The sequence below is a fragment of the Chelon labrosus genome, assembly GCF_963514085.1.
Source record: "Chelon labrosus genome assembly, chromosome: 7".
In the NCBI taxonomy this organism is placed as follows: Eukaryota; Metazoa; Chordata; class Actinopteri; order Mugiliformes; family Mugilidae; genus Chelon; species Chelon labrosus.
This window is the reverse complement of record NC_140343.1, coordinates 16,942,966-17,015,054: the sequence shown is the minus strand read 5'-3', so window position 1 is coordinate 17,015,054 and position 72,089 is coordinate 16,942,966. Positions and strand designations below refer to the sequence as shown.

Genomic DNA, 72,089 nt, shown 5'->3' with positions numbered 1-72,089 from the left:
ATGGACAGAGCCCCTAAATCAATCAGGGAGATCAATACTTCCCAGACCGGCTGAGAAGATCTGTGCAGACTGACGGACATCTGACGGCTATGATCCGGTCCGGTCTGCGCTAGTTTCCTCTAGTTGAGGGCCAACTTAGTTTAGCTTGGTTTGGTTTAAGGACTGCTGGTTTTGTTCACCTCTGTCATGTTTAGATTTCAGTCTGAAATATTCAATATTTCAAAAAGAACTGACTATGACTCTGCTTTGTAAGCTTATATACTAGAATTCCTCCGCTTGTGAAAAGCTTTTCTCTCTTGTTTTAGCACTAACGACATTAATTAATTCTTGATGTGTCTGTTCTGAACATAGAAATCAGCAACAAACGATAGAGAGCTGCATGGATTGGACAAATGCAACAACAATCACTCGCTTTCTCTCCTCTCTCTCCATTCACAAGTCATTAAGTCGAAAGACAGCTCTGCTAAATGTCAAAAGGCTGCAGGGGGAAACCACAGAGAGAACCGGGTTTCATTGTTATGCACTTTGATTATACACAGGTCAAGTGGAAAGTCTATCTTCATCCTCTGAAAATAACCTTTTCCCTCAGAAAATTGGCATGTACTACATTTGGTAATTGCCCTGCTCTAAGAGAATGGACTGCAGATGAATGAGGATACTAGCCGATGCCACTTGACATCAACTCTGATATTCTCATTTTCCCTCCTTTTTTTGTCTCTTGTTTTTTTTTATTTTTTTTTTTAGACAAGGCTGAAGAGAAGAACACACTGACAAAAAACAGGCTGCATGTTGGCTCACGTCCCTCCCCACCTGCACGACACCCCCATCTGTGCAGCACTGCTCGTTCTAGGTCAGTATTTTGATGATAGACAGTGACAGAGCTGAGCAGAGCTTCACGGGTTCCTGCCTGTCTTCCGGCTGAAGCGTCTGGTGTGCGTTTGATGTAGTCCAGGCTCACCGCCGGGCCCCGTCTTTGACTGCTGGCCGATGACACCAAACTCAGACAGAGCTGAAATCTGGAGGGGAGGAAGGAAGGAAGTGCACTTCCAAGACAGGCAACTCAGAAAGAAAAACAACAGCCAGTCATCGCTCAGTCAGTGCTTCTGCGCTGTGGCATGGTTCAAGGATTTGGTTTAGTAGTTTTCAGCGGATTCTTAAGGAGGAAACAAGAGTAGCAATTATTAAATTATTTTAATCACACTAGCAGCAGGGTGGCAGTCCACCACATTAATTCTAATAATTATTAGATGTATTACCACTACATTTGGTCCAGATATGACCACTGATCAAGAATCCTAATGATTCAGCCACCAGCAGTAAAATGTCTCAGCATTTCATCATTTAATTGGAACAAAATTTGATGCTGACACTCATGGGCCTTTCCTTTAGCACCTCTTTGAAGTTGTCTTAACAATTGTCAAGTGAATTGCCATGAAATTCCGGTTTCCTTCAGAATAAACTTTGAGAACATGTTTGGAACGCGCACCATGGTCAAGTCAAAATGTCAGTATGACCAATACTTTGGTTTAAATACCCACATTACTAATCAGACCAAACACATCTGACCAAAGCCAGATTTAAGGGTCTGCATCAGATCTAGGGTGTAGGTATGTATGCAGGCGTAGTTGTGCAACAAGTAAACTCTAGGTAAGCTGTATGAATTCTATAGCTCCATAAGCAGCCACGCCATAGCATAGACGTGACCTGACATGCAGCTCCCCAGAAATGTAGCTGCATGTCGCTATGACTCGTCCAAAATGCGTTTCCTCATTCATGTCTCTCAGTGACTGGACAAGAACAGAGTGTTCTCACAAGACATCTCCTCACACCTTCTGTCTTTAGTGTATTGCAGTAATTTCAGTAAAAATAACCGTAGTTCAGCTTTTATTAACTTAACCCCAACATGAGCCATTCGGTTCCAATCGCCATTGTTTGAATGACACAACTCAAAGAGCAGACTAGCCACCGGTTAGCCAGTGTTGCAGACCATGGCGTCATTTGACTACCTAAAGGCAAACAGTGCTCCCCCCATTCGGTCTCTGTACCTTTCACGCAGAATGGTGAAGTGGGATATAATGTGCAGCAGTCCTGCCTTGAACACGTTACATGAAAGGGGCCTCCATCCTTACCCTACCCCCAACGATCTCTCATATCTGTCTGTGTAGGTTCTCAGTCAGGTCATGGTATATCCAAAAAAGAACAAAGCTAAAACAATGTCAACTGCACCTGTTTGATTTTCTAGAAGACACTTTGCATCCGTCCAGAGGTCAGCTTTATATGACTGGTGGGGAGTTGTTTTTTTTTTTTTAAGGGGCATCTATGACTGGTGCCCACCTTAAATTTCCATCACTGCGGTCTCTCATATTGTCTAACACTGTGATAATTTCAAAATACATTACTATGACAGGGCAAATATGCGCTCTTTATAGGAAATTCCATGATATCATGAAGCGCTGGACTCATTAAAGGTGTTGTACCAACCGTGATTATGGTAATACCAAGTGTCAAAGCATACATACCAATCCAAATCTGTGAATGATAAACTCCACACCACATTGATTTAACCATTTTAAAACAACAAGACCGTCGTTCCATTTTTGCTGCACTTAACAGACACCAGAGGACACTGAATTATTTCAGTTTTTAATAAAGGCTAAGCCAGCTCTAAATTGCCGCGATTGGGGGCATTACGGAAGAAGTAATATTCAAGGACGCGTAACAAATTACACCTCTCTAGGACTAATAATATTTTTTTTTAAAAGTGAATAACAAGAAATTAGTAAGAAATTATGTTTTAATGCTTGCCTTCGGCTCGAGAATCTACATATGCAGATATTGGAGAGAGACTAAGTTTTTCATTAGGTCCTTAATGAGCTGCATATGTTTGAGCTGCCTGTAGCAGTAACCTTTAGAAGAAAGTCAGTGCTCTTGCTCGACGTGCCTTTTATTGTGCATCCGGCGAACTTCCCTCGCAAATTTCTGAAATTCATATCGCTTATGGAAATGTTTTGCTAATAGAAGATTCATTTGAGGTTTTTAGGTTCCTTGATATTTAAAGTGACATTTCTCTGTGTCCAGATACTGGTGCAATGGCAGCTCAGCCTCACAGGATGTCTTTTTTGTTGTTTTTGTTTGGACCATTTTATATAATGCACTTTCCATTGAAAGGTTGGCTCATATCAAGTGGCTGTTGGAGTATTTTAACATCCTATTATCATATCTAAGGTCAAAAAGCAATAATATTAGCAATAGTGTGTTGTTGTTGTTTTTTTACAGACATTTCATCATTTTCTTATAGTTTGATTAGACCAACAAGATTTAACATTATTCATCCTGCTTTAAAGGAGATGGTATGCAGATGTTTTCTTTACCTTCTGACTGTCCCAGGCTAGCTGTTTCCACCTGTTTCTAGTCTTTATGCTAAGCTAACCATCTGATGTCTGCAGGTTGAAGAGATGAAAAACCGAAGAGTTTTGTCACTTGCTTTGAGTAACTCGGGGGAAGAATAACTGATGTGAATAATCATCATGTATGCATCACGTATTGACCAAACTAAATGATACCTTGTGGAGACTTTTTATAGTAAAGTATAAATGTTATCACTGCAGTGAGCTCTAAAGAGGACATGGATGCGTTTTAATTGTTGTCATTTGTCAGTATGCTCACAGCTTGAATTAGCATTTTTCTTCAGTGACAAGCTCAGAGTTGAGAGTCAGAAAAAAATTGTATCTTGTGCTATCTCTGTAGAACAGAAGACAGAAAACTAATGGCTTAAAAGAAGAGTTTTGGCTGCAGTCATCACTTACAGTCACAGCAGTTACAGGTCCGAATTCACCAGGGCTCACATATGCCTTAGGCTTTGGCAGTTGCACAGGGTAAACATACAGTAACAGTAATGATTAGCTAATGCTAATGCTAATTAGCTGATGCTAAACTCTGCACATCAAGCCTGTATTTATCATTTGAAATGGTTCCATATTTAAAAATACACACAACCTCATGTTGTAGCACTTATATTTAGGGGAAAACTCTGTCAGTTTTGTCTGTTGAGTTTCCGGAAGTAGGTTTACTTTTCAGTTTTCTGGGGGGCCTTCTGGCAAAAGGACGAAAAACAAAACTCGCAGCCACTGTACAAGAAGATGTCGTCATCCAGAATGGATGATAAAGTGCGTGTCCCTATTCGAAGTACTGTTTTCCCGTGTGACTAACAGCATTTTAGGATCAACGACACCTTTAAGTCCTTGATGTCTTCAAAAACCCAGTATTTTCACAAACCATCCTAAGTGCTTCACAACTCAGTTTTGTCTTTCACTGCAAATGTTTGCTGCATGTGGGATAATAAAACAAGTTGGGACTAGGTTGTAGTTTTCTCAGATGACAAAAAAAAAAAAGCCAGATGCAATAAATAGATAGTTTGTGTGCAGGCGCCTTGAGCAACACAATTCTTAAATAAAATACCAGCAGACTTCAAGGACATGGAAAAACATAAATGCAGACTGGTACAGTCTGAAACTGTCTTACTCATGTAAGACGGTGATTTCCTGTTTGTAATGGTCAAATGACCATGAGACATTAACACTAATTATATTCTTGCAGAAGCTAAATTTACCCGGCAACATTGTTCAAACAGCCATGGAAAAAAAACAAATGCTGCAGAATTTAAATACACTGTCGGCATGCACGTTTGTATTCTTAGCACATTCAAATTTCTCCTTGGGCACTTCTAAAAGAGTCATGTGACGAGGTTTTGGCTGGAGGTCGCGGTGAGTCACGAAGCAGAGCCGTCTCGTGTTTCCTGCCAGGGGAGTCAGAGACTGTTTCATGCTTCCTTGCTGGGACAGGAAGTTGAGGGGTAAACAGAGGGAATCCCACACGCTGACGAGGAAACTCCACAGTGCCTTCCTACACTCGCCCCGCAGGGACTCTTGTGACTACCTCCTACCTTTCCCTCTGTCTCTTTCTCCCATACACACACGTACGCATGCATGGATGCCTTGATACCCTCTTAAGTACACATGTGCGTGCACAGGGTCCCTCATATCCTCAGTTGGAGACAAAGGATTTCTGTGCAAGGTCTGCTGGAGAGAAGAATTTAAATCGCCTTTGTTCTTTAAAGGTTTTTGCTTAGTTCCGTTCAGTAACTTTAGCGGATATCCACTTTTCGAGCTGCGTTTTACAATGCAGGGCATGAAGTGCGGTAATTTAGATGTGTGTTTTTTTGTGGGGCGGCTTGTGCGTCTGTGACAAGGAACATTACTGGGCACATTTAAAATGAAAAATCAGCTGCAAGTAGAAAAGAGTGATGGGCTTTGAACACGATCCCCATCGTGATGCAATAATGTGCAACGTGCCCTTTTCTAAATTTTCTGGGGAATTAGCCTAGTTTGTGAAATGTCATAGCCATTGCTCACCTTGGCGTAGCGCTTTCTCCCCTGTTAGCGCGTGACCTTATTTCTCTTATCTGTGGCAGCCATGCAAGACCTCTGCTCATCCGTTTATGTGTCAGTTGTTTGTGGTGCATCACGATGTTTTCGCTTGAACCTGGGCCTGAGCTATTTTTTGTGCGCCCACGTGTGGTTACTGCTTTGTTTATACGACACTGGAATCCCGTGATCTGCCTAATGGGAGAGTGATCCCGAGCCTCCTGAATATTTGATGTAAATGTAATAGCAAAGTCGTAAAAGCTTTGCAGACCTCAATTTATCCAGTCAAAGCGCCCATTGATTTAACCTGAAAATTTATAGACGGACCCTTCCTGCCCTCCCAGTTCACGCGAGTGAATGTTATGCCCGTAAATTGCCCATCCGAATTGCAGCGAGGATTTTTTTTTCTCCACAATTTATATTCCAAGGGGTTTAACTATCTCATTTGAATTATTTATTTGCGGGTTTGATTGAGAGACTGGGGAGCAACTATTGATCTGAAAGATTTAGAGCCTGTTGGCTAAGCTAAATGGCGGCATGAGATGGGAAGCAATGGGTGGTCTGGTTACCCCTTAAAAAAATCAAAGTGAAAAGGAAAATGCACAAAAGAAGGAAAATTAAGATTTCTCAAAATATAATATATATAGTACCGAAAGCCAAAATGAATACTACTTCTGGTTCAACCAAACATTTCACGCTGTCAAATTTTCATAAAAGCGTGAGCGTTGGCAAAGCTGTCACAGCAGATTTTAGGTTGCGTCTCCTTCATCAGAAGTGTTAGATTACAGTGTCAGGTGTAGAAGTCAGATCTTAAATTCAACAGAAGGTCTCCGATAAAAGCCCAAGGCGACCTGTTTTAATACTGGCTCAGACGGCCACACTTCTGTGATGATGATGATCTAAGAAATCGTGCATGTGGGTCAATGAGCGCCTGCCAGGGTTTCACAGAGGGCTGGGAGGGGGACAGGAGGGACCACGGGGATCAATACATAATATCTTACAAATTGAATTCGACCTGGATCGACCCAGAGGGCGTGTGTGACCGGCTGAGAACTGTGGACGAGTGCACAGTAAATCCTACTGATCAGGGAGACCGAGAGGAGGGGGTGGGGGTGGGGTGGTGGAAGGAGGGTGCGGCGTCCTCGCGGAGGGGCGTCTGCTCAGGGGAAGGAGGCATGAAGGGCCGGGGCTTTAGAGGGGGTGATGGAGAGCCGCGGATATGGAGCAGGAGGGGTGATATTGAGAGGGGAAGAGACGGAGGTAGTACCGGTTTATCACCTCCAGTCAGGGGGTCACCCACTTCTCTCTGTCATTATCTTCGAGAGGCTTCACCCCCAATCTATCTCTCTAATGGCGGCCTTGTTTGGACAACATCAATTTTATAGTCTCATCCGTGCTCTTCAAACATTTAGTCCTCGTGTGCCCATGCATGTGTGATCACGTACAATGGAGCGTTGATCTTGGATTTAAAAGTAGCTTTAAAGCTCAAAACATTTTGGAAAATGTATTATTTCTGGTGAGAATTAGATGAGACAAGTGGTGGCACATTCAGGTTGAGAGTCAGTTAGCTTAGCATTGCATGAAGACTGTGAAAAGCATTTTTAACATTAAGCATATTTAACTGAAGCTACTCATTTGACGGATCAGGACCAGCTACATCCTGCAGTCTTTGCTCTTCACCGGAAAACCGCCTTAAAAACAGTGTTTTTTTTTAGCAGTACTATGGTACAGAAACATGCACCATAGTACAAACTCATCTACATATAGCATTGACAAGAAGGAGTACGATACTACTGATTTCTCAGTAAGTAAGCTTAACCTTTGAGGTTCTTCATAAAAAAAAAAAGTCTGTGAACTTTTTCTGAAACACTATTGAAAGTTTTTATATCAGGGCAAACAACTGTGGTGTCACACTATCATTCTGCAGATTATCTTTCTTTTTTTTCCTTTTACTTTTTTACAAAAACAAAAACAGCAGCCCTGCTTTCACTTTTGTAAGTGGCAGATGTTTTTTTTTTTTTTTTAGAGAAGCCAAGTGGAAAGCGAGAGCCCTCAAAGGTAAATCACCTGCATGATGTCTGCACCGTCACACACATTGTCTGACTGCTCGCGAGCAAAGGCCAGGGTCAAAGTGAAAAACAATCTGTGCGGCGGAAAAGCTCTCGGTCAATTCTAACCCAGAAGGCCCTTTGGTATCGCCTCGGCTCCGGTGACACGAGGGTTGGCGCGCGGGTGTCGTTTACATGGGGAGTCTCTGCATACAGCCGGCTCGCTGAGGTGGAGGGCACATTTATTTGAGTCTGTGTAATTGACATGTTGGGATCGATGGGGGGAACAGAAAGCCTCTCTACAAAGTCCGCCAATACAGAGATGGTCCCCTGGGCCCCCGCACGCTGGGGCCCACCACCCAATCAGTCACAGCTATAGCACTGAACTAAAAGACACCGCTTCCCTTCCAACCTCTCGCCCCCCCCCCCCCCACCTCCCAGCATCACTTAAACTCTCACACAGATGGAAACACACACAAACACAGACTGAAAAACACAAACCGCGCGACCGCCGCGGACACACATACACAGACAGACAATCAAACACACAAAATCCCTATTGATCATCGCCCCCCCCCCGTCGTACCAGAGGCCCCCACACTGTTTTGGTGGAGGGGGGGAAGGAGGGCAGCATAGCAGGAGGGTCCCGGATGATCCACTGATCCCACCATGGACAATTGGATCACACTCAGTGGTATCTAATGGAAGGCTGGTGATGTGTCACTCATGGCTCCGTGGTCACTGGACAACTCTGACTCACAAACTACATTACAGAGATAGAAATCAGATTGTCTGTATGGCAACTCCAAAAGATTACTAACGGTAAATCGGCTTTGTGGGAGACATGAATAATAGAGAGGAGGCGGAATAAAGGTGAAGAATTCATACTGAACACGCGCAAAATGTCATCATGTTCAGTTTTTTCATACCTTTGTTAAATTTTGTTGCAAAGCCCGACCTTCCATGCCCATGAGTTCCTGGGTAGGGAGAATAAAAAGCAGCATCATTTACATAATCATGAAAATCAAATCAGAAATGCTAATCAGGCAAGTTTTACATTTACCTATTCACTTTTTAATTTCACTGTGGTCTACGTAGTGTTTGTAAGAATTAACCAGGGATTGCCAGGAACATAGCTCTTCTGGGGGAGATCACTTCGAGCCAAGTCCTCAGCGACGGCCCTCCCTGGATTCCACTTGCATTTTTGTTCCTGATCCTGACATTTGAAAATAAATGCTCCGACCTTACATTGGCCTTTGACTACCAGCGTCCTGACGGATTTGTTAGAATGTTTCCAGCATAACCGCAACTTGGCAATTGAACTACTGACATCCCATGACACTACGAACTGCACAGATGTTTCAGCGTACGTGTCTTTACCTCCATAAATCATAACCGCTGACATGCATGGAATAACAATCCTGCATTTCAGTCATTGTTTTTGTGTGTTTGTGTGTGTGTGTGTGGGGGGGGGGGGGGGGTGTTCAAGACCCTAATGACAACTTCTGAGGAGCGTGAAAACCCACGAGGCACCAGCACCTGTCCCTCGCCTTTCAGAGTGCTGCAGTAGAGGGAGTGCCCGGTGGGGGGGTGGGGTGTCCAAAATAAGGCAGATGTTTGTCAGTAGGTGTGTGTGTGTGTGAAACAAGAGCCGAGCCGTGTAAGCCGCAAGGTCAGCGTGGGTGGTGGGCCCAGGGTTTACCCCGATTTGCATTCACACACACCTCCTCTTAAGCCTCCCTATCCTCTTGCACGTGCCTTGTTCTCTGTAACCAACCCCCCCCCCCCCGCAACAAACACAGACACCCCGCCCCCGAGGTTAGTCATCTGTGAATCTGTGGATGTGTTAGCCTAGAGGGCCGAGAAAATTCAGACCCCCACCTTTTTATTTAAACCTCAGTTCTACCATACATCAGCAGCATTAAGACGCAACAGCTAATTACAAAGGTCGTGGCTAGGTTGCATAGACGGAGCTGGGTAAATTTGTATGGATGCAGAGCTTTCAGTTGAGAGAGGAGAAAGACAAGGGACATTTCTCCATTTTGCCAAGTGTTTCTGAAGTTTGTGGAGTAATATACACCGGTCACAGGACAGGAGAAGTAAATAACATTGACCATCTTGTGACAATTCAGTGTTCTGCTGGGAAACTTTTGGACCTGGCATTCATGTGGATGTTACTTAGACATGTAGCGCCCACCTAGACCAGACCAGGCACCCCCACCCCATAGCAATGACACTCCTTGATGGCAGCAGCCAAACCCCAGCAGGATGCAGCCCGACACAGACACACACACAAAAACGGTTTAGGAGCAACTCCACACCTGACCTCTAAAATAACTACATCCCAAACTGATCAACTATCTGTGGGATGATCCACAGAGGCCCCTCTCCTCAACCCGTGGGACCCATAGAGTGTGGAGTCATTTCAGCAACAACGCCTGCTCAAGACAAATGGGCCAGCAGAGTGGTTTAGTTCAGAAAACAAAGGCTACTTTCTAGGTAGTCACTGCTATAAATAATTTCAAAGAAGGCTCTCCAGTGGAGGTAGTTAATAAGGAATAATGTTTCAGGGCTGGAGGGCACCGAGGGCTGACTTTGTGCCATGACCTAAAAATTTGACAGCATGACATGTGCGCTTCTGGCGAATTCTTTACTTCTTTTTTATTCTTCGCTCTGTCTCTAATGCATGCACGCATCCATGCCCGCTGTCCCCCATTTCCCAGTTTGCGCTGTCTTCAGCGTGCTTCCCGCTGGTGGCGATAATAGCTTTATCCTCTATAACGTCATTTCACAAAATGACAGGTTCTATCGTTTCGTTTTTCTTTCTTTCCCAGGTATTGCTGTTATTGTTCTCGGCAAGAACTGAAGGGCACAGATTTCCTAAAGCAGTGGTTGTATAAACAATAAAACTATGCTCATTTCACACATTGAGGTTGCTTGCACACCACAGCCACTGTGCTGTTTACTTCCCACTTGCATATTCATCAGGCACACTTTTGACAAAGCACTGTTACAGTCAATGCTACCTTTAAATCTCTCTTAGTGTTAAGCGAATGGGGATTTTTACAGCACAACGATTTTCTTGAAAAGGGTGAAACCGGGGCGAAAAAAAAAATATATATATATATATTCGGCCTCTCATCATTTCTCTGTAAGAATTTGAAAGTTCCCTCAATCTTTGTTTGCTCTGCATGTGCGCCGCAGCTGCTGCCCTTTAGTTGTAGTGTACTAGAAATGACGTCAAGACAGTGAGAAAGCCGAGGCTCCCTCGCCGCTTCAGGTTTCAGTTGGTTACCATGGCAACAGCTGCCACTTCCTGCCAGAGTGAGCCTTCCTGTGTTCATTCATTTTTGTGTGCACGCTCCAGAGGAGTTACGAAGCGCTGTGTTTACATTACCATATATGGGGGTTTCTTGAACAATGGGCACAGGGCTTCCCCCAAAGTTAAATAAACACCATTAACGGTATATACACACACACACACAAAGTCGGTGCACGTGTGCGTGCTCGACCCCATGCACGCACACACACACACACACACATACACGGACACACTCACACCAATTAGCCCTGTGCATGCTCCTTATCAGGCATTCAAAACGGCACCCATTTGCACACAATTATCTCCACTCATGGTTAAATGGAATGTAAATGTGTGTCCTACTTGACATGGGAGGTTTTCAAGGGACAGTGGAACAAAAATAAAGCAGTGCAGGTCAGGTCGGAGTCTGTTATTTAATCTAAATGCTAATTATGCAGACTTTTTTATGAGAGCAACAGCCCTATTTTTTCTCTGCTGCTAACAGGCAGGATATCTTCCCACAGACAAACATCACCTGAGCTTTCCTCCTTCACCATTTTTTTTTCTGTTCCTCTTTCAGTTGAGTTTGACTGTGTCTTTGGGGGAGGTTTGAAATTCACCTTTTCTCAGTGGAAACTATGCTAAACCCACGCATGTAACCGGTGTTTCCTCGCTACGTGCTCTGCAAGGCACCAAAAAGAAAAGGGTTGGGAGACATGACTGCCAAAGAGGATGTCTGGCTTTTTCTAAATACTGACTACTGTCCCGCATACTCGGGGCTGATTACCAGTATCCCCTCCTTGCCTGGTGGCTCAGAGGAAGGAGCAGACAAGATCAGACAGCAGCTCTGCTTAGCTCCTGGCTGGAGAGAGGCCATCTCATTTACATTCAGAACACGAGGCAGCGTGCACTCTGTCTGTATCCATGACCTCAGCTGTTTCAGCACACTGTAAAGCCATTCCATAACTCACAGCGCCACATTCACTAATGGGGGGCAAGGGTGGATGGATGGAAGGGTGGTTGAATAAGTGGGGCGAGAGGGATCGAGGGGGGTGAGCGTGGAGGAAGAGAAAGGTGCGAAAAGGCGCCTGTCTGCTCTGGCTGCTGTGAATACCTGTTGGAGGACATCCAATTCGGTGGCCTGCTCTTTTTCATCGAGTGCTTAGCACAAGAGATTGCACTGTTTGTATCGGAAGCGTGGTCAGCACGGGGCTGCAGCAATGCACCTTTCACAATTAACCCAGACACAGGACTAATTAGGCAACAAGGTTGAGTATCTACAGCAAGTACAGCTCTGGAGACTCCAAAGTTTGTACTTTGTTAAAGCTGGACTCTACAGGCCAGTAGCACATCCACAACCCTGGGTTATTGTTTTCTGCCGTGCCAGTCCATACTCTATAATCTTATCCTGTGTTTGACAGTGTTAAAGTTAAGGTTTCAGGCTTTTTTATGGCCTTCTGTTATGTGCAGGGCAGAGGCTGTTAAGGGAAGAATATGTGTCATTACCTTGCAGGACAAAGGTCAGTTCTTACTGTATTGCTTCACTGACATTCAAGCTGTACAATCTTCTGCAATGCAAATGTTGCAAATTAGCGATACGGCAGCCCTGTAACTCAGGGGTGTGTAGTCACACAATAGATAAAGAGAGGGACCTAGAAAGAGCAAGACAACCAAAGGCTCAGCCAGTTTCACCCCCACAGCTGCTAAAGGTCACTGGAGAAACTGCTGAAAGGTACCCGATCTTCTTCTCAGAAGGAAAAGAGGTGGAGGGCACAGACAAAAAAGAGCATTTGACACATGGCAGCTGCCAGAAAGTGCTAAATCTGTGAGTAACAGCAACAGAGAGAGAGACTTGGAGCTTTCCAACCACACCACACGATCTTCCCCAGCAGATGAATGCATTTTTTAGAGCAACCATTTATAGTACTATGAGAAATCCCTCCCCCCATTCTGAACATGATTCATTTGCTTGATTCAAACACTGCTTTTGATGCCATGCTTACTGATGGTTGTTTTATTAAGGAGTGCAAATCGGCTACGTAGCTACACCAACTGCAAGCACAGCTTTCACGGTTGATCATGTAGCTGCAAAATTAATAAATCTTCTTTTCAGCTGGAAATGAAGTAAAATGAATACAAGGTAAGTTCACAGACAGTTTGTTTGTTGTTTGTTGGGAACTATATCCCCACGTTGATTTCAACACAGATTATTTCATTCCTCTGCTAAGTGTGGCACCTGAAATATAAAATGAAAGTTACTGGTGTTGTAAAGTCTGCCAGTCTGCCAGTGCTTCAACTTCCAGTAGGCTACAATTAAGTTTGAAGTTTTGAAGTTGAAGCTGAAGTTGAATTTGAAGTTGTTAACTGACCATATAAGGAGCTGTAAAGGGTTTGCACTTTTACGAAACATTGGGCCCTATGGTAAAGTTTTGCCAAGACAACAGTTCAGTGACAAGCAAGCTGAATCTAACTGTGCCCCATAGAAAAAGTAAAAATAGTTGAATCAGCTGCTCTCCCAGTCATTTAAAAAAATAAAAAAATAATAAAATGCAGAAATCTACAACCTACGTGGAGCGGAGATAAAGAGCAAGACTTATACATTAGAATACAGTAATTCAGTGCATATGACTGACAAGTGACTAAGAGTTCAGTTTGCACCATCTCATTATCCATCATGGTTGTCTGTGACCGACGATTGGAAACTCCCCTCTCTGCCTGTGTGATACCTTGACATTCACTCTCAACGAGTGCTATTCTTTTAGTCTTAAAATAAATTACAGTGCATTCGACGAGAGGAAATGGCGTCTGAGCTCCAGAGGCCGGTTTTGTTGCTAAGCAGCTTGATCCGTCGTATTACAGTACCATACGTCTGCGTTAATACCGCTGCTCAGACCTTCCGCAGAGACGATCCTCGCTTCTCTTTCTCCCAGATCAGTGGTGTTTCATTAGCGCGGACCATATGCCTGGGTGGGTGTACGCATCCTGTTTACCCTGTTTCCAGAGTTTATTTTAACCATGATCTCTCCGCCACTTCCTCCGGGGTCACAAGGTCTCACTCAAAGGTCAACGCAACACTGACGAGGAGAGACAGCTGAACACCTCTGAGTGCAACTTGTGCATGTGTGTCTTGTCCTGCAGTGGCCCAATAATGGCTTGCTCAGTGTTTCGCAAAGGAATTGTGTCCAAGTGTGTGTGCGCATGTGTGTGTGTGTGTGTGCAGAGCCTGAGAAAGATATCAAAGGGTCTCTTCACAGCCTCACAGCTGCATAAATATCCATCAGGTAATGTTTCAAACAGAAAGCCATTCTTCTCTTTCAACTGTGCAGGGAACAAACAAAAATAGACAAAAAACAACAGGGTCCCTGCTGACCAAGCAAACAGCCCCGGGTCCAAGAGAGGACGAGACTGGAGGGCCGAGCTCTGATGTCTATGCCCTGACCTGAAGAAAATGCATCTTCAGTGTGTCCGCTCCATTACGCTCGTGCGCAGATGGGGCTTTCATCGGAGCAAAGAGGCTGTTTGTTTTCCTTATGTAAAGTGATAAAAGCGTGCACTTAGACAAGAGGACAAAATGCATGAGAACAAACCGTGGAAAGAGCAGAAAATGGAGGCTTTTGAGGGATGACTAGGTTTCTGTCTGAGTTCAGATTTGAGCAGTCGAATCCGATCGCTGCATGAAACGGAAAAGCACTAGAGCCTTCGCAGAGCGTGGTGTTGTATAGAAGAATCTGAAAGAAAAAATTTGTTGTAGTAATTTGGATTAAGCCCTCGACATGTTTACGAGTGAGCTAATGTCTAACAACAATTTTGAAGTGGCACATTCTTGAAGGATTACACCACGAGCACGTACAAGTATGTGCCCACAACATATGCAGAGGGGTATCGTGCTGTGAACTTTCATTACGGCAGTAGGGCGAAAGATACTTGCTCTCTTGCTGCGTGACATCCTGGAATATTTTCCGTTATGCTTATGTGTGTGTGTTTCAAGCGAAGGGAGGGAGGATACAGCTGAGACTCTCTTATCTTAGATCACACAACAACGTGTGAAACCCCAACTCTGCGGAACTCCTCTCAATCCTGGAGCCACAGGGTTTCAGTTTGCGGTGGCAGCTGAGCCTCTCTTTCTCTCTCTCTCTCTCTCTCTCTCTCTCTCTGTCTCTTTCTCTCTGCGCGCCTCTCTCGCTCTCTCTGTTCTCCTCTGCCTCTAAAGGCAGTCACATACAGAGACAGCAAGCTTGCAGAAAGCAGCGGAGAGGTGTGGAGGCTGAGACTGACAGTCAGATGCAGTCAGAAATAGGCAGTGACTTCTCAGAAGAGGCTCTTGATGGTTGCAGTATGACTGGAAGCCATGAGAATGTATCAGTGCGCCGCCGCGCTTCTTGCTCATGTATCCAGTCAAATGTAGCAGTAAACAGCCAGGCGGGAGAGAATCAGAATGAGGAGTCTGTTAGCTACACCTGCAATATCCAGTGTAAATATGTGTCAGCCTTCTCACATGTGGTTTGTTTTGTGTGAGTCTCACCTAACTGACAGATGGAAGGGCAACCTTGTCTTCAAAGCGACTCGCAGCCATTATAAAGTTTGTTTATTTCTATTTTCTGACAGTCGTCGTTTCAAATTCCACACATCAAGGCACAGGCATCTAAAATAAGAGCAAGTTTTAGGTTTGATTTTTTTTTTCATTATTACTGTCAACCAATCCCATGAAAACAGATAAAAAAAAACGCCACATTGATCCCACTAATAGGTATTGCCTGTGAAAGCGTCACAAACATTGATGAGTCGCACTGGCCCCATTTAGACGTGGTTATTTAAATGCATCCTGAGTCACGTAGTCGAGTAGCTGCTGCAGTTGAAAATACATATACATTCACACCAGACATTTTAAATGCGTCTACGAATGCGTCAAGAGACACTATCATATTTTTGCACTCTGTATGCTAATAAGCAGCAATATCATTTGGGGCTCAGAAGAATATTGTTCTGGCTGGTGTCTCTAATCTCTACCCACCGCAGTATCAGAACATTCAACGGTGCTGTTTGTGTGTGTGTGTGGCATGACATTGAGACTCGGGGTAATGATACAAATTGTGGAACAAGCCGCACCGAAAGTACGCGCACATATGTTCAGTTAACAAAGCTCAGAATATAAATGGAACTCTGATACACTCTGTCAGATGTTCGTCACCGTAAACGTAAATAGGGCGCTGCGTTCGTGTCAAAGACCATACCCAACATAACTGTGACTAAGAATTACCCGAAGCAAAGCTCTTTTTTTTTTTTTTTAAAACTTGTTCACAGTTTATGAATCAATTATTAAAACAGAACCAATAAACGCCTACATCACAGGTGGCCGGATATACCGCACAGTCACTGAAAGCTACACTTTCCAGCCAATCAGAACTGATGTGGTTATGACTGAGACGAAGCCACACGATTCTGTAAATTCTCACTAAACCGCCGAACTTAAATTTATCCGCTGCTGAAGATAGTCCATGCGAATGCGCCATTTGCTCCCGTTTGAGGTAACCAAGTGAGCTCTGAATGCGAAACTGTGTACCACTCACAGAGCACTTTATTAGTACAACCGCGCTAATAATAGGTATGACTTACTTTCGGTCTCAAATAGCATTCGAGGTGCTTAGATCTAAATATTCCTCCGCTGTGATGACTGCACGACACACTCTCTGCAGATTTGCAAGCTGCTTATTAATGCAGTGAATCTTGATTCACAACTGGTGATTACCGAGGTCATCGAAGAACAGGAAGTGGCCGCGAGGAGATGTTTGAAGGATGTTCAGGCTACGGTACTCGCCTTGATTGGTACCAAGGAGTCCAAAGTGCGCAAAGACTTCCCCGTACCTTTAACACAAGACAGATTTGGTTCATGGATTCATGCTGTTGACGCCTGAATTCTTCTCCTGCACCTCCAGCACCAGTCCAGTTTTGGGGAGACCGTGCACAGCGCGGTCCGAAATTTGTGTTCCTGGCTGGCTGAAGTGGACCCTGTTCTTCTCAGCTGGGCGCACTGTGCATTCTCAAACGCTTTTGCTCAGCACACAGTAGGAGTTAGCCGCCTGACAGACGAGGTGAGAACAGAACAACGTGAGAAGTTATTCTTGAAAACCTTTCGTGGGCACTTTCAGAACAACTTGGATGAACCATCTGTCCATCGCGGGCTGACTTCGGCCAATCAGAATGCTTCTCGCTGTCATCGCTGCAGACCGATATTAAGCACTGGTGCGGGCTATGGCTGTTTGGTTACAAGTACATACTGTAGGTCTAGTTGTGTGATCTCAATAGAATCCATGTTGCCTTGCAAAGTTAAAGAGAAAGAGCACTATTCTGCCTGATACAAATAAGCCTTTCCCCTACTGAGTATTTTTTTTCTTTTTTTGTGCCCTTCTGAATAAACTCAGACGGTTGTGGTGAAAACCCAACAATCATGCCCTTAGCCGAGGCTCCCGATCTGAATCTGCAGGATCGCATGCACTGATTGGATAATTGCACGAATAAGTAGGTGTTCGCGTATTCCCAATAAGTGGCCGGTGAGTGGATCTCTGAGTGTTGTGGACTTGGCAGAGGAGCGAGAATGTACTGAGAGACGGAGCAAGTGCTTTGCCGGATTTGGCCAAGAATTACAGCCTCATCCTGTCGACAGTGTGGGTGGGCTGGTGGGGGAATTTCCCCATTAAAATCATATTATAACTGAAGTGTTAATAGAGTCGATGAGTAATGGCTTACAGTATGTTCCCGATTTAGGCACCTACAAATTGAGATGAGAGCAATTTCAATATTGTTGCGAGGAGCGCTGTGCAACATGGACTGACGTACGTAGCGAGCCAGAATATAACATGCAAACATAAAACGTCAGAAGTGTGCATCCTATCTGCATCGTGCATCCGTCATATCGTTTCATGCTGCATTCCTTCTTTGCTTGCCGTCAGACCTCCGTCATCCCAAATTTCCGTGGCCGGATTTTGCCCTAGTGCTATTTACAATTTTGCAAAAGACACATTTGACCCTCTCTCACACTGTGACGTAAGAGCGCCGTGTTATCTTTTGTCTGGCCAGTCGAAAATAGCACAGTCCACAGTTTATCTGGCTTAAGATTTCAAAGACGCAAACACCCAAAATGTCGTCTCGCTTGTCAGAGCAAAATGAGGATAGCCGCTTAATTTGTATAAAGAGAGTATTTTACGAGCTCGAATTTTTCTGCAGCCCCTGCCTCTGTTTCCTCAGATTGTTTATATCTAACCATCACATTTCAGTATTTCAGTCTGTATCTGCGTAACGATGCTACTTCAGATATGCTTGTGTAGCTCAATGCCAAAAAAGCTTTCAATGTTAAAAATAATCGAGGTAGCCGTGGAAAGAAACCCAGGTTGAATAACAAAGTGACAGTTAAATCAACTGGAGGCTTTGGGTGATAAAACAGCTTACTTTGCTCTATATTTAGTGTTTTTATCCGTCTGTCCTCGTGGTTTTAGGGCACTGCATGGACAGGGGCTATTGATGAGCCAATCAATGAGCGAGCTCTCATTGATATTCGCCTTTCATCAGGCTGCTCTTATCAAACCGCGCCGGCCCCGCGTTCTCCACAGGCCGGGGACAGAAAGGAGGTGTGCTCGCGTGTCTTCCGAGGGTCACTAAGTAGGAGGCTTTCATCAACAGAATCATTTCTGCAGAAAGAGGAAGGAAGGCTGGGCACGAGAAAAGGTCAAGGGACACATTTCTCGTCCCTGTCATTATCAGAATGAAGGTGTAAAACGATATGAGGCAGCTCTGACTGGAACTTGCGTCTTTTTTTTAAAATTACTGACATTTTTTTGTTAAATCTCCGAGATAAAGTCATATATTTAGATATCCTTCTGGCCTTATTAAATGTGCGTAGGAAAGTCATTTTAAAACAAGTATCGTTTTGGCTCACTATCACATATAAGATCACTACAGCGACTCATAACTGAAGCTGCCATCTTGCTATGTCGTAGCTTCTTACAGCGCGCGCGGAGTGTTATTGGCGCCCCGTCAGACACGCAGTAGGTTCGTCCTTTCATGCTCCTCTCCCCTTTTAACTTCTTCTTAATGCTCCAAGTCAAGCTCTGTTCTCAGCCCCACCGGTGACAAAAGCAGGGAGCCACAAGTGCTGCTTTCAAAACACCTTTCGCTGTTAAGTACATGTGTCAGGAAGCAGGCTTCACACGAGGCGCTGCTCTTTCTCCTTCTCCAGTCTGTCACTCCACTTCCATATTCCGCCTCACCTCGAAGCCGGGCCGCGCTCACAGACGCGGAGAAAGTGATGCCGGCCTTATCGCTGAGCCGCCTCCCACCTTTGGCCTCTTTCCACCCACACAAGGCCTTGGATCCAGGGTCTTTTCAGGAGGTTAACTAAAAGTCTGAAAGGCTGCTGCTGCTTAAAAATGGCATCTACACTTTAGAAAACTTGTGCAAAAGATTTGCAAAAGAGAATGTGATTTGGTTGCTTGTTGTGCACTGTAGTCTATGCATACACCCCTGTCCACCCCCAGTAAACAGAGATGGCTCAGTCCAGTCATCAATAGCTTTGAGTTTGATATAGGGGTAAGGAAATATGTTATCAATGCAGTCCTGAGCTTCTGTAAATTTTCATATGCCACTCATATCTAGTTACCTCATGAAATAGATCTCGCACGTAACCTTAGACACACCAGCAGGTTTCAGTCAATGTTATCGGATCGGTTAATAATGAACACTCGCGGACACAACCTGATGTACTCATTTTGTTTTTTTATTTATTTATTACCTAAAAAAAGAAAATGTTCTATCACAAGTCACACTGAAATGTATTGCTTAAGAAAAAAAATATATTCATATATTTTTTCGTTTTTGTTTTGTCATTTTTTTTTTTTTTTTTTACATTTTTTTTTCTTTTTCGGAAACACGTTTCGTTTCCATTATACTCCACCAAAAACAAAAAAATAAAACAAACAAACGAAAAAAAAAAAAAAAAAAAAAAACGTCTTTTCGGACACGAGCATCAGCTGCTGCAGCGTCCCGACAACCTTCTCCCCCAGCTTTTTTTTTTTCTTTTTTTTAAAAAAAAAAAAAAAAAAAAAAAAATGCACAGAAAGAAATACATAATTCACAGTTACCATTTTGGTTTCATAAATTAATACAGTCACACATGTGCTACACCGGTCTAGAGCTAGAACATTGTAAATTGTATTCTTGAATCCTGTTATTTTCAATAGTTGGCTACAAGAAAGAACAGGCAACTTAAATGACGTGATCAGAAGTCCACCGACGTACTGTTTTTTTAATCCTCTCTGTAATGCTTTTGTCATCTTTTTTGTTACGTTTCATCTTTTTGAGTTTCACACAGAAGTGAGGCACACACAGAGTATATTTCATACATATACAAAAGAAAATTAAATAAAATTTGGGCAGGGCAAGGGGTTCAATTGTCCTTAAATAAAAGGTGTATCCAAGGAAACAGGAAGTGCATGTAGTCTGGAGTCCTCAGAGGACTTTTTTTTTTTTACTCTGAATCAGGGCGTTTCTTGCCATCTAAGTTACTGTGGCGTGAACTTCCTCGGCTAACACAAATGACACAGATTTGTAGCTTTCTGCAGCTTGTTGGCGGGGTGGGGACTAAGTTAAGAGGGACGTGAGGTTTGAATAACAGAGACCAACAAGCATGGCAACACAATGAAGAAATGGGAACAAAGACAATGTTTGAGGAACAACACCTACTTTTGAATGGTCTTTGTTTCGCTCAAACAAGCTTCGCCCCCGAAAATCTACGACTCTCATGGCTGTGAATAATACAGTCGTGTGTATCAACCAACGAACAAAACAAGCTTAAATCTGACACTGACACTGCAAGGGCAACATTTTTAAGGCACAGAAGCCTTGACATAATAGAGACTCCACCAGCTAAAAGCACTAAACAACAGATGCCCAGTGTCCTCAGTGACAAAAAATGGCGCCTTGATGACAACAAGTCCGACATCGATACGCACAGAAAGATTTAAAAAAAACAAAAAAAACAAATAAACAACAACATTCCCGCCCCCATTGTCCCGAAGTGTCTCATTTTTTTTAGTGAAAGGTAAGGCCACTTAAAAAAAAGATGAGGTTCACCAAAAAAGGTAATCTCTCACTGCAATCTCTGGGAGTGCAATCGTGGTAGGGTGGTCAATCAGACGACGGACAAACAGATAAAAAGACAGACCAGATGCTTCTCTCGTGTAGGTTCGACGGACAATACAGTAAATCCACTGGTCTGTTGGTTCCCTGCAGGAAAACGTCCACGTGAGCCTCGGTTGGAGTTCAGGCTGGGAGGAGGGGTGGGGGATGGGGGATTGGGGGGGGGTGGCTTAACAGTTTGTAGGCTGCCTGGGTCCTTGAGAGTCATTTGGGGGGGGGTAAAACCAGCGTTTGGGGGAGTAGAGAGAGAGAGAGAGAGAGAGAGTCAGTTGCTCTTTGCTCGTCATCATCATCTTCATTGTCACACAACAGGAATGTTCAGCGCTGAGCAACAACGTCGAGAGTCCACACTTAACTTCATCTGTTTTGGTTTTGCGTCGTAATACTTTTAGCAGTTGTTCTGACATTGAGAAAAACAAAAGTTACAAAAGAAAAAAAAAATAAACCTAACCGACAAAAGCAGCATTGTTTATTTTCTTCACAAATTCATGCATGTTGTTAACCTTCATTCCCACAGCAACAGTTTCTTGTTTTTTTTTTTTCTTCTATCAATAGAAAAAGATCTGTATAATTTCACACTTCTGCATGCAAAGAAAAGTCACTTTTCCCCTCTCGCTTTTTTTTTTTTTTTCCTCCATTGTAAGCCCCCTTGTGTAGCAGCAAAACTGTGAAAGGCCTAACCTGATATGTCAATGGATGTACTGGTGGAGGCACTAGATAATGATGCTGGATAAAGATCCCCACTTCCTCTCCCTCTTTGCCGGTAAAAAAATAGAGTCGTCGTTAAGAGGACTTGTGATTAAGATGCACGTCAAATGGGCCTAAAACCGGGAGCCAGCTTTGAATTTGCCTTTTTATTCTTTTACGGTGTATTCATGAAACTCATTTTATTTTATTTATTTTTTTTTAGGGAGAAGACAACCGGACAAATGAAGAACACGGGTTACTCTAAATCAATTTACAATAAATTCAAACACACCCCTCATAAACATTCGGCCAATTGTCAAATGTATGTACACAAACTCTAAACCCCTCAACAAGTCCATTCAGGTCTGTAAGACACGAGGCGGGCTGGATGAAAATGATCTTTCCGTATCATTCGTTGGAGCTAGACGAAATAATTCATGAACGAGCGAATACATGATTGAATGGATGTACATATTTGTTGGTAGTCAAGGACTTGACTAAAGCCACAGAGGGCTGCTGTTTTTTGAAAACAGCAGATAGGAAGAGAAATAAAAATAGATTTTTTTTTTTCCATATACATTTTAAAGATTTTAAAATCCTCTAAAGCACTTTCTGTTAATATTAATTTATTTTGTTTATTCATTAATCATTCCTATCGATACCCTATGTCACTGAGGTTGATATCAATACTTCCATATTCATTTTTTTTTTAATTCTATTTCAGGCCCCTCCTCCTCCTCCTCCTCCTCCTCCTCGCACATTTCGACCAGCTGTTAGAAATCAAGAAAATGTGCAAATCAAGAACTACTTTGAACTGTTATATGAAAACCTGAATGCTTTGTGAACAATGCTACATATTTTTTTTCGTTTATAAAATATAATAATATACTTAAAAGTGGAAAAAGAAAAAAAGGTTTAACCACCCCGTAACAGGTAAAAACTGGACTCTGGTTGGTGAGTTTTGAGATCAATAAGAATGCCCATTGGAATAATCCATAGTCCGGCAGTTCTGCCTTTCTTGTGAAACACTGAAGCTTCTGGTGCTCCTGTCCTGTTCATAAGTCCAGTGTGGATCTCTTCATTTCTGCCCAGAGTGCACTTAAAAAAACAAACAAATAAAACTTAGAAAAAAAAAAAACAACTGACAATACCACCACCACTACCCACTGAATTCTGCTATGCTCACGTTCTTGTCTCGGTAATCATACCCTAAAACAGTCTTGCACACTGTTAAGTCCAGTTGTTGCCTGTGCGATTCAAGCATCAAAACAAGGTCCTTTTGCAATTGTTGCCGTTTTTCACAAGGTCAGCTGTGAAGGACAGAATAAAGTCTGCAGGGAGCCTTTTTTTTTTTTCCCCCCCGTGTGCCAGACGACAGTCACAAGGACAACTTTGACTTCCTTTTTTGCACAGCTGTGTGTCACCTCCTGCCATTCCACTCCCTCAAAATATATCTCTAAGTAAATCCCGAGCAAAGTTTTGCACGTCTTCGAATCTGTGAGAGCGGGCGGCTCAGGCCATGACGTACTCGGACTTCAAGTCAGCCTTGACGTCGGGCTTCCACACTGAATCGTCAAAGTCCAGGTCCAGGGAGCCCTCGCTGGACATGCTGCTGTTGCTGTTACTGCGCCCGGCCTTGCGATTGGGCAGCCACTGATACGGGGCACGCTGGTCCCGCCTGGCCTTCCTGCGCAGACGCTTCTGCTGCATCAACAGCTGCAGACGTTCCACCTTACAGCGAGTTGCACGGTTCTCGGTCTGACGGATACGGTCACCTGGACAAAGAGAGAGAGAGAGAGAGAGAGAGTGGAGGGATCGTCAGTCAGATATTTCTCTTTGTACGTCGCTTGATTTGTTTACAATAAACAGAGTTGACACTAACTGGTTTGAAAAGGATGTTAATTCAGCGAGTGTGTTTGTGTGCAGGAGGCAGTAGATAAAGCCCCGAAGCCTTGTCCTGATGCAAGGGCATGATCATTCCCTTGGCCCTGACAGGCGAACACACAACATGCACACAATGCAACACTGGAATCTGGTGGTTAACCTCCCCCACTGAGCATCATTACCCTCCTCAGTGCCATTTCATCTCCTTATCACTGGGAGGAGAGACCTCCTTGGACGCAAATCTCCTTGAGAACCAATAGCAGGGTCAAAATGATACAAACACGAGCCGGAGACAACACACTCTGATAGCTGCCTATGATATCTGCAAACGTAATTACGCATGACATGCCTCAGTGACTGAATGTGCTCTTAAGTGCATTTCTAGCTGTTGATGTGCCTATAGGAGAGTTCGGTCTCGAGGGAGAGGCCTTGCATTTCACTGCGAATGCTCTCCTGCGCTAGCCAAGTCGGGCCTAATTCCATTTGTGCGTATATTCAGGGCCATGGAAGGAAAGGAAAGCAACCGCAATCTATTAGCTAGCTCCATTAGTATCTGTCTGGGAATTAAATAATTAAATAATGGGCTAGAATGTCAATAAAGCAGAGCACAGTGGCCATCTCTGCCTCTGCTGCACACCAGAATGCACACAAGTGCACAAAAAGACACTGGATTCCGCATTAAAGCACATCATGTATTCACACAAACACGCACGCGACGCGCACTGCTTACAGCTGCACACACACTCGCAGGCACGCGGACGCGCGCGCACACAGCAACAGCAGCAACAGCAGCAACAGCCGCAGTAGCTTTTAACGTGGATCGATGGCAAATTAAAAAGACCTATTGATTAAACCTTAGCTCTAGTGCAGCCATCCATCTCAGGCCCAGGACAACGCTATTGGCTTTCAATAGAAAATGCAAGCGAATGGAAATTGTAAGCGGAGAGAGGGACAGGCAAAGATTGGGTTTTTTTTCTTCTTTTTTTTTTTTCTTTATCGTGGCTTTAGCTTCCTTCTCTCAGCTCACTGACCTAGGCCCCCCACCCCATCTATTTCAACCCTTTCACCCCTCCCCTACACCCCTCCCTCTCCAGCTCTTGCCCCATATCTCCCCAGAGACAGTTAGGTGGGGCAGTGTGAAGAACGGGAATGAGGAGGAAAGGGGGGTGGCGGTGTGGGTTGAGGAATTCCTCCCCCAGGGGCGAGGGGGGAGAGAGAGAGAGAGAAAAGAACGGAGGAAGAGGGTGGAGGGTAAAGGATCAGCCGTAGGTGTCAATTTTCCAAATCGATTGTGCCCTCCTCTGCGCTTCTCCCCCATCGGAATGAATTCCGGACTCTGTGTGGGCTTAATTTACCTCTTTCCCTGATTTGCTTATCGGATCGAGCAGCAGCAGCAGCACAGAGCCTATTCTCCAGCTATAAATATTCACCACTGTCTGGCCGTGCATACTAAAGTAAACTGCCGTCAAGCAGCCTCGATGCTGCTTTTTGTAAACAGAAAGGATGTGAACCGTGGCACAGAGTGAACAGAAATGAGCACGTCTCCACATTACACTCAGAGACCGTTTTTTTTTTTTTTTTTTTTTTCCCATTTCCTGCCATTATGTTTCGGACCTGATACAAATGTGTGTGCGTATCCAGATGCTGTGTGCGCCCTTGTGTGAGGGCAGTATGTCATCTCCAGAGAATGGAGGGTTCTCCTACATTACAGCCATTGTTCCGCTGCCTCAGCTCCATGTGACATGTATATTTACACTGCCGCAAGGCTTTGTTTCAACTCTGGTCCTCCCTTTTCCCCATATTCCCCCTGTTCTGACTATCCAAAAGCGAAACCGCCCCTCGGGCGTGCCGCACACAATGAAAAGGGCAAAAAGCCAACACATGCCTACATTATACATATATAATCTGTTTGGTACAATTTGCCTTTGCAGTGTCTCAGTTTAAATTCTCTCTTTATACCACCGTGATCATGATCTTGGTTTCCGTACTGGCTCATTTACCAACACAACTCACCAGTACACAAGAACAAACACACGGGTAAGCATGCACACACACACACACACACACACACACACAGTTAAGGGCAGTTTGGTGGTGCAGCAGGAGGTCTTGGCCTTTGGCTTAGCAAGAGCTCTGGGAATGTGCTTGGAGCTACACCAACCGCGTGTGTGTGTGTAGCCATTCATCAGCGTCACTACCGGAGCCCTGGGCGGCTGGGCCGGACACAGCTGGCCGCAGGGATCTCCAGACTATGTTTATGACAGTAGGGCTATTATTAGGGTTGGCTAAGAAGGACAGACTATACACACACACACACACACACACACACACAAAACACACACGCACACACACACACAGGCTGGCAGGAGTTTGACGCGATCACAATAACCTTGGAGGACCCAGAGAGAGCTGACTAAGAGACATAGAGATTGAAGGAGAGAGAGTGAGCGAGAGAACCCATGTTCAAATACAACCCTGCGTGACACAGAAAAGACACATGAGGAAGCAACAACAGATCTTTTCTTAGAAATGCACAGTGTAAGATATCAAACAGAAGACAGTTCAAGGGTACAGAGAGGAAAGAAATGACAGTTTCCCTTTCCTCTTCTCTCTCCTCTCTCCTTTTATCACCCCAATGTCTGCCAGTCACGAGCAGCAAATTCCTCCCTCCACAAACTATCCCCACCAAAGACTTTTAACACAGGCCTTGTAAATACACCGGGCACTGCAGAAAGAGCCACAGAGAGACAGAGAGAGAGAGAGAGAGAGAGAGAGCAAGAAAGAAGGAGTGATCTATGAATAATCGATGCGTCAGTCAGTTTTCCTTGCCTTTGAGCCCAGCCCAGCAACACAGCAAGGACTGAGATAGGGAGCACATGGGATGGTGGGTGGGAGGAGTGGGTGGCTGGAGGAGGAGAGGCAGAGGATGGAGGTAGAGAAAAGGGAGAGCTGCAGTGTGCAGGATGCAGAGGTAGATTAAAGAAGCTTCTCCTTTTATTGATTGTATAAAGATTGGCCTTCATTTGCAGTTGTCTTAGTGCTGTTGTTTGTTTGTTTGTCCTGATGAGTCTTGTGATCTTGCAGCGAGAACATTGTGTTTGCTCGGCGTCCAGGGAGCAGGGAGAGAGAGAGAGAGAGAGAGAGAGAGAGAGAGAAAGAGAGGGAGGGGTGGACGAAGACAGAAAGATTGGAAGGAAGAAAAAGAGAGGAGGGAGGGAAGAATAAGAGGAAAGAAAAATCACACTGCAGCAAAGTCAGCCTCGGTTTTCTTCATTACCACTGTCTGCTTGTTTGAAGCTCCACTAAAGTATAAATAATATTGTCAAAATGAATCCGTCAAATCACTGTAGTATTTGAACTCGTAATAAAAGTTGTGCGGCCATAAGAATGAGCGAGGAGAAACATTTTACTAATTCAGGATGATTAATAATATCAAACTGATATCCAGCCCAAAATCTCAAATGATCATGTTCAAATACTAATCCAACTTTCTGCCACTAACTAATAACTGAAGAATCATCTTGTACTGGCTTAAACTCAGAACAGAGCAAACACTCCAGTATCTCGGACCAAATAGCTCAAAGTCTCAGGTGCAGAGTTCAGCTATAAACAAAGAAAAACTGAACTGTCCAGTTCTACACACTAGAAAACAAAAGTTAAACCAACTGATCAGGCACATATCGAAGCAACCAGTCAAACTGGAGTTAATGCAAGCATTTTGACAGCTAGTTGAAAGGGCATTGACAGCCCTGCAGGGACACAAGCTCTTCAATGACTTTTAAACTTCATTTGCATTCCCTCTCTCTCCCTCTTGCTCTCCTTGTCACCAATGAAAGGGCACCTGATGTGCTTGGCTGGCTCGGCTAGATAGCTCTGTGCTGTGCTGTGCTGTGCTGTGTCGCTGGGGTATTTGCGGAGTTAGTGGTGCACGTGTGTCCCGGCAAATGTCTGTGTGTGACGAAAGAGGAGTAAAGCCAACTGGTGGATAATGTGGCATGCCTTGGCCAAGCGGGTCAGGGTTTAAATACAGGACTCAGCGAGGTTAAGGGCAAAGGATCTTTCTCAGTGTCTGTCTCTTTCCTTGTCAGCCCCCTCCTCCTCCTCCTCCTCCTCCTCCTGTGGCTTGCACAGTCCCTGCCTGCAAGAAGCTAACGTGACCTGACAAATCAAAAGAGGACAGGGTGGTGAAGGGATGCGGAAAGGGACACAAGAGGGGAAGGGGGTGCTAGAGAAGCTTTCAGAGCTAACTTTGCCCCTGGTTTGCCCTCCTCTGTGTGCCGGTGTTGAACTAAGGCAGCTGCAGTGGGAGTGGGACTAAAAGGCAGCCATATAATCCCATAGCCCTCCCCTGCTCTGCCCTACAATGGCTCAGCCTGGTGCCCAGTATACAGCCCCTGTCCGTGGCCTCCACACAATGGGTTTGGCTGGGCAGGGGGCTAGATGGCTGGAGGGATTGCTGGGGGGGGGGGGGGGGGGGGGGTCCACCGTACTCAGTAAAGGAATTTGGCTAACAATCAGCCAGCCAGGCCAACCTAAAGCCCTGTTGTTCAAATTCAGCTTGCTCCTTGAGCTGACAAATCCCCACAACGCAGCAATACTATGCAACAAAACCGTGAAACCAAGCTAGTCGTCTAACCTTTAACCAGGCATTTGTGGTCGAGCGCGTGTTCATGTGTGTATGTTCCAGCCTTTTATTTACGCTCGTCTTCTCCACCTCGCACATGAACTTGCAGCAGAAAGGGTAAAGGCTCTCAGGAGACACCAAAGCTATGTGACATTTTCAAGAGGATGCCTCAACCCAAGTTTGACTGCGCACACATATTTAGGCAGATGAGAAGCGCAGGTTTTTTTTTTTCTTGTAGCTGAATGAAGGCAGGTTTCTGTGAAGCAGAGTTAAGCTGCGGCGTTAAGTCCAGTAAGTCTACCATCAGGTGCTGGCTGATAAGACTGCCTGAGAGCGCTTATCACCGACTTCCTTGGGACACCATGTGGAACAGGATACAAATAGGCATATAGCCTCTGTCCACACCAACACCACCACATTCATTGTCTCACTGAGATCGACTGTGCTTAGTTTGGGAGGTTACCCATTCACATCACTTTCTGGAAGCACATTGTGGACAGGAAGTTGGATCAGGGCAGTTAAACTGCAAAAGGGCATTGGACAGACAATTCTTTCACCCTGTGCCTTTTAATAAGTGGACAGTCGGTAGACTGATGGACAGGATATCAACACCCATACGATGAATGCAGGCTTAGTGTTGCGGTTTTAACCACCCCCGCCTTCAGTGTCCTCCTCCTACTGTCACTGCCCTCTACTTCACAAAGCATATTCTTTTCAAAGCTGTATTTTGGAATAAATCTATTTAAAGGCCAAGTGAACACAGACAATGTATTGATGCACAACACAGACATGGAAAGAGAAGGGGGTGATTAGAAGAAAGACAGAGATGGATTTTACAGACGAGGCTGTTTTTGGACAGCAAATGGGGTGGGGGGTGGGGGGGACGGCGTGGACTGTTGAGTGCAGACGAACAGAGAGATGACGAGAGTGGGAGAACAGGGGAAGGGCGGGGTGAGTGCGAAGGAGGGGGCAGTGAAGGAAAGGTCTTTCCTGAGTTAGGAAAATAAGCCTGTGTTATTCCAACTGTTCACTGAACACTTGTAAGGGTGATGCAGCGGAATACTGGACATTCCCAGTGAGTCTGCGTTCAGTTGCTAACAACTAAAACATTTCGTTCTGCTTGCAGTGGAAGGTCAAAAAAACAGAGGACAAAGCCAGGCTGCAACAATGGAAATGTATGCTCTTGCTTTTTTCAAACAAAGAAAACATTAAACATTAATTGCTGTATTTGAGGAACCTCCCCAAAACACAATTCCACAGCTGCTTGTGAAGTTTCACAAAAAAGTAAAAAATAAAAAAATACCAGCAGTTCACCAAAGACTAGCTTGATTTCCTCAGAAGATAAGGAGGCAGCAGAGGACAATGCTGTTTCTTCCAGCACACACAGTCAAACTTTAGAACTGACTGAATGTTATCGGTTCTGGACATCTGTCTGACACTCAACATCCCTTGTCGCTGTAAGGAAAGGAGGTTTTAAAACATCCGAACACAGTCCCAGAATGGTATCATCTGAACTCTAGCACCTGCCCTGGCCCAACCCTCAAGCATGGGTATGTGGAGGTTCGTCCTACCCCAGGTCACACATGCCCCAGCTGCAGCCTTTCTTTAGGAGGTAGGTTATTCACTCAAAGCCTAATCTAATCTAAACATAGCCCAGCCCAGGCTTGAAGGGGTAAACCTATCTCCTTGGCGCACAAAAACAAAGCCAACTCTGCTGCCTGACAAGTGAAGCCTGACTGAACAGGTCTGGAGAAGCTTGTGTTGCGCTACTAAGGGAACCTCCCTCCTCCCTTCTCTTCCTCCTCTCACCTGCTTCAAAACCCACGAGACATATATGCACGACTGTTTTTGTTCTTCAACTTTTCTGTTCTTACATTGTCAGTATTTTCCAAGATGAAAATCAGCACTTGGAAGACAATGAAGCAAAATCATCCCAACATCACTGAGCTAACCGTGACGTGCTATGAGAATAGAACCAGAAAGATAAAGGTGACAATGAATTCTTTAGTAGTTGGCAAAGCAAGAGCAGAGTTCAGTAAAATGGTGGAGTTCTAGACTACAGTCATTTTACATACACAGACACACACTCTTCTAAAGCTGTGGAAGGAACATCTGCTCTATAAGGGCTTCAAGGGTACGCAATGGCTTAATGTGTGAGGGGGTGTTTCTGTTTGTGTTCATGACATGCTTGCACGGGCAGAGGGGATGTGGAGTAAAGTCACTCACCATGGGGTCTGGACATGCGGATCTGACTCTGGCACTGCACCAGTGGATGAAGAGTCGGCGGAGGGCTGCTAGCGGTGCTGGCGGGCACAGAGGTAGCTTTGGCAGAGAGGCCCGTCATTCCAGCAACTGGGGGCGAAGGAGGCGGTGAGGGGGATGGTGAAGTGGGGGAACCGCACTGGGCCTGGTAGCGGAGCTGGGTGAGGGAAGGGGGCATGCCCTGGTAGTGGCGTGTGGCGCTCAGGAGGTCATTGAGGATTTGCAGGATGGTACCAATATCTCGTCTGGGACGCCCATTGCTGTCCTGGCAGTTAGGGTGCAAAGTGCCTGAGAGAAGGAGCAAGAAGCAGCAGAACAGTATGAGAATATATGTATATTTAGTTTTCAATTAAGAAAATGAGACTGTCTCTAGTTTTTGCGTATTTTTGGGAAGGGTAAGTTCCCATAAAAGAAGATTTCAGCTTGATCTCACGGTGTTCATGGTCATTTCTTACAGTAGCCATTAATCTTAATGGTAAGTCAGTATCCTCTCACCTGAAAAAGTCCCTGAGAAGACTCCGGGAGCATGGTTGACAAAGCTCTCAATGATGGCACCAGGTTTGCGGGAGCGTGGCGAGGAACTTGTGCCACTGTTGGGACTATTGGGGCTATTGGGGCTGCAATTTGCCTGGAAGAACAAAAAAATGGAGCATTAATTGGGGTTCTGCCTGTAGTACTTAAGAGTAAACATGATCTTATCCCATGGGAACCGTGAAAACTTGAAATCATGTTCTGACCTACATACTCCATATATATATATCTATGTGACCTTTACTTACAGCACGGTAACTACAATTAACACTCTGTAAGAGGCCTGTGTAGTAAAGGCTAATGGTTGCAGGAAACCACAGAAAACAGAAAACTCAAGCTGTCTTTTTGCCACTTCACGTGCCAAAAGATCCAGGACATCTGGTTACATAAAGTTGTGATCAGACCAAACTTGGCCTCTTGCGGATTCACATTGGCTTAACTTGGATTACTCAACTGACATCCGAAAGTGAAATCAAAACGATCATGAAATTTAGTGACTGAAAACTGAGAGAATCAAGACAGATTCTTTGACATGATTTATAGTTGTGAGGCAGACTGCACGCCAGTGATGACTAAATGCACTGTGGTTTGGAAACACACACACACACACACACACACACACACACCATGAGCAAACCTTCTCCAGATCAGACTAAACCACAAGATTCCCCTCGTGCTGCAGGGATATCCCATAATGTAATTAATTTAATGGATGTGATTTAGTCCTGAGCAATGCTCTTGGGTCAAACGGTCATTTCCCAACCTTTCCATCATTCATTAATGAGAGAGCTAAATGTCTATGATGATATCACTTCCTTATACAAGTATATACAGTATGTTATGCTATTTTAACACAGATGTGTTTTAATTGTAGCGCCTATACAACAACACAAGATAATATGTTCTACGTTTTGTATGTTTATCTCCTTTTAAAGCTAGAGCTGAGCACAAAGATGTAGGAGTGTCACAAAAAACATCAACAGCGTGGACAATATTTTTTTGAGACTTACCTCAGGGCAGAGGACCGGGGCTACAGGGCTGACCGGGGCGACGTCGGGGCTGGATTGGCCTGAGGAAGGCTGGTGGTAGTGGTGGTGATGATGATGGTGATGGGCTGGGGAGCGGAAAAGACCCCCGGGGATGTGGGACGGGCGGGGGGAGTGGGGCTGCGGAGGAGGAGTAGGGGGGCTACAGTGAGCGGAGGGTGACTGGTGGTACATGGGGGGGAGAGGCTGGTGGTGCGTGGAGGGCAGGGGGAAGGAAGGGGAGCCTGGGGAAGAGGGGGAGGAAGGGACGGGGTGAGGCTGGGACAAGTGGGAGCTGGGGTGACTGTGTGGATGGTGATGGTGGGACTGTGGGTGAGGGTGGGGAACACGGGGTTGCCCTGTGGGCTGTCCCATGGCGGCCTCTGCGTTGCCCCGGGTGATGAGGTGCCTGTGCTGGACCTGGGGACCACCAGCCTGCTGCGCCGCCAGCTGTAGTTGGACAAACATCATGTGATCACCTACACGCAGGGCGAGGGTGAGGGGTGATCGGCCGGACAGGAAGTCACTGACCTGCAGACAGAGGAAAAAAGACAAAACGTGAATAATTCACCAACACAATTTTACCAGATGACAAAATAAATAAAAACTGGTATATAGGTTTAATTGTATGCAATGATATTTGCAACTGTGTGTAACTGTATATTGATTTCCTTCTTTGCAAATGAACAGTCTATACTCTGGATGGATATGCACAACGGATACACACAAAAGTGCTTTGAGCCCCCCTTAACATGGACACACACATTCCACATTAGCCCATCATGCAATCAATCACTATTCCATAACAGTGGCCTATTTACTACTGCTGGAGAGTCGTGAATAAGGAGACTTATTGGAAAACACAAATAGAGCCCACTTTAGCTTGCTTCCCACTGCCCCTTCGCCCGTTCTTAGTCAGCAGTGTCATTCAGCTCAGAGACAAAGGCCACCCTTCTGTCTGGCCCGTGGCCTGAAAAATCAGTCCCACGTTCAGGAAATACACCCCGCCTGCCTCTCAAACACAGAATAGTCAATTGTATGTGGGTCTGTGGCGGATCTGGAAGGGCTACCCATTTTTGGAGCTCTGGCAGCGACTAACAGGGGCCAAGTGTGGAGGCCTTCACTGACCCACCCATGGCCCGGATGGACACACACAAATACACACAGGATAGCAGAATTGTCACGACTTGGCTGAAAGATTCACACCAAATAACAAAAGTTCTCTTGTCCACCTCCTCCTGCATCCCTGCAGAACTGTTTCTCTGTATTGCCACTAGCTGCTTAAGCCCGGGCATGTGTGTGTGTGTGTATGTTTTTTTTTTATTGAGTGTCATTCGGAGGTCAGAAAGCTTCTTTGGGTATTGAAGACTCAGCAGTAATGACATCTCAGGTTCTCCCCAAATAGAAGCAAACAGAAACAACCAGCCCTGGCAAATACAAAGTGACGCCTCTGTCCAAAAAGGTTTCAACAACCCCGACTGCCTGTGTGCTTTTAGTCCCCGGAGAGGGAAGGAGGGGGAAACAGGAAGACAAAAGGAGCACTGAAAAGCTACATGATGACAGGAAAGTCAAAGAGACTGGAGATGAAAAGAATAAGGAATAATGGCAAAGCAGAGAAAACAAGTTACAAATACATATACACAAAGGTGTCTAAAGAGAGCACGGGCTGTACTCCCATCTGACCGCGCAGCTTTTGGAGTATGCTTCTAAGATGTTGGCCTGTAGTTAACCCTGTGAATCACGAGGCTCTACCCTCCATCCCTTCTCTCCCTTTTCTTGTGCTTATTTATTTCTCTATCGACCGCTGCCTCTCTGTTGCCAGGGTGACCTTTGCACATTGGTATTGACATGGTGTGGAAAAGAGGATGGAGGGAGAGAAGAGGCAGGTGAAAGGATGAGGGGGTTGGGATGATCTCATGGCTGCTGTTCAAAATGTAAATAATCAACAGCTAAAGCAGCAAGAATCAGCATAAAGGAGGCTGCGGGATAAACAGAAACTTAGCTTTTTCAGAATGTAAACTCAGCCGCTAATGGCTTGTTGATATAGTCCACACCCGCCATGATTACCCCATCGTGGTAAGGCAATAAACTCAGCAGGCGCAAGGCGGGGTGTGAAGTGAGGAGGAGGAGGAGAACAGGGCAGGGTGCTACATGAGATGGCTCTAGGAAACTCCATATATAAAAAGGTCGAAGATGTGTGCGTCCGGATCTGAGACACTGGGGAGAGGCAAAAGTCAAAGGGTGGGTGGAGGGAGACAGAAACAAAAGAGAATAGGAGGGGCGGGAGACGTTGACTGTGTCTGTGACTGACATCTGTCAAGAGAATGAGTTGACAGTTTGCCAACCCACAACACGCACCGAAACTCAAATTCAGAGGCCCCCCGAGGGAGACGATCAACCCAGTGTTTAAAGAAAGGGAGGAAGGAAAACGGGGGAAAACACCCCTGAGGAGTGTGTATCAGTTTGTCCGTAGTTCAGATCCTGTTTGCGCATGCATCAAAACTGAGTGAACGTATAGCTGAGGCAGGTTAAACTGCATTTCACCCACAACATCAGTCAGATAAAATCAGTCTCATGTAATCACTTGGGATCGGTTTTTGCTTCCTTACGCGCATTCGATTTTATCTGCAGAGAATTCGCAACTATTGCTTAACAGACGCTCAATTTGTTGTTCAAATTTGTTCCCAGCCATTCAGGGAGAAGGGAGGACTACAGTGCTTCAGCACCTTGTCAGAGCATGTGCACTTTGATAGTTGTAGCTTCCCTGAAAGGCTCATTCAAGATGCAATTTAAAACTAAGTTTGAAAAGGGCCTTTGCTCCATCACTCTATTTTTGCGTGTGTGTAAGCACATGCGAGAGAAAGTGAGATAAAAAGGCTGACAGTGAGTGACAGCAGGAGAAACAGAGAGGAGGCTTGATTACCCTTATAATGACTAGTGTGGATTATTCAAAACCACGGAGATGAAATTCATGTACTCCTACTGAGTTCCCAACACCACATGGCAGGCTTCAAATTAGCAGGCGAGAGAAGCAAGCTTTCTGCCTCACACCTCTTTTTTTTTCCTTCCCTTCTCTTCCCTCCTCCAGTCGATTTTTGTCACTCCAGGTCTCAGAGTCTCCGTCGTTGACTCATAAAGTCAATTTAGAAGTTGCTCACACAAGCCCTGCTAAATCTCACATGCATGAGAGCTAAAAACGCGTGTAACTGTGCATGTGACTCATATGGGGTCTCCGCACATACACGCACCACCCACCACAACCTCAACTTCAGGCAAGAAATTAAAAGGCCACAAACCCACATAAACATAGACATCTCATTTGCAGGGAAAATGAGAGGGGACGTCTCAACAACTATAATCTGATCGGTCACTCTCGTAGCGTTGCGGCCGCCTTTCATGTCTCCCAGAAGATAAATAAAAAGAGTAAACGTTAACCTTCAGGTGTGGAATTCTACGCCTTCAAATTAATAGCTGCATCGCTTTTCGACTGACACGCTGTTTCGCAGTCAATCCTGAACAGCCAGAAAAAAAGAGGGCGAACAGCTTGTGTTGCTGGAAGCCGGGAGCTGTGGAGTGGAACACCTGAAATAGGGCCCGTTTCCTGAGGGAAGGGAGGAGGCGGAGGATGATACAGCGCGGCCTGCCTGCCAGAGGCTAGATTGGCAAGAGTGATCGTGTAACAACAAGCCTCTTCCAGACGGACAGAGACTAAGAGAGAAACAAGGGGAGGGAGTGTGTTTGAGAGCATGTGTGTATGGGGGGGGGAAGGGGATCTCTAGTACTGGAGAGCTGGCTAGCAAATGATTCCCAGAGGTCTCGGCTAGCAGCTCAGCTCCAGTCCAAACATGCCTGTCTGCTCTCAGGAGCACAGCCAAGACAGCCAACGTGGCTGGCTACCATTGACGTCAGGACAAACACCAGATAGAGCTTTCTGGAACATCACGGGCAAACAAAAGAGAGCTTCATTGCTCGTCTTTAAGCCTGCAAATCTCCCCATTGTCCTCCATTTCTTGTTCTACCTTGTTCTTCTCAACAGATTTCAAACCTTTACAGAGACCATCTTACGCCTGGCTGTAGTGGCGTGTTACGAGAGCCACACAACAAGGAGAGTGAAGAGCCTTTACTTTTGTTGTGTTAAGGGAGGCAGAAAGAAACCAGCCCTTCATTGTTCTCTCTCTAATGCAGCAGTGGTATGCAAAGAGAAGAGGACTTTGCGCCTGAGGAACAAGGTGAGATATTCAGGTATTGAAAAAGAGCCGTTTCACTTAAAAACCATCACCGCCCCTCTTTACGAACTGACCCCACGGCCAGTTCCATCAACCATTTTGTTGTGGCTGCTTGTGTCCGTGAGGTGGTATTTTGTTGAGCAAGAGGCTTTGGTTGCTATGCAGTAATGGGGGAGAATATGATAAGGGGCAGTGGGGGGGAGAAGGGGTGGAGACGAGATGGAGGAAGAGGAGGGGGAGGATGGCATGAGAGAGGGAGGGAAGTAGGATGGTGAGGGGGGATGGGGGGATGCGGGCAATGGGGGTAGGGTGTCAGAGTGATGGTGGGTGATGAAATATTCAGTGAGAGTGTGCCTCTGGCTCCTTCCCTCTTTTTTTTTTCCCTTTCGACATCTCTGGCTGACAGTTTTATTTATTGGGGTCCCTGTGGTTCAAGGAACTCATTTGCAGTCGTTCTTCCTTTGCACACTAAGCGAACTAAGGGAGGGAGATAAGCAGTGAGGGAGGAAGAGAGAGTCTGAGAGATTGAGGGAGGGTGAGAGGGAGAGGGAGGGTAAGATAGAGCGTGCTGGCAGCACTGAGCTGACATTCATGAACAACTGAGCAGCTTTGTGCCGGAGAAAAGAGGATAGAGGATTGGAAGGCGGGACAGTTGGGTGGAGACAGGGAACACGAGAAAGAAGTCGTCTCCTTCGGCCGTGTTCCGGTTCCAGTGCAACTGCTCACCTGTCGGACTGCTAGGTGAAAGGTATGGTTCAAAAAGCTGCTTATTATTATGCCTATCGACCTAGATGTTTTGATCGCACCAGGACATGATTGATAGTCTCTGTGCAGACACACACCTGCTAAAGATGCAATAACAGGTTCTCAAAAGAGAGAAGGGGAAAAAAAAAAAAAATCAATGACTTGCATCATGCCCCAAATCCTAAAGGCAGCCGGGGGGCTCTTCAAAGGCCCCCATTAGAAAGATAGGCGTCTGCAATGCTGCCTGATAAGAAACAGCGGAGGCTATGAGCAGAAGTAGAGAGGACCAGCTGGCCATCACAGAATTTGATTGACTGAGTCAGAGTGGCCAAGTTCAGGATGATCAGGTTGCTGCAAAAGCCGCTCCTCGCGCTCCAACTGTGCCAACAACTGGCCAGCAACACAGAGCAGCTTTACATGCACATACAAGCCTCTCAACCCCCAGCCCTCGCACACTGCCTCCAATTCACGTCAAGCAAGCAATAGCCTAGAAATCCTCACCCTATTTGGTTCCCTGCTGCTCCCACTCCTCTCACCCCCCACTGAATGCCTTGTGCACCAGCTGATCATTACAATTTATTCAATTTTATGTTGGTGGCTTCACGGCATTTTCTGTACCCATAAAGACAATTTTGTAGATACTTGTAAAACCAACATTATCTGCAGCAACACAAGAAAACAGGACAGCATTGCACCTATCTGGGATAAAGTAAGTGTGTCTGGGTAAAGGAGAAGGCAGCAGAGGTACAGGGATTCTGTGACAGATCTGAGTAAAGATAACGGCCAGAGAAGCGGTAAGAAATTGCTGGGCGATGATGCAAAGGAGGCCGTCTTCTTCTCCTTTCTTTGTTTGACCTACAAAACCGACCTGGGCCTTTTAACCCCTGCCTTGCTGTTTCAACAGTAGCATATGCCTAATTGACTTCATTAGACTTGGTGGTGGCTATCAGATGTGATATTCCTGGCCTCCATACTCCCACGCAGTAGTCACGATGCCTGCTACTTGAATCACAAAAGCACCGTGTCGCCGGGGAATGGAAAACAATGACGGTCACGACGCTCAAATATGGAGAAATAAGACTCCCCTGGACGCTCAACGAGGCAAAACACACAAAAGACGCGGGCATTAAAAATGGATGTTGGCACATGCACACACCCACACGCACACACGTGGCCACACGTATACACACACAACGGGACAATGAAACCCCCTGCAAAATACATCTCTTTCTTGATTGCCCCCACAACACACCTTGATTCCCTGCGCCCATCCCCTCATCCCCCTCCCACTGTGCGTTTAAGCATCACAAAGGGGATTACACAGGTGCAAAAATACTGCGTGATCAGCTTATTAATGCAATTTTCAAGGCCTGGATTTACATGAGCAGGGACTGAATAGGTCTTTAGATCAGCATTGTCTTTTAGTCCATACACAATTTGATTTACACATTCAGCAACAAATTAATTTCTGTAGCTTTCATTTAGGCAACAAAAAAAGCAAATTACCATTCTAAAGAGCAAAGACTCCCTTTCTTAAGCTGCATGCATATAAAAAGCCTTCATTTCAATGGCAGCGAGAAGGACAGAGGGAAGCTGTGTACTATAAAAAGGAGAGGATCCCCTTATATTGACCAACATTCCTCGCACTCCCAAATCCTCAATACAATTACTCTCCAATGATTTCCAGTAGCGTCAGTGCTGCTAATTAACTAGCATCTAGATATAAGGTGGTGTACAGAATGTAGGACTGGACTGGAAAGAGAAACATATTGACCGCCTGCATTGAGCTGTTTTACACATAATCGCGTACAGAGACGCAGAGATGCAGAGGCACACAGTTCATCGTCTTGAAACAAACACTATTCTCCAAAATCTGTCTTTTCTAGTCGTCTACTCTCCTCTGTTGTTTTTCGTCATCTGTGCGTGATGTGTATACATCCTCCCCACTATCTCCACGTTACTGGATGACCTATCCCCTTTTTTTTTTTTCGCCTCCACCTGTCAGGCTCATTGTGGCACCCCGAGGGAGGCAGAGCAGAGGAAATGAGGTAAGGGCAACCCAGAGGTGACTCCTCGCACACCGTTAAGATGCTACTAGTTTGCATCTGTCTGACGCAAAGGCAAAACCGTGCCATATTCGGGCCTGTTGTTCCCAGAATAAGACGAAGGCGAGGAGAAAGAGAGGAGTGCATGAGGACAGGAGGTGCTTGTTGGCAGGAGAGAGAAAAGCAGAGTAGATATGTAACCGCGTATTCCACCGGGATATGTGGAATGGCAACACGCAGTTTCCTCCCAAAGCAATCCGTGTTAGTGTTCAAGGCAAAAATTTGTCAATCTGCAGCCTGCTGAGCACTGCTCCAGCTGGGCCACACATTGATTTTGAAACCAGTATGCACCACTGTGGCTGCGCCCGACTGGGTACCGCCGACGCCTGTGGACGCATGGAGGATAAATCGGAACATGGAGGACAGCCTCAGTTATTGTTGTGTTTGAGGGTTTGTTGGCCGGGCAGGTTTGGTGCTCATGCTTTAAGACAGGAACAAAGAGGTGGCTGCATGGGGGAAGGGTAATGGGGGGGGATGGTAAGGGTGATGCCTGCCTGCCTGCCTGCCTTCCTGCCTGGTTGGCTTTTTTCCTAGCATCAATGTGCATCAGTGAGCAAATAGTCCCTATGGTCTGAGAGGGATGTATAATCTTTCTCTTTCTATTAAATACCAAGATCAATAGATGAAGAGGTGATGTCACTGCCTACACCCCAGACCCAGAAATATTAAACACTGCTTTCATTTCCTGTTCACCACCTGTCATAAAAGTATACATTTGTTTTACTGCTCGGCTCAGACATTTTCTACTCTCATCGAGATCGGAAATCCTCTTAAATACATCCTTTCAATTCTGGTGAGTGTGTGTCCATGTATGACTGCAAACGTAAGCTGTACACACAGCCTCTATTTAGCAGACAGAATGAGAAGAGGGTAGAGCAGGCAACTGTATGCTGATGGGCTGTCAGGAGGCAGTGGCTTAATACAGCTTAGATGTCATGCAAAAAGTCTAGTGAGATGCCAGAGGAGGACTTAAGGCAGCCAGGATTGTCCTTGCTAAGAAGCCAGCCATAACGGTCAAACGGAGGCAGCTAGTCGGACTTGCACACCACAGCACATTTAAATTACAGTGCCCTGGGAGAGCTGTTAAGCAGAAACAAGAGAGGGAGAAGGAGGACATGGGGGAAACGGAGCAAAGGGAAGAAAGAAAAAATCCCATTTCGATCATTTCCTGTGCTCAATTTCCATAAAACATTTTCTCTCTCAAACTTATGCCGCAAAGGTCTGAAACATCCCTGGGAACCTGTCAGGATCAGGTTTCTGCAGGATCTTGATAAAGTAGGAGACATAAGGTGATCCACTCATCCCAATCTTCCGTGAATACACACTTACTGGAAAAACAGTCTGGAAATGAGACCTCACATGAGTAAAATATATGGACAGGTGAGTGGTTATTAGGGGTTCGGGGGTTTAAACCCCCTTTTTTCTGAACCACCTCATGTCTCCCCGAGGCTATTTTTGGGTATATGGGCATATCATTTTTCGTGTCAGACACTTTTAAGAGCTAAGTGCATCGATTGATTTTTGATAGCCCCAGAGTTAGGGGCAAAGAGGAAATGAAGGAAAGCTTTTGTGTTCCTATTTTCTAATCTTACTCAGATCAGTAATCTCGCCACAATCTATACGATTCCATTTTGCTTCATGAATTATAAAGAGGAATCAATTTCTCTAGATATAAACACACTAAAGCAGCTTTAAGCCTTTAACCTTTTATTCTTACTGTGGCCTTTATTTGTGCAATCTCCCACTGAAGGACTGTGATTAACATCAAAATGCATCTGAATGCAAATTTAATGTATGTAATAATATGTGGTAAGAAGTTCTTGAGAAAAAAAAGAAAGCATCTGACTCATATTGATCCTAGAGTTTATGTGGCCAGACAGACACAGGAAGAAAGACAGAGTGAGAAGTCTGCTCTTCTGGGTCGGCGGTTGAATTATCATCTGCCTCTGGTGAAAATGACTGTCACTCTTGGCTGCCCAGCAAAGGCGTACCACATGATGGGCAAGGCTTGCTTCCAGCCCACGAACACTGCGATATACACACGCATCCAGTAAGAGACGCGCTCGCCGTCCACTTACACACACCTACACACATGCAGTCATCTGCTGTCAGTGCTACGAGACGCATGCTGAGTTCACACACACAACAAGGCCAGGATTTCCACCATAAAATTATCAGCAGGGAAAGAAGCCATACCAAACCACACTCCGCTATCTCCGATCAGCCCACGTCCTCTGATAAAAAAAAAATTAATTTAAAAAAAGGCAAGCTACATTCACAGCGTCGTCGCCGGACCAAGTCATCAGGACACAACTCCTGCATCACTGACACGCTTAACTTATTACATCAGTATTCAGTTTCACCGTCTTGCGCTGTTTTGACATCAGTCAGTGGTGCATCGTTGATGCAGTTACGTACATCTCAGTGTTACCCAACGCTACAAAAGGAAGTTGCTCTGAGTCAGTCAGTCAGCTGCAGAGTGTCTCATACGTCACACTGTTGACTGTGTGCATTCAGCCTTATCACCTCCCTTCTCACTCGGTTTCTCTCTGTGGCTAGCATGAAGAACTCTTTGCCTTTTCTTGCTTCACTCTCACTATTGATCATTTTGGTGAGTCATGCTATACTGACTCAAATACATACTGTATTTCAGCAGGCCTACAGTGTTTTTTCGCCGGGTATGTATGCATGTTAGGCTTCCAGGAACCCTATGCTAATACTGAGTGAGAAGGCTGTCATCTGATGATCCAGCACTCTGTTTATGAGTGAGTGAGACTACACTCAGTCTCCATGCAGCCACAGCACACTTCCTGGAAACTTGCCTGTGCGTGTGTGCCTGTTAGAGTGTGAAATACAGAAGGAGTGGAGAGAGATTACAGATAAAGGTATAAACAGAAAGGTGGAAGTGAGTGCTGGTTCTCTGAGCAGCTCACAAATAAGCCTTTCTCGCGTGGCGTTCAACATGGCTTCCACCTACACGCACACACACACAGTATCACAGATGTTACTAGGATGCAGGAGGCTGTTGCTGCTTATTATATCCTAACAGCTCACACTGGATGTCTAGCTTGGCTTGCTTAAGAGACTAGACGAGCAAAGGGGCCCGTGCTTGTGCAGCCTGCTCATTTCATCTCATCTTTGCAGCCGTCATACCTGGGTGGTGCTCTGTTTTGAACCAACATGCAGATTTGCACACAACAGGTCTGAAGCTCAGGTCAGACTGTGGGGTACTGACTTTACTACTTCCATGTTACTTTAGTGTCATCATATGCAAATCCTTACCTGAGTTTCTGTTAGGCTCTCCAAGGCCTGCATTACTGACTGTTCTGGTCTTGATGCTTGAGACTACACACACACAAAAAAAAAAATCTTTAACCGTCTATTTAAAGGACTAAACATTATTTGTGTTTATGTTTGTAACTGCAAGTAAAACAGAATCTCAGTAAGTAGAATCTTACCATTAATCCTGCTTCAACGGTTGGTACAAGTGTTAACTTGCTCCCATCAGAGATGCCCAGATCCTGGAGTTTGCCTGAACTTAGGCGCCTGCGGGGTTAGAGAACAGGATAATTAGACTGCGCTGACAATATCTTCTCTCTTCAGACACACAAACACCCTTCAGCTAGGGGACAGACAGACTTCAAAACTAGTTTGGAAAAGAGCCGTGGGTGAAAAGCTCCATAAAAGAGAAGTATTGATTGGGCTGTCATATTTCAATTTCGAGTATAGTGGAGCTTGACAACTGCTCACAGCGGATATTTGGAACAACTGCCACTCGCCTAAGTGGAGGTAAGTATTTTCTTTTAGCATTTTCAGTTGTACAAATTAGGAATAGAAACCCAAGCTGAAACCAAAGCCACAATCAAATTCTTCAATAGCTATATAAAAAAAAAATGATTTAACAGCATGACAATATGCTGCAATTAGGACTGTGTGCACATTGTTCTTAGCTGACCTGCAGAACAACACTATCTGCAATTCTTAAGAAGGATTAGAAATGTGACACAGAATGCATTTACATGCATTTACTACTTAATGCTTGCAGAAGAAGAACATGAGTACCTGACCCACACTACAAACACTCACATCCGTGCCTGGCTCTCTGCTTCATTTAGGTTAGGGAAGGATGTTTAAGACAGGCTGCTCCACAGGCATGACCCAAATCTCACCCCATGCAGCTGAACAAAGGCCCTTAGCTCTGACTTGCTGTAGGTCTACAGTTTGAGGCGCAGGAGGGGATTAAAAAGGGGGTTTCAGGTTTTAAAGGATGATGTGATTTATTGGGTGATTACAATGGGTGGGAGGAGAAGGGGGCTGAAAAACAATGCTGACTGTTTGCATGCACTAAAGCTCCCCTTTCTTTTTTGCATAACACCACCTGCACTGCTGTTAGCTCATTTAACCTGGGCCTGATTCATTTGGGAACTGCCTGAGGCTTAAGGTTCTGGTTAGTTTTTAATAATAAAGGGTTTAACTATTTCCACTGTGCAGCGAAACTGGCCAGCCGTCGATTCACACAAAAAATGGATAAAACACTGAAACCACTGAGGAGCTATTCTGCTTCCAGAGCTACTGATTATTAGATGAACAGCATGCCAAAGACAAACAATGTGAAAGGCTGTATTCTGCAGTAGCATAATAAATAAATGACTGGCCACCAAGTCTGTGTGACTTCACTCATTAGTGTGTAATGTGTTTGATTCGCATAGCATTAGTAATTCAGTCAGGCTTCGGTATTTATAAGAAGGAAGAATAAATCAATTCAAGTCTGCGATTGCCTAGTCAATACGGCTCCAATGACCTGTGCGTCCCCTATGCGTAATTCCAATACCGCGCGTCCTGATGGTCAGTAGTTTCCTTGAATGTATTGATGAGCAAAGCAGGCGAGGCTGCATCTGAAGCTCCCGAGAGCCCAACCACACATAGATCCAAAGTATGGATCAAAAAAAATATCACCACAGGCTCGGGTGGTGAACGCAACTAAAGTGGGGTTATGCACATTTAAACTGCGGAGTAGCCTTGACATTACAGCTAACGGTGTCAGTACAGTACAGCTACTTTCAAACACCGACTGGCCCTTTAAACAAAAACGTATAGTTTTTTCTATATATATAGTAGATATGGCAACTACACTACATTCAGCGAACCCATTTCAGTAGAGGTTTACTCACGTTTCTTTGTGTAGCAGAGCGAGTCTCTCTTTTGGTACTTTGAGTCTTTGCGACAGCCTCCTCTTCAGTCCCTCCACGGTCTCCTCCAGGGGCAGTGAGAGCTCGAAGCGTGTGCCGGTGGTGGAGTGGATGTACAGATTCATGGAGGGCTCGGTCGGGACGGCCTCGCAGGACGAAGCCCCGCGACTGGTGCAGCTCCGGGCGCTGGGATGCTGGTCCATCCGATAACCTGTGGTCAGAGAAGGGGGGGGAGACAAGACGAGCAGAGCCGGGGATGAAGCGGTTGAGGAGGATGGTGAAGCAGTTCCGTTCGCCCCGACTACCGTCCCTTGTTCGGCTTGCAAATCAAAGGCAGCATTCAGAGAGCTTTCCGTCGTTCTCTCTCTCTCTCTCTCTCTCTATAGCTCCTTTTCTCTCTCGCCCTCCGAGAGTCACAATAAAACCAAGTCCGTCCTCTCTCCGGTCGATATCATGAGAATATCCCCGCAGGAAAATCAACTACACGAGACTCGTTTTCCCCTTTGTTTGATTGTTTTCTTTGTTGCGTTTTCCAGCGTGCAAGCAAGTCTCCCGAAGTGCTACATGCATGGGCAAATGCCAGACAGGAACGCAAGTAGGTTGTCAGCAGAAAATGCCATGGACGCTCGCTTACGCAGGCGGTTGCCTTTAAAACAAAAACTGCGATGTATGATAAAAAAAAAAAAAATAACACAAATTCCCCTTGGATGTTTTATAAGCTTTTTTTAAGCTTTGGAGGAGAAAACACACGGTCCGGAGCTGCAAAGCCTCATTCGGCTAGTAGAGAGAGGTTCTCCGCTGCGCACTCATACCCACTGCAGCTCCAGTGAAATATCGACAATGAACATTGTCACAAAGTATCCCACTTCCACCATCGATAAAATACGCCCACAGCCCGGAGGCCGCTCGACCAATCACAGGACAGCTCCTTAAGGACGCTGCTAACTTCATCCAATAGAAAGTCGAGATCCACACCCACGTGGAGGGCAGGCGAGTTTAGGCCATTCATAATAAATTACAGCATATAATAAAATATGCGCCCATACCACACTAGTCTAAATCAGCGGTTCCTAAACTGAGGTCCGTGTGCTTTTACAGGCACACAAGGGTTTGAAGAAAGCTCTCATGCCAATGTCTAACTGTTTACTTTTCGCAGCTGATGAATCGCTGACTAACAATTGCTCGTTTTTATAAGACCGGTCAATAAGAAAACTAACATCCGCCGTGTTTATTTTATTTCATCCAAAATTGCCATCTTCCCACACACAGAGTCATCTGTAGTCTGTGCCAGGTCACGTCTAAAAATGATGTGTGTTTGAGGGTCCTCTTGTGTGGGAACTGTGCAACATGCTCAAAATAGCATTCGTCGCTAAAACGACGTCAACCCTCCTGTACAATGAATAAATAGATAAAAGTATATTCTAAAGAGATATTCGCGGAAATCAATGTCTTCACACAGATTTAAGTTTAGATTCAAAAATGCGCATTTGTATTCAATGTTTTGATCGAGCTTCAGAGGAGGCTACTGACCAACTGCACTACTGTGGATGTATTTACATACTGGGTATAAAGACCAGTAACCTTAACTTATCAGTAATGGCTTTAATGCTGCTGACGCCATCCTCTTTCCCCTACCCTCGGCAACGTCCAGAAACCATTAAAACGTTCGCGAGTACTATGCAAATTACACATATGGACGGGGATGGCTCTTCTCTTCAGGAAGAAGGATTCCGGATAAGTCGCAGTGCATACAATAAAATAAATGACAGAGTGTAAATACCACAGAAATGGCACTCCTGATTTTCCTATATTAAGTTGCATCGGCGACTGCTGCTGCACAAGTTTTCCAGACTGAGGTAACCCATGAATGTCATGCGCAATATCTCTAACCAATACAACCGGAGTCACTGGCAGACAGCCCGAGGTACACAAAGTGAGTTCACCTCTGCAGACTGTACAAAACTTGAACAGTCGCTTCACCACGAAACAAGATACTCGGTCGCCACCATGTGGCCAAGAAATATACATTTAATAGGCATGCAAGTGACTCATAGTTTGCTCCTATTCCACTATTTTAACTTTACGGAGCATATTTATTAGTCAAACAGACACCTTAACCAGTTTTTCTTCAGGCTCAATAGCAAAATGTGCCTTATTGTCCACCGAGCCTGACTGTCACTGGCACAGAATCGTTTAATGAGGTTGCTATTGAGCTTTTAAACAGACATTATCAACAATGACTTACTGTCAGCTAGCTACTAATTATAACTTACAGTAACAGTGGCATTCTGTTGAAGTCGATAAGGGCCGTATTACGTTAATCGCGTCCACCGGAACGCGCATGCAAGTCGGCTCAGACGAGCAGCTGACATGCTTTTATCGATCAGCGATTGGCTCCAATCAATTCCTTGGCCACCGACACAGGGAAGCCGGAGTCCAACTTTGCTCGCGCGTCTTGAGGTCACGCGGAAGGCTACGTGTTGGTATAAAAAGTGAAAATTAAAAGTTAACTTACCAATTATCGTGGCGAAAACTGTGAAGCTTCGCGAAAAAGTCTGTTGTGTTCCAGTCTGTTGCCCCAGCTTTGGCATGTAAAGTAAACCCAGGCAGTGGCAAAACTCTTAAATAGATCCAAACACTTGGTTATCCGCAGATATTGTTCTTAGTAAACTCCTTGGCAGGCACGTGCGTGTCCAGCGCGCGACGTTACGCACCAGACCGGGGGCTCCTGACCAATAAGGAGCAACGGTAAAGTCCCGAGGTACCTCCGCGTGTGTAGGTGCACCGGTGTCTCTCTCGGTGATAAGAGCCTGAGAAGGTGAGACTCCTCTTAACAGACTCCTTTCGGATATGGGTGGAGAGTAGCGTTCTTGTTATGTCAGCATGTATTTAAGGTCGCGTCACTTCGCCGTTACCGCCTCCAAGTCCACCGCGTCGTTCCCGGTGGGAAAGCATGAGACCACGCAGAACCATAACAGATGAAGACGAAAATATATCAATCTGTGTCAACGCTGCCGCTCTCTGGACGACACAAGCGACCTGGAGGTAGGCAACTGCAGGAAAACCAACCGCCAACCGGTCTTTATGGGGAGCCACCTTAACAAAAAGTCAATGAAACGACTGTTTTGGTGATAGCAGGGGCGTAGTCAGTCTTTGACGACACAGAGAAAAATGTCACCTGGCAACAGAACAGGTAAACAGGCTGCTAGGAAACAAGGCACGCACACGGGTAAACACAAACATAACTGGCACGATTCATTTACAGGAAATAATGCACTTGATAAAGATTTTTATTAGCATTTGAGTATCTGAGTATTTTTAACTATTTGGTATTATTATCATGAACTATTATATTGTTAGCAAAGCTGCAATATATATATTTTTTAAATTCCCATCAGTGCTAAAGATGTAAAATAAACTACTGCAAAAAAAAATGAAAGTAAACAAATTATATTACTGTTTGTTTTTGCTGATCCACTAATTGTAAGAGGGATGGGTTTCATTTGTATTTCTATATTGTACAGTACTTTAATAAATAATTGAATTAATTGTTAAACGTTGTTTAGTAGTTTTTTTTATTTTTTTAAATAAATGTAATACACTGTAATGTCTTACCAAATTAAATTTAAGATTGTAATATTAGATAGAAGGTTCTTTTTGAATTTTGTCAAATTTGTATTTAAGCACGTGAGTAAGTGTACTTTCCACCAGTGAAAATTGGCATACGTTGGCATAGTGTAGGTTGTGGTAACAGTTTTGTAATATGCAGTGATTACATCCATGCTGTTATGAAATGTAATAATCATCGCTGTGATTCACCTCAAGGGCAAGCGATATGTTCTTTAATGTGTCATAGCAAAAAAAAAAAGGAAGAAAATTCAGAAAATGCTAACCAAGAACTGTCCTTCCTGCCTCAGGACCAGCACGGACTGTCTGTCTGATTACAGAGACACATTCCTCCCCACTGTGCAGGGAACGCTGTGCCCCACCAGCATATTATCACACTGTCTGAGAACTGAATCATTCTTGTGTGTGTGTGTGTAACAGATAGAGAAGCCAGTGTGTGTTTAAAAGAAATACTGACGTTATCTCACAGAGGCACCAAGAGCAGACAAAGGTGCCTGTCTTTGCTTAGCCCCAACAAGCTCCCACCTTATCTGTCTCCATCTCTGTCTTTCTCTGAGATGCTGACTCAGTGGAACAAAGTGAAAGAAGTCGGTTAAACTCCCTCACTAACTTGAAACATAATCCTTTGTTCGAGTCAAACGCTGCACTCCACAGCCTGTTTTGACACTTGACATGCTGGCAGCAGCACACTGCGCGATCCGTACATATACTTCACTGCAGCCAGGGAGCTAATGTGCGCCAGTGTTTGTCACTTGGGCTGCTTCAGAGTCAAGTTCTCCTTTCAGGCATGAGATGGCTTGGCTGTGCTCGTCAGCAGGTCTGGCTGTCAACACAGCTCAGGTCACGCAGAACACTCTGGCCTCGTTTGCCCAAATTAGACCTTGCAGTTGAGCTAACAACCTTTGAGAGGTGCAGTTCTCACTATATGTAATCTGGATCTGGGCATTGTCTTGTAAAGTTCCTCTTTCATCGTGAAAGTAAAGTGCATTTTCTTCGGTTACTCCTTTCAGTGTGTGATTTGTTTTAATCTGCATGAGCTGGTGCAGTATGTTCCCTCATTCTGTCTGTGCTAATGTGACAAATCACAATGTGATTAGGTTAAAAAAAAATTACATTAATCGACAAATTTATCATCATGCAGCCTAAAAGCCCAGTGTGTTTCACTGTGCGCTGGATGCTGCCCTAGGATGCACATGGATAAGCCTGTGATGAAGGATGCAGGAGCAACCCCCACATGCAGCCATCTACATGATAATTCATCACGCATACTTCTAGGAAGAGCTTATTGACAAGGGAGGAAGGCCGCGTGGGCGGGTCATAAACATTTCACGTTGAATATCAGATCTGGAGGGACAGAGCAGCCTGTGTGCTGATTGTGTGTGAACCCGGCCGGCGGAGGTTGTGTATGCGCGTCCATGTGCGAGCGGCTACGCGTGAGCTGTTGTGTGAGAGACGCAGAGTGTGTGGGACATGTGTGGGCGTGTGTGTGTTTGTGGGTGAGCAGCATTCCTATCCATCAAAGTCACCAGTGGGCCGCCCTCTGCCTCGGGAGAAAAATGAGCCATGCCCGACGCACTCAGCCCGCTGCCGCTGCTCCTCTGCCACCATTTCCTCCTGATTCACCCCTGAGTGGCTGTGAGTGGGACAGACACACCTCGCAAGCCATCGCCACGCTACATTCACAACACTGCCACAGGGAGCTGACACATACATTAAAGATGCCGGCGTAGCTTGCATGCTGATACAGCTTGTGTGAAAACAATGATCATTCAAGGAGTGTCTTTCCCTGACAGATGATTTCATGCTGAAAAACCTAAGTGTATCCTGTGAGCAATAAGATTCTTTAATCATCAATGCCATAAATTTAATTTATGAACATGCAGAAAAAGTACTCCAGTATATCTCTTTGTGTGTTGGAACATTTGACCCACTGGTCCAGGCAACAGAGGTAGATAGAGAGGATGAGATATAAGCCATATCCACCTCCTGGATAATGTGACAAAGCTGGACAATAACATAGAGCAGCTAAAGGCCCTGTGAGGAATAAAAGGGACTAGTGTGAGTATATGTTCCACACAGACACGACTCAGGAGTTACCCCGGATCTTATTGTTACCTATCCGGCTTTCTGGCAGATAGAAATAAACCAGACTGGCAACTAAGTTTATTAACAACAAATGGTGCCACGCCGGCCCATTCGAAGGAACGTCTCTGCAGCCCACATACTCGACTGTTCGCTGTAGGGTTTTATCCACGCTCCATACCCAGGGAGTTTTCACATGCCATCTTGGTTGTTGTTTACCTCCCTCCCCGCACTAAACCGGCAAACGCGTGGGATGTCATCCATTCTGTTACTACGAGACTCCAGACTATGTACTCCAGTTCTTTCTTATTTTCACGTCCTCCGTTTCTTCTATTTCTTACAACGTCCTCTCATCCGAGCAACTGTTGCAAAGCTATTTGGAGTCTGACGCAGATGACCAAAGTGTCCATTCTTCCTTCATTATCTGTCATTATATTATTATGTGTCTCTAATCTGATCCTTATCCTTGGGATGGTACTGACTAGGCTAAAATGCAACTGTAAGTGGATAAAATCTCTAAAGCTCATGACGTAAAGTTATTTTTGTTGCAAAATCTCATAGTAATCGTACAGTTGACTTAGTGGGAAAGATGTAAATGCCTGAACTATGGAGACTCAAGGATTTTAATATTAAAGTTACAGTGTGGAACTTTGGTGTGCCCCTTCAGGCAGTGAGAATAACTCAGTCCCTTTCCTTCTTTCAGAGTTTTGTATTTGGAGCGTCTTAGCCACTTTCTTGATTCTGACCTTCAGAGACGTTGAATTCATAGAACCATAGTTACATTTGTAACTCCAGTTTTTTCACCATAGGTTCCGCCATACTCCGGCTGCGGTCGCTCCCTCCTTCAGCCTTGCCAAACCGTCGTTGCTATAACACGTCACACTGAACACAATGTCGTCACAGACAGCAGATTTTAAACTCTGGTATATTGCAAAATACAGACAGTGTCCTGATTAGCTTATGCATTGTGCAAACTCATTTGGTAAGGGCTTGGTTCCATCGTGTATAAATTCTCTCGGTACAGCTTTAAAATGAAAAAACGCTGTGAATAAACACTAACACAATCTATGACATTATATTCCAAAATCTATAACATCTTCATGACTGAAGAATTTATTGTTTCCACATTTCAGTTTCTAAATGTCAGTTTGATTTTAAGTCACCACCGTCTTCTTCAAATCAAGGCAAATAGGGCAGAAGCAGTTGCGCAACTGGCTGTTGATTTTGATCAAAATGATAAAGAGCCTCCAACACTGTATATCACACGTATGACGGCATGCATTGACACGTGATAACCCGCAACATGTACGAGGTTCCGCTCAGGACTGGGAAGATTCACAAGCACAGTTTTGAGTAATTTACTGCAATGAAACGGACATGTGAGGCTGCGGATGTCACACAGTGGATGTGTGCAGACAGACAAAAACATAAGGTCAGTGAGACGAATTAACAGAAAAGACCCACAAAATAGATTTTAACCATTTTCAATCACTGATACAGTCCACAAGCTTGACTCAGTCATCGCCTCTCAAGGGGAGATAACATACAACTGAGTAGGAATTTAATCAATTGCTGCATTTTGCAACATGCATAAGAACTCATAGATAATGTTATAAATATATCTGGTCATAGCAGTGGCAAACATGGAGTGAGATAAGTGTTCAATTCTGGGATAAGGTAAAAAAAAAAAAAAAAAAAAAGATAGAGTGTAGGGTTAAAAAACAAGAGTGATTGTCGGGGTGAGGAGTTGAGTGGGAAGGGTTTCAGTGCAGACGGGGCCTCTGATCCCACACCTGCAGAAGGAGCCCTGTTTGAAGTGCTGCTCGTTCGCCCTCCCAAGCTCACAGCACAGATGATTGATGACACATCTCGAGCTCTGCGGGCTTTACACACTGAAGCAGACAACGTGCCAAAGAGGGTGTCAGAAAAAGAAAGAAAGGGAGAAATTGTGCAAAACATGCATTGACAGGGGACAAGAAAAGAAAGTGTCACTTCAGTCTACGATTTAGTCACAGTCACAGCTTACAGTAACTGCTGAACATCCAAGCCAGGGACATTACAACCAGACCCCTCATTTCTAGAATCGCGAGTCACGACATTCCCCCGGCTTGTGTCCGGAAAAGTTTGTTTATTGAAAACTTTTTGGGAAGCTGATGCTTCGTGTATCAGTTTCCAAATGTGGAGTTAGAGGCGGATGAAAGGGGACCAATATCAACTTGGGCGTGTGCAGTAAAGTATATGTTTTTCAGTTCGGTGAGTGATGGCTCAATGCAACAACATCTGTAGACCGGAACATCAATGCACTCTGGATACGCGCCAAACATTTCACAATCGTGCTCCCAGCATTCATTCTCCAGTGAGTGCATGTGTGTATATATATATATATGTGTGTGTGCACAACGATGAGTAATACGTACTGCATGTGCGTTATTTCTATAAAACATTTAAGACGCATTAGTCATTCCATCCTTAGTCAACATATTCCCAAGTGGAAGACAAAGTTGATGAGACATACTTTATGTACCAAGTGTTTAGTCATTTCTCATATCTTGGCATGTGAAGTATTAATGCTACTGTGTATTCATGTGTGATTGGCGAGATTCTGCCAACTTTATTGCCTAAAGAAGGCAATATTTGTCTGCCTTTGCTGACAAATAAACTACCTTTTTACCCTAAGCTAAAATTGTCTTGTTAGCTTAGCTAGGCAAAAAAAAAAAAAAGGGGAAACAGGAGGAAACTGCTTACCTGGTTCTGTCCAGTTGAACGGTAGCTTCATATTTAGCCCACAAACATAAGAGTACTATCTATCTACTCATTTAACTCTGTAAAAAAAGTCTTGCCTAAAACGTAAAAGTTATTTCTTAATTCAATATTTACAGTTAAAACCGTCGCCTCGTAGTATCATAATCAGTAATGTGACTCAGCACGCCACTGTGATCCTGTGAGAATACAATGTACCGTAAAGGCTTAGCCTATCACGTTTGTAACAGGACACTTCACACTGTGTTCCATATTCTGTCCATGTGTGGCGAAACATTTGCCTCATTCACGGTCTCTCTTGAGTCGCGTTACTGCACGACTCGCAGGATGCTAGCGGTGCTGCGCTGCTCTCTCAAAGTTCAGCTCTGGGCCTTTCAACTGCTTTACCGCACAGCCTCATCCAAATGGTGCAACTTCGACACCCCCGCAAAGTAGACCTGATAATTGCTGCCTTTTACAGAGCTGGTCCGCTCGCGCTAAAAAGGCCCACAATAGGACAGCCTGGAACCGGGCTGAATGTGCTAAATAAGCTAATGAAGTCCACCCACAGGACACAAGCTGGGCACGATAAGAACCTTTATAGCTGTGAAACTCAGCCAAGCTGGGAGGGTGTTAACTCTATCTGTTTGTTTATTTGTCCGTTTGACAGCCCACGGCGTAGCGCTAGCGGGACTGGCGGTCCGAAAAAGGTTAGGTGTCAGCGTGGAGTGAAAAATAGAAACTAGAACAGAGAAGAATGAAGGAGAAGAGAAGAGAGAGACTGGAGAAATCAGGAGCGAGCGAGAGTAGAGGAGAGAGAGACTCGGGGCAGGAAGTGTGGGTGGCTGGGTAGGTGGTTTTGGCAACGCAGGGTGGACTTCTTGCGTATTACTTCTGGTAAAACAAAGATATGACTTCTGCAATGGCTCTGCCCATTCACTGAGTAGTAGTAGTTGTAAAAATCTTGCTCTTTGAGGTCAGCGTGTGGAGATAGGACACCACATCAGCTTAAGAGCTGCATGTTATGATGTACACGAGTACTCCCAGCACTTTTTCACTGAAAGGAAACAGATAGGAGATAATAGCAGCAAATGCGTGTGTGTCTGTGTGTGTCTGTGTGTGTATAGTACACACTAGTGATGAATACCAGATGCAGGCATTTCCTTTGTTGGTGCAAGCAAGTTCAGAACTTGCCAAATCGCCCTGCTCTCCACCCACACGGTTGAAAACTTCCACACACACACTCCCACACATGCTCTAGAATCCCAGCCCACTAATCCTCCTCCATCCTAGGCTTAGGGGTAGCCAAAGCTGCAGGCTAATTCAATCTTGGCTGATGCTCCACTGTTTTATATCTCTCTTGTTGTCTTTCTGTTCCCCACCCTTGGTCCTTGCACTCACACTCATGCTAATTATTTTTTTTCCTCTCTCTTGTTCTTCTTCTGCTTTTACCCCCTGCTACTTCTCTTGTTAGAGGGACTTTAGATTGTAGTTTCTCTTTACTTTCTCCAGCTGTTTTTGTTGCAGCAGTGTGTCAGCTCCCTACAGCAGGCCTTTGCTCTGCAGTCGACATGCGGTAATCTAATCACTGATAGCAAAGGTCATTACGGGGTCACATGATCAGCCTGGCACGTTGTGCAGAGAGTTGATCTCATATGTGACGTCAGCCAAGAGGAGCGCGTAGCAGCCTTCTCTCGATTACATTCTTAAAATAGCCCTCCGTCCCCACTGACGACGTCATCCATCCCAGCCTGCCTCTGGCTCTGCCGCCCCCTTCCCCATCTTCACTCTCTCTCATCTTGCTTTCTCTCTCTCCCTCATCTCCACCGCTTTCCACCCCCAACTTTCCAGGCTTTCTCACCCCCCGCTTTGCCCCTTTTCCTTCATCGTCTTTGCCAGTAATTCTGCAGTTCACTGTGCTCTGTGCTGACGACTCCCTAGCTCTTGAAATTTAAAACATGTTCCGTAACAGTCTCAGTTAGCGAAAACGCCGTTCAGGGTTTCTTCAAAATGACAACAATAACATGCAAACGAACGCGGCTTTTCCGCAACCGGCCACTTTCCCAGCAGCGGAGTAAACTTCAAATATTGTTGTTGAAATCGATGGAACGCCACCGTCATTTCGGAGAAGAGGTACCTTTGGACACTAAATGAAGACTGCCACTAATGACGTGTAGTTAAATATTTACTGTGTATGGGCGGACGACCGTGAAGCTAAAGTGAGTCACACAGGAAAGGCTGCACTGACCCTTTGTATCTATAGAACTAATGATCAAAGCAGAGGCTTCAGTTTAACCCCCATATAGAAGCAAGGCGGCATTTGTTCTGGGATAACAATTTCAACCTCCCACACACCGACTACCCCGTTGCTCTTCAACGTGACTCTGAAACTGTCATTACCATGTGTACTGAATATACAAAACCAGGAAGTGATCCTTTAAACTGTCACAATCCGTGACTGTTGACAGTTTCATTCAGATATATGAATTCATGAGATGAGGAACCGGAACACCGTTTGAATCCAGCGATGTAATCTTTTGTCATTTATTACAACTGACTGTGTCATGCACATTTACCACATATAAGAGCTACATGCAATAAAATTCAATTCTGTTTGCCGAGATACTGCTATTAACAGCACACCAACAATTTGTCTAAGGAGGGTAACATTAACAAAGGGACACTAAATCATCATCACTCCTTTATTTGCTTTTTTCGTGCTTTGTTTGATTCAACCAGGTACTTCAACTGCCGGGCCAACCACATCATTTGGGCGGGCTTGGTGGACCACTGAGGACCACTGATTTGATTTTGTTTAAAACAAAATGTCAGAGTTATTTTCTTTTATTTTCTCCTCAGTATTGGTTGAAACATACACCAGTCAGGCATAACATTATGACCACACAGGTGAAGTAAATAACATTGACCATCTTGTGACAATACAGTGTTCTGCTGGGAAACATTTGGACCTGGCATTCATGTGGATGTTACTTAGACATGTAGCACCCACCTAGACCAGACCAGGCACCCCCACCCCATTGCATCCCCAGCAGGATGCAGTCTGACACACACACAAAAACAACTTTAGGAACAACTCAAAAAACACGAAGAACAGCACAAGGTGATCAAGTATCTGTGGGATCCACTGGAACAAGCCTGATCCACACAGACCCCTCCCCTCAACCCATAGGACCCAAAGGCCCCCACTAACAACTCTCCACAGGACACCCTCAGAAGGTCCATGTCTATTCACTGATGAGTCACAACTGTTTTGGAGGCACAAGGGAGACCTACACAATATTAGGAAGGTGGTCATAATGTTATGCCTTATCGATGTAAACTATAATAAAATTCAAATGATGTATTACCAAACTAAAGTTCTGCCAGGCTAGTTTTGAGCATGAATAGTATCAGCTCAAAATGACTGATGCAAATGACATTCCTCTCCAGCCAGCGGATGTATGTTGTGTTGTGCTGTTAGCTCGCTAAATCTACAGAGGTGAACATAGTGAACATACGGTCATGCCTACTTCATATCATCATGTTAACACTGCCATATGCCAAAGTTAAACCTCGTGGAAGTGCCAGCATTGCTGCAGACTTTCAGTGTTGTTAGGGCAATTCGGGCCATTTCGTTTGTGGCCGAGGTGGCATTATGTCCAGCCATGTCACTGTATTTAATTGCAATTGCAACGGGTATTGTTTTTGACCGCAAGGCCTTGAGAAGGTGTGCTTTTGTTGTTTTTGGAGAATAACCTTTGTTAAAGAGTGAAATGAATGGACTGGTACATTCAGCTATAGGTTTATATTTAGAAGCATGTCAGTATGCATGGAGGCCGTGAGTACATAGCGTACCAAGCAACGACGCTGCATCAACACACACATGTCAAACATACATCCCTCGTGTTCCACTCTATATGCAGCCACACTACACTTGATGAGTTTGGCAGTGCTAACGCCACTACTTTGAAACCATTTACTATTGCTGCCATGAAATTCACTGACATGCATGGTCCCTAGACGATGAATCTTATCGACTCTGATGATCCCTTGAATGTTTCTCAAGTGTAGCTATGAGTTCTAGTTGTTTGAGTGAAATTGTTCTAATGAAATCATTCCCCCTTTAGCATCCTTACAACTTTGATGACCTCGCCTCTAGCACCAGCTCAAAATAAATAAAACTAATGGCACTGCCATCCGATCAGCTGTTAGCATGCTAAACCAGACAAGGAGGACATGGTAAACAAACTGTAATTATTAGTAACTCAATATCAGCATGTCAATATAGTCGTGCCAAAGATCAACCTCTCAGAGGAGCTAGCATGGCTGCAGTACATGGTCCTTGTTGTTAGAACACTGTTGTATTGTTTAACTATGTATAATAGTTGCATGTATTAAAATTTAGTATCCAAATATTATACTAGAAGAGATAATGATTTTAATAGCACCGTGACAATTTGTCAAAGGAGGATAGCCTGAACAAAGAGACACTAAATCAGCATCCCTCCTTTATTTGTCTTATTCGCGCTTCCGTATGTATTGTTTGTATGACACTGTAGCGTATCAGGAACCAGAGGCTGTTAAAAATAGCTGTTCAGAAATAACTGAAATAACAGATTCACAACAGAGCAAAGTTACCAGCTCACACATGACTCTGTGCTGTTTTGTCATCGGGGTCTCTCATCATCATCCTGGACTTAGACTTCCGCAGCATGCCTAAATTGTAAACTAAATGACAACTAACCTCACCTAACTCGCTCCTGCCGCGCTTCGGCCTCATCTATGTTTAGCCATTTCTATTCTTTCTCTTTGAAGTTACTCGATACAGCAAGTCAGCCAAATGTGAATTCACAGTTAATTAGTCAGTGGCGTCTATTTATACTATACCAGCTGACGTGTCTGGTGTTGACTGCTTGTTAAGGATGTGTTTATCGAGCTTCCACTAGTGTTTGTCACACAAAAGCAAGAAGGACGACGAAGAATTTATATAAGCAGACACATTGCGTAGTGGGTTGGCTGTGATGTGCCAAGTTCAGAGGCAGCATAAAGGGTAATTTGAGACTACAAATGGGGGCGTAGGCAGGAATTCACTGGTACATAATGTGTTAGCATAAAGTGAATGTTTTGTCAGGCCATATCAGGATCATTCGGGCCTCTGATCTTTGTGGATGAGAAATATCTAACAGGTTTTACACTTCAAGTAGGATGACAGCTGAAGATGAAGGATCAAAACGCTCTCCGTCCTGATATGATAATGGTAATCTGTATTGTTACAGTCTTTTTATGGCCATTTACATTTCCTCAAGTGACTCTGACTCTTCGTCACCGAGAGAACAAAGCACGTTTAGTGCCTGACTTTGCTCCAACTTCCTGTCACTTTGATGTCAACAGTAATCAGTATGGTTCTTGACCCCTGAATTGTTGGCAGCAGACTAATCATTAACTACCCTGCTAGTCATAGTAGTACATCAAAACAGTGTGTGGCATGTTGTCGGGCATGCTAGTCGTGTTTTTGAACACTGCAGGATAGTGTAGGTTTATTATTACATAAAATAGTGCTGTTTAGTAGTGGCTGTAAGCCACACTATAATTAAGGGAAGTGGATATCTCCTCTGCTTGTTTTGTTGTTGTTGTTTGTTGGTTTTAATAAACAGTTAAATGAGAAGATTGATACCACTTATTACTACTTTCCACTGTCGAAAGCCAGTTAGCTTAGCCTAGTTCAAAAAAAGCTGAAACGAAGACGTTTCGCCGCTCATCCAAGTAGCTTCTTCAGTTCTACAAGACGGTTGGGGAGTTGAGGTTTAACTAGGAACATCTCTGGGTGTTGCCCATCAGAAACTCGTTTGACTAGTGTCTGCTGATAAGACTAGATACCAATAACGTCCTGGGCAGTCCGATCGCAAGTCATCAGCTATAGGTGTTCACACCTGCATTGAAATGATTCTCCAGCAAGTTCTCCTGATCCAATCTCAATTTCGCGGTATAGATGCAAATAAACACAGACACCATTCAGGGTGCAGCGGAGTATTATAACAGCTGCGGTCTGTAATGGATCTTTACCACTGTAGACCTGCATAACTCCAACCCTGGAATTTTCCAAACGGAAACATAATCTCTGGTGATAAAGGTAAATAAAGATGCAGGTGATTGAAGAAACACACTCTCTATTTCTGATACATCAACACGATCACATCAATAATTAACCTCATGCAGAGATGTTATTTAATGACAGAATCACACTCGCATACTCATATCAAATAATTTAATTTGTCAATTTTTGATTAGATTTCTTTATTAATTGGTTAGTTAACAGTTATGAAAAAGTATTTTAAAAAACTCATTACTAATGAGCAAACATCCCTTACAGTGTTTTTTCCTTTACAGGTGATCATTTATTATAGTGTGTGTAGTAGTGTGTTGTAGATTGATAGCAGATTATATCTCAGCCCATCTCCCCTGTCCTGAGGATTTTCCATTTCGACAAAGACGGCTTCCTTTACTCCTCTTTCAAACCGTCTGTGTCCTTTGTCCTACAGGTGTAGGTGGACCGCTGAATAGCTTCATGATGGGCTGCCTCTCCTGTGTTTAGCCACGCGTTTATGGATGGGTTGTTTTGTTTCCCCAATAAACATTCCTCACTGCAATAAACAGCATAAACTACATTGCTCTGTTTTTTTCTTGGGTATTTTGTCTTTGGGGTGAAAGAGTTTCTACCTCATTGTGTTAACAGGTTTGAAGTGAACAGGAATGAGGTGTTTTTGAGAAAATTCTCTTGAGTTTCTCTGGTGCTTCAGTACTTCAGACATGTAGGGGATGACAGTGTTCTTCCTCTTGTTGGTCTACCCTACAAATGCCCAGTTGGGATATCCACATGTTCTGAATGTTTGTGTGGTGTGTTTTTGTTCCTTCTCTTTGCCTTCTGCCCTTGTGGTTACTGTCTATTCTGTACTTTAGTTTAGCTTAACTCCAACAAAAAAGACTGGAATGATGGGGTTACAGCTAGCATGGCGCTGTCAAAGGTTAACAACATCTACCTACCAGAAGTTACTGTGCCTGACCAAGAAATAGTCCAGCCCATAAACCTTTGTAAAATGACATGCTTTTAAAAGATGAGACTCATAAATGAATTACTTTTAGATGTACTGGTATAGGCAACATTTTGTTACCTTCAGCAGAGCCAGGGTAGCTGTTTCCCTGTCTTTCTATTCTTAGTGCTAAGCTGAGCTAACCAGCTGCTTGTAGCCTTAAATTGAATGCACAGATTTGAGTTCAAATATTCGTTAGTGTACTGACAAATGTGTGATATCAAATCCTTGAGCCATCATCAAAAAAGAATTAGGTTTTTCAATCACTGATAAACATTTTTTCCATAAGTTCTCTACTGGAATCCATCTACCTGACCTTTTCAGAGCAGTTTAAAAAATACTTTGCTTTCTATTTGGAGTCATGGAACAACCACACCTCCCAAACCTCCGCGTGTGGAATCAGTCAGTAGCAGCATTCAGAGCATGTCTGACCTGAGCTGAACTGCGAAACGCGCTCATGCAATAAGAGCTACTTGCTAGATGGGCTGCATGTTAAAACACAGCAGGCCAGCGCAGGGTTAGCGCGTGTGGGCTGCTGGTAAAATGCAGCAAAGATGAGTTCTGGATTTCTGCAATTTCAATGACTCTGCATGTAATGAAATATTGTGCACGTCTGATTCTCTGTGCCGTTGCTGTTCTGTCCTAGATTTTGTGACACTGGAAAATCCAAAAAGGAAGGGACATATAGAGGGTTTAAATCTGTAGATGGTGGAGGAAGGTAGAACAGGAAGAGGAATACAGACTGCCTGTGTAGATTCCACACAGAATCTACACAGGCAATTTCCTTATTTTAAAGCAACACGCTGCATAGTGTGTTAGCATTTAGAATAAATCACAGGTTGACCAGACAGAGCTTTATGACACATTGGACTATTCATTCATTTTATTAACATAAGCCACGCAGGCTTTAAAGGTTATTTCAAACACACAGTACTAAATCATCAGTTGCTGTTAAGAGCCATCAGCGTGATGACTTGGAATCCAGGCCAGAGCTGGTCCATGCATGTCAAGAGCCCCCCTGCTTTGGGTGTCCTAGGTGGAAACTAGCTTGTTGGCATATTTTCCTACAGAGCCTTGTGACTGTGACGCCATGATGAGTTGTCAGTCAGAGTTGTGAGTGCAGAAACAAGTGTCACCCAGAGTAGAGGGATCAGCTGTACTGGTGAAGGTTAAAAAAAGGGTAGCGCATTTACACAACTGATCTTGCATTGTATTTGTACATGTAATTTCTGTAATCTGGTCTCTTGTTTGTGTGAAATGTACTGAACTCCATGATAAAAATGACATAAATAATATGTATAACATTAAGGTGATGCAAGACAGAACAACATGGTAGGGAATATGTTTCCCTACTCCGAATGTTTCTCCCAGTATTCACATATAATTTGACATATCGTTAAGAGCTTTGTGTTTATCTATTCCCTCTGTCCTTTTCTACATACTGGCACTAGCTGGTTACCATCAGACGGTGTCACCACTGTCTGTACCAGAATCAAGACAGCTACCCTCCGCCGGCCATTGTAATGGACGCAATCATTTTCTCATTATATGTGTTTTCAGGAAATGTCACATCATCAGTGAGATTTCAAGAAATTCTGTGTCAGTTGGAAAATTTCAAAAGAGCACAGGAGGCAGAACAGATACAATGACACAAAAGTTTCAACACCTTCAAGAGGAAGGAAAGGCAACCCGGAGGTGCTCCTCTAGTGTTATTTACACTCTGTCTCAATTCCTCTTTTGGCGCGTTGCGGCCGAGCACATGTGCGCGTGCACAAACATACACACACATGCACGGAGGCACATAACGGGGCCCTAATCTGGGCTAACCATGCAATTAACAGGACAACAAACAACTGACTGCACTTTTATGATGAGTGCGTGTGTTAGTGTTCATATGTGCTCGAGTGTAAATGCATCCTCACGTGCCCAGGCACATCCAGTAGGTGTTTTGGAAAAAGGCAGCAGAGCTGCATAACTGCTAAAAAGTGTACAGGAAAATGTGCATGAAAGAGCCCCAGGAGGCAAGAGAAAAAACACACCCTGGGCCTGACGGGCGTATCACATAGGACTGAGTGATGTGAACAGAGGAGAGGGGGGAGAGTATGCGGTCTCCTGGACAGGAAAATTGCAATCATTCAGGAGATGACTAACCCCAGAAAAGGACAGCGCAGCATTTCGTCCCTTGTTTGGAAAGGCTCGAGTGTCTGCGCCAGGATTAGAGGCATTCAGCTGGACCTACTGTTAGCTTTGGTTCACAGCTGTCAGCTCAGGTGGCCTACCCCCCTTGCAGAGCCTGAGGGGTGGATCATGACTATAACATGAACTGTTATTCAGGTGGCAAGTGTACCACCTGTCTGCCATGGCAATCAGTCACTGTGTGATGATTAGGTCGCCAGATCATGTAAAGCTGCGTTATCAAAACCTTTTGGTCAGACGAGCTAAAACACTGACAGCACCATCTATTTCAAACATGTATTTTGTTTATCCATTTCAACAGTTTATTAGCCAACAATTTTAGTTTTGCTTATCCATGTTAGCTGAAAGTTTAGCTAGGAATTTGAACATTTTTCCATCAAATACGTCTAACAGTTTCAACTCTTCATCCATTTAAACAATATTAATCCATTAAGCAATTTACAATTTTACAATTTTAACTTTTAATCCATCCATGTTAGCTAAGAACATTAAGTTTATCCATTTACACTAACAATTTTAACTCTTAACCATTACTGTTGGCTAAGAATGTTAGCTCTATATTTATCACTGTTAGCTGATAATTTGAACTTATTAACCCACTGATGTAAACCATTTTAACTGTGTATATATATAATTAGCTAACAATTTGAACTCTTTATCCGTTGCTGATAGCATACAATTTCAAAGGTACCATTACTGTAAGCTACATAATGTGACTCTTTACTCACTGTAAGCTAACAATTTTAAGTCTTTATCCACTGTTAGCTAACAATTTTAAATCCTTTTATGTTTGCCTACAATTTCTATCTTTTTATTCACAGTTAGCAATTTTAACACTTTGTGTAATGTAATGTAAGCTAACAAACTCTTCAGCCACTGTTAGCAAACAATTCTCTACACAACTCTTAATCCTTTAACGTTAGCTTACAATTTAAACTTTTTAACCACTTTGATAACATATTTTACTCTTTATCTATTAATGTTAGCAAATCATTTTAACACTTTATCCACCAATGTTAGTGAACTAATGTTACTCTTTGCCCATTATTGTAAACTATATATTTTTTTAACTTTTTATCCACTCATACTACATAATTTTGTTAACAATTTTAATTGTTTATCCATTCATGTTACATAAGTGAGAGATATTACTTTAATTATTATTATTATTATTATTTTAAATAGTTGAGTGACTGCCTGGGTTACAAGAACTCCAACAAAGAGCGGTCAGACGCATCATGTGTTTTTCTGTTTTGTGGATGATCTAGGTTGAGTTGTGAGAAATGTCACAATGGGCTTGAAATGGGCCCTCACCACGGGCCTCATGACTAAACATAGATCGTCGCGTACTGTCAGCAGGGGCATAAAAGGTCACGCCACTCTCATCACACTTCCTTGAACAGAAGCAATACGTTCATGGAAGTGTTGCATGTGTCTTGACCTTAACTGATCTTGCACCGTGACACTATTTTTTGCAATCTCCCCTCCGCACCATCTTTACCTCTTTGCACCCTGTCACAGGTACACGCGCCTGCTCAAGTTGTGCTGTACATAACTGCACACACGATGCGTCCCACCCTGGTGACGCACCCTCTTGTAGCATGTGACACCTCAAGCTGGAATTTTAGGCATCTGCCTCAGCCACAGTCACACATATGAGCAGGCTTCGCTCTTTTTCCTCATTAAATCTTTCTTCGAGAGAGAAGATTTAATTCCACTTGCATTGCCTTTTGTTGACAGCTATTGCATCCCTTAGTTTCTCGGCATATCTGCATACGGCTGTATAAAATGTGCATGAAACCACTCAAATCTTCCAATTAATGCGCTGACTTGACAAAAAGCATCAAGCGGATATTTTCATTGGGTAGTGACTAATTCAGTAAGCATCATCAAAGCATTGCTAAAAAGGAAACAGACCGGGGATATAACTCCAAGCTCAATTTAAACAAATCCGCAGCACCCCCTCTCATGCAAATGTGCCCCACCTCGGCTGCTTCTAGGAAAGGGAAGAGTGGCTCTGAACACAACAGAGACTTCTTTGTGTCTCTTTAACGTTGAGCAGGTATGGCCCAGGAATAGCTTTCTGTATCACTGATGCAAAAGTGTCTGCTTATTTTGGTGTAGACGGTGTAGGTGGCAGAGCAGGAACCATGGCATCCATATGCATGTACATACATCTTACAGCTGGGTGCTTTTATGCCTGCATGTCTTTGAGTTGGTTGCTCATTTCTACGCGGAAATGCGCAGACACACACACGCACACAAGGACGGAAAAGCACTCGGTACAATGATTACCTGCCTTGCCACTCAGGGGGCCATTTGCTGGTACCACAAAGCTGATTATCTCACTTCTACAGCAGGCTGTGTTTGCGGCTTCGCGATTTTTCTCCCAAATGCCCACACTGCTATTTGTAGAAATGTTACCTAGCTGGCACAGGTTGAAATATGTTTGTGTGTTTGTGTGGATGTTTGCGTCTGGGTGAGTGTTTGTGGCGGTGGCTCTGTGTGTGTGGTGTGTGTGTGCGTTTGGCGGGTGGGTGGGTGTTTATGTGAAATGGAAGGCTGTAAGAATGGAGGGATGGATGACACAAACAGGGCACAGTGGTGGGAGGCTGGTGTCAGGGCCCTACTCCCACTACCAGGCTGGATGCAGTATCTGACAGCTGACTGAGAGTCTGCAGGCCCCCTCTTTACACAAAAGGTCAGCACTTCAATCAGATCCACTCTCTGGATGCCTCTCTTTCTCTCATACCGCTGCAAAGCCTCAGTACGCCCCCTTGATACACACTTAGCCATGCTTGACCATATCTCACAGGTGGAAGTTTTCAGTCTCCGAGAAAGCGGCCCCCGAATTGGTTTATGTATCTGTGACATCCGCAGCATATTAAAAGTTCCAAGGCAGATGATTATGCACGCTGGATGATGTGTGTAATTTTGGTGCACTTTGGCGTGTGGAAAATTGCCATCCTTCTAGTCATAGCTGGCTCATCGCTCAAAGCGTTTAAATTTTCCAGACCTTTAATTTCCTTTTAGTTCCCTCTCAGGTCTCTCATTTGCCTTCACACATCAGGCACTCTCAATATCCTGCATCGCTCCGCTGGAAAATATCTCCTATGCAGATGATCAAAATTGCAAACTCAGATATTACTTTATATAACACGACAAGACTCTGTGTTTATTAAGCACACAGCGGAAATGAACTGGACCAACAAGGCAGAACAAGGTTTCGCCATAATGCCAGCGGTGCTTCCTGATGATTCATCAAATCATCAAACAACTTTAGTTCCTTAAAACTAACAAACCAAAGCGTTATTTGGTATCTTTAATTAAAAAGGAAGATATGTACGGGCATTTGATGCTCCTTGCCAAGTCACAGTACCAGATAATTCTCATAATAATGCGTCATCCGTCACGCCTCCGTTTCATGCATAAGTCCCTTATTATTCACCTATTACGCTGTTTTATTTTTTCATAATCGTGCTCGATAAATTAACAGGTTTCCCACTGCTGTCATATGCATGAATTATCATTAACACGAGGAGTGAAATGTCAATGGGGGCGCATGTGAAGTGTGTCCCACGATTTCACGAGGCTAATAAGAGCACTGATATAAAAAAGATGAAGAGGGTTTCGGTTGGAGTGTCCACTGAGAGACTCTCGTCTGCATTTGAAGTCTGATGAGGTTAAAGTCACTCCATATCCCAGTCCATACAGTCGGTGACTAAGCCAAGACGCTCTGGAGGCATACAGGAAAATATCACGCTCTCTCTCATAGCCAGTGCGCGTCATAAGTTGGAGCCTCTGCGAGTACATAAAGAAAATCTCGAACCTCGTTTCTTTCCGTTGGCTTTATGATTCATTTTATTGCCCACTTTACTACTGCAGTGACACATGCCTGGGAAAAAACCTAACTATCCCGTGCTGAATTTATGACAGTGCACGCTCAAATATTTAATCTCATTGTTGTTATTTCATTATCTGGGGGTTCCTTTTTAAATTAAAGTAGTTAAAAATTGCTGACCAAAAGTCCAGAGCAGGTGACGTCTTCAGGTTGTGTGATTGCCTGTATATAAATACAGTATGAACGTCACCCACAAGATTCCTGAAGAGCTGCCATCTGTCTAAATAACCACTCATTTAAAAATGGTCTAAGAGGTGGAGCGTGAGTGGAGCTGTGGTGGGGGCCATGGCCTTACACTGCTTAACTTTAATAATAATACAATTTTAAAAGGTGACTTATCCACCCGCATACAGATGGCATGATTGGAGAAATTAGGTATGGAGACCGAAAGTTCTCAAGTGTGTGCGAGCTGAATTTTGATTCTAGCCTCAAGTGGCCATTAGTGGAACTGCAGCTTTTGGTGTCCCATGCTAGCTTAAATTTTTAGCACCAGCAGCTTGGTGTAGACCAGGGGTGTCAAACATAAGGCTTGCAGGCCAAAACCGGCCCTCCAAAGGGTCAGATCTCTCCCAAGGTCCAAATCTGCAAAGTGCGAAAATTACATATAAAACGTTTTTCAATAAAAGTAACTGCTATTCCCAATTTGTCCACTGTGCTAGTAAGAGTAGCGGACAGAACAAAACACCCAGAACTAAACAGCTGATGCCGATATTGCTCTTATTTTTCTTAAGAAATTTTAGGTTGATAATATAAAATGTTTTGTAAAAAGGATATGTAAATATTTTCATAATGCACTTTTACTTGTTTGCACTAAAACAAAGGGGAAAAAATGATTTGTCTTTATTTATTGGTGCTATATTATATTATGCTATCATGTTACTGGTTTGGTCCATTTGAAATTAATTTGGGCCTTATGAACTCCTCTGAACCAAAATGAGTTTGACACCTCTGGTGTAGACATACACCCACATGCCACAACATTATGACCACTAACAGGAGAAGTAACTAACACTGACCATCTTGTGACAATCCAAAGTTCTGCTGCAATGGCGTACTTGTTGTGGTTAGAATGACTGGTGACTCTAAATTGACCCTAGGCGTGAGTTTTTTTTTAGTTTTGTGATAGACAAGTGACCTGCCCAGGGTGTACGACCAACTACTGCTGGAGTCTAGTGACCCTAGTGACCCCTAAGGATAAGCAGGAGAAGATAACGGATGGATATTACATTTCACTGAACTACCTCCATATTACTATTTTTGAGCATGCTTTCAAGCTAAAATGTGCGAATATCATCGAGTTATTCGTAGTCACGGGTCCCTTTAAAGCTGAAGTCACACTCTATTTCATCAGAAATGATGCCGAATGTTTATGTGGGACTCGTGCGATTCAGCTCATGTAAAGTACTTGATCTGATTTGTTTACCAGTAGATGCTGTGTCATTTACGACCAAGGTACAGGTGTCGCATTCAGTCATGGCCGGGAGGCATCCTAACTGAGTCTCGTTCACCCACTCGTCCGCCAACTCGGTCACTCCCTCTGCTCTGACGTGACTCAACTGCCAGTCCCACTCGCATGCTATACACTTGTTTGGTCGTTGTAGGCTTAGACATACAGTCCCAGGCTTAGGTTCCAGCCAATCGCATGCTCACACAGCATGCCCTTACATGCCTCACAGGCTGTCACTGGCCATAGCTGACGATTGAAGCGACCTCAGGGTGACTTGTCTGATGGTACAATGGAAGAATGAAAACAACTACCCTGTGCGGGGGACGTGCAGTTCCTGTAAGGGACTACAAGGCACTTTGTTCGTGTCGCCCGACCCACCACTATTTACTATCATCTCAGCACTGACATAATCTCAAATGAATCACATGGGCTGGTCTCTTTTATTCCTTCGACAGTTGATTCAGTAAATAAAGCCCAGTGAGCTCTGGCAAAGCTGCAAGCTGCTTTGTGTTAGAGTACAAAGATGACTCCATGGATTGTCATGGTGTGTATCATGTTATTCTCCTCCCGGTGCAGACGGTGCAATCTTTTAATTACAGTCCTTGGCCTTCCATGGGAGATAGACGGTGACTTATTATCACAGGCCTCGCCAGCCCCAAAACACCAGCAAATGGCTCTCATGTAAGGGCTCTCATTGGTTTACACTCATCATCCTTTATCAAAGTGCAGCACTTCACAGCTCGGCTCAGACGATTAATACATGAGACGTACTCTTCGTTAAATGTAGTGACTCATTTCTTTTCACCGAGAACGCATTCAGCGCCAGACCAAAACCAAAACTGGATGCAACTAGTCCTAAAGGGCCGCTTCCTCAATTACAGGATTTTACTTTCCAAAAAAAAAAAAAAAAAATGGAACATCCAGCTCTGCTTTAGCCGCACGGCTGCACAGAAACGGAGCGCTCACGTGAACAGCACACGGTCATTTTCTGCTTTGCTTTTCGTCGAGAGCGGCGTTAAAAACTGTGGCCCGTGAAAAGAGGATGGCGGAAGGCTCGGTTTCAGTATACCCCCCCCTGCATCATAAATCTGGATTAAAGAAGCGGTGGTTTTGACGCGACCGTTTCATCTTATTCGTCTGAAGTGTTACTCACTCGTGTCTCCGGGCCCTGTGGCTAACTGATGAGTGAGTGTGTGCAGACGGTACAAGGAGGTTTTGATGAAAGAGAAGAACGGATTAGAAAGGAGAACAGAGAGCAGGATGTGTGAGGGGTGTTGACAACTTTTTTTTTTTTTTTTTTAAATTGAGGAAAAAGCAAGTGTTTGATCAGTAGAAAAATGAAAGATGGCAACACATTTGAAAGCTGTAAAACATGGTGCCTATATTCATATTCTGCTTGTGCTGCTATGCTTTTTAAATTTCGTCTTGAAGCGAGAAGTCAGGCTGCCTGCTTTTACAGCGCTGCTCTAAAAACAGGCCGCAGCTCCACCATCGGCAGTCATGAGAGCATTTCTGAGTAAACACTGCTACTTCCAGCGTACCTGCACTTGTTAAAGGCCCTCGAGAGTCTTGACATTCAAAATAAACCGGTTGTGGTTTGTGCTCTGAAAGCCTCAGGTCGGCACGTGAGCGAGGGCAGCGCCTCCTGGAGCGAGCCTGGGCCGATGCCTGCGATTATGAAACAAGAGAAAGGCCCGCTTTTCCACAGGATGGGCAGCGGAGGACTTTTCCTGGCTTTGTCACAGCGGCCTGACGTCACGACTCGCAACCTGCGAGCGCTGCCAACCCATTCAACTCGAGCTACGCAGGATTCCATATAATTGCAGCCCACGTGTGGTTCTGCTACAGTAAAAGTGACTAAGCTTTTTGCAAACACAGGAGCTGACAAACTGATTCAGGGAGAGGATCTCTACACTGAAGATAATCAGATCCAGCCATGGCTATGTGACAAATGTTAACGACAGTTCCTTCCCTGAAACTGCGGTTTGCCGGGAAGCCGAAGAAAAAAAAAAAAAATCTGATTATGTGAAAACCTCCCCGTGCAAAATATGACTGATCTCTGCTGCCCCCAAGTGGCATCATCACATCATGGGCATCTTTTTGTGACTCATTTGAGCAAGTATTTAATAACAGTGCGTAACTTTAACACACTGCTGAGTTGTAGATTATCGAGGTGACTATTATTACCTGTTGAGTAAACGTACTACATATGATCATTGTTAATCAGCACAGGAGACGAGCAGGTTCAAAGAAGTCAACGACAACTCCGACGCCAGGTAATTCCAAATAAATTTATTTTGAATTTCATCCACTGTACAAAGAAAGCATGGAATCTTCTGGACACCGACGTGACGGAGCTGGAAACACAGATGGACCATTGATTTCCATCAAAGAAACAGAAAAGATTACCTGGAAGGGAAAAATACGCACAGTGAGTCAGTTTTATACACAGAATGTTAAGTGGGCATTAATTTCCTGTCAGCATTTCCACCACTATCAGCATCATTAACGGTAAACAGCCCTGCATTATTATCCTGTTAGATTAAACATATTAAGAGGACATTGCTCTAATAATCAGATCACAGAGCAGCAGCAAAGCGGCCGTACCACTGGTTTACTCCAGAGCCTTGACGATTGCCTCGTTGGCCTCTATGCTGATCTGGACCTCTGCTCTCGCCGCCTCGTCAGATGTCGCGGCCAGCTCGGACTGGGCCTGCTCCAGGTTAGCTTTGGCTGCCTAAAAATAAACAGAACACGTAGATATGAGAAACCAAACACAAATGACAAATGCAGCAGATATTATTACCCCAGCCTCTCGTCATCTGTCAAATAACTCCCAAACAAATCCTGTTATTCAGGAAAAAATTTAAAAAATCAGGCGAACAAAGGACTCGGCAAAACTAATCATCTCCCCAAAAAAAACCCCAACCAAGGATAATTGGGATGTAAAAGTCGGAATAGCGCAGCTGAGCGAGAGTGAGTCAAAAGTGAGGAGAAAGAGGAGAGAAAATCCCCACTGCCTCTTCGCTCTGAAAGCTCCATTTGTCACAGTCGCGATTAGAAACGAGAAATGCCAAACATAGCTGGAAGTTAAAGGTCTCTCAGTGGGGATTTGACACATCTGCTATAACTCAACAGTGACTGACCTTTCCCTCCTTATTAACAGCGCGGGCCCATGCGCATTGTTACTACCGAGTGGAAGACGGCGAGGAGGAAATAACTCATTTACTGCTATGAAGTCAACCTGACAGTGACACTGCCCAAGGTCAACAACGGACACCTCGGCGCCAAGTGCACAGCAGCGCTGCCCGTCATTAACAAGACTGGCATTTAAATAAGGACTCGACGTTAAAGTCCAGCTCCAGCACTGATCAGACGGGTCATCGTCAGCTGGGAGGCGCTTACTGGCCAAGCCGATCACAGTCAGAAAAAAAATTAAAAAAAATAAAATAATAAGTGTGTGGGTTTGAAGGATGGTCTCTGCTGTCAGAGAGCACGACCAGGCTGAACAGTCAGGAATTAAATATGCCTCGACATATCGGATATAGACGTGCATCACACAGATCTCATTAAACTGAAAAGATTCACAAAGAATCGACCATTTGTCAACGCTGCGCTGCCCGTACTGGTTGTTGAAGAGCATAGGAATTCCCAATCAAGTCACGAGCGGCAAATACCCTGATCAGCCATAAGATTATGACCGGTATGACAGGTAAAGCGAATAACACTGATTATCTCTATTCAACAGGTCAGCTGTAAGATATACTAGGCAGCAAGTGAAAATGTAGTTCTCAAAGTTGATGTGTTGGTCAGCACCTGTCAAAAGTAGTCCAAGGAAGGAAACTGCACTAAAGAGGTCTAGTGGATTCCATACCTCAGTGGGTCCGGGCTGTTTTGGAAGCAAAAGTATTAAATGTGCATGAGAAGGAAATACTTTAAAGAGTAAGAATTTAACAACTCCGCTCCCCGTATAGTTTGTGACTAAATGCACTTCATGCGTGCTCTGAGAGGAAGCTCCTCCTTTCCAACTAGTTGAACTGATAAACTATGACATCAGCTCTGCAGCTGCAAACTTGACACACGCCCACACCATCATCATCATCATCATCATCATCATAATAATAATATCAAAGGGAGAAATGCACGGGTTTTCTTGCCCACCTCCACAAAGACACTCAGAACAACAGAGCTGCTTGAGATTAAAATGTTCAGGGACACATCGGGTTCAGGGATAACTGCCGCGCAGAACTCGGAAAGCAACGTTTAAGACCACGAAACCGTTTCAGACTTAAAATAAAGAAATACCTAGCAAAAAACAACAGCAGTTGATAATGAAATTCATGTGTGAAAATAAACAGCTTGAGAGGTCTAAATTAGAAAATGATGACATACCAGATAGGACATGCAAAGCTGCGAACATGACTTACTGATTTTAATAAATCTTTGACGAACTACTATTAAAATATCTCTGGATACAAGTCACGAGCGTTAAAAGCCACAAATATAGATCTCTCATTAAAAACCTGTAATAATGAAAGGGATCAATGCAGCTATTACATAACTAGTCATTAAAGTAAACACCGGGTCAGTGAATGCAGCTCGAGGAACACATGTACAATGTCACAGAATCAATCAGTGAACCTGCATTAAATCCTGCCCGCTGTGCAACTTTTAATGCTCGATGCATGTAGGAACCCTGTCAGCAGGATTTATTCTGGATTGCATTGACCATGTTTCTGCATTAACCCTTTGCTTTTCAGGACTTATTCTTT

The 72,089-nt window shown here is 44.4% G+C and overlaps 2 protein-coding genes across 2 annotated transcripts in view; both read right to left on the bottom strand.

Moving 5' to 3' along the window:
• Nucleotides 1–19,551: 19,551 nt before the first annotated feature.
• On the bottom strand, nucleotides 19,552–47,473 carry midn (midnolin). The gene is made up of 8 exons (XM_084547720.1): nucleotides 46,753–47,473; nucleotides 44,220–44,448; nucleotides 42,507–42,594; nucleotides 42,331–42,393; nucleotides 31,959–32,504; nucleotides 30,913–31,045; nucleotides 30,382–30,705; nucleotides 19,552–23,422 (listed from the first exon to the last, which is right to left on the bottom strand). Exons 1-8 carry the CDS (start codon nucleotides 46,826–46,828, stop codon nucleotides 23,160–23,162), a joined length of 1,722 nt encoding a protein of 573 aa, XP_084403846.1. The 5' UTR covers nucleotides 46,829–47,473; the 3' UTR covers nucleotides 19,552–23,159.
• A 22,121-nt stretch (nucleotides 47,474–69,594) lies between these two features.
• Nucleotides 69,595–72,089, bottom strand: part of atp5f1d (ATP synthase F1 subunit delta) — a 6,810-nt gene continuing 4,315 nt past the window's right edge. The window contains exons 4-5 of the mRNA XM_084549054.1: nucleotides 69,925–70,054; nucleotides 69,595–69,726 (exon numbers count right to left, since the gene is read on the bottom strand). Coding sequence (XP_084405180.1) covers nucleotides 69,932–70,054 — 123 coding nt within the window. The 3' untranslated portion in view covers nucleotides 69,595–69,726; nucleotides 69,925–69,931. The remainder of the gene's footprint in view (nucleotides 69,727–69,924; nucleotides 70,055–72,089) is intronic.

What these genes read in the sequence shown, in the direction of transcription:
- midn (XM_084547720.1), bottom strand. Translation starts at nt 46,828, where the DNA reads ATGCCAAAGCTGGGGCAACAGACTGGAACACAACAGACTTTTTCGCGA. An exon ending in AGTTTTCGCCACGATAATTG is followed by an intron (nt 44,449 to 46,752) that starts GTAAGTTAACTT and finishes CTCTGACCACAG; the next exon opens with GTTATCGGATGGACCAGCAT. An exon ending in CCGCATGTCCAGACCCCATG is followed by an intron (nt 23,423 to 30,381) that starts GTGAGTGACTTT and finishes CTCTTTGTCCAG; the next exon opens with GTGACCGTATCCGTCAGACC.